General features: G+C 39.8%; 1 protein-coding gene across 1 annotated transcript; it reads right to left on the bottom strand.

The window, feature by feature from the left end:
• Nucleotides 1–63,379: 63,379 nt before the first annotated feature.
• Nucleotides 63,380–66,456, bottom strand: TMSB4X (thymosin beta 4 X-linked). The gene is made up of 3 exons (XM_036746884.1): nucleotides 66,395–66,456; nucleotides 64,998–65,111; nucleotides 63,380–64,525 (listed from the first exon to the last, which is right to left on the bottom strand). Exons 2-3 carry the CDS (start codon nucleotides 65,095–65,097, stop codon nucleotides 64,491–64,493), a joined length of 135 nt encoding a protein of 44 aa, XP_036602779.1. The 5' UTR covers nucleotides 65,098–65,111; nucleotides 66,395–66,456; the 3' UTR covers nucleotides 63,380–64,490.
• Between the last annotated feature and the right edge of the window lie 5,633 nt (nucleotides 66,457–72,089).

The raw sequence follows: 72,089 nt of genomic DNA, 5'->3' as shown, positions 1-72,089 counted from the left end.
GGGTTATTGCTCAAATGAGAATCTATGGAAAGCAATTTGCAAGACTTTCGGCGGTGTATAAACTCTCATCACTATTCATGTGTGATCTGCTTCTTATGGTTCTCTTAGAGGTCAATAAATATTGTGTCAGTCAACAGATGTTCATTGAGAAGTCAGTGTGCTCGGTGCTATGACTGAAACAGAGTAATCTGATGCCGATGGCCATCCTCGAACAGGGTAGGGGGAGGAGAGAAAAGGGAACATTAAATGATAAGACAACTGGCCTATTACAAGATAATACGTAGTTCTTTGCCTAAAGGGTGGTACAGGCAATGGTCAATAAGCACCTTAAATTTAGAAGAGGGAGAGATCACTGTGAGCTTGGTAGTGTCCCTAGAAGAAGAAGGACCTAGTCAGGGCCTTAAAGGATGACTATTATATGAAGAAAAGAGAGAAAGGCATTTTGGGGGGCAGGTAGCCAGTGGGGATTAGGAAACGGTATTAGCAAAGACTGGAAGGCAGGAAAATACAAACAGAAGAGACCAACTGAGCTGGAGGAAAGTATTAATTTAGGACAATAGTGGGAGGAAGGGACAGCTTGCAGAGTTTCTTAAATGTCAGGCAGAGGGGTTTAAATTTTATCCTGTAGCCAGGTGGGAGTCATAATGTTTCTTGGACTTCAGAACTTCTCTTTTTATCGGAGTGGCTTGCTTTTTTGGTAGGGAAGGGGAAGCTAATTTGTTCATATTTGTTAAAAAAAATTTTCTGTAACTAGTACTTAAATATATTATGACTATGTTAACAAAATACATTCAAGTATTGGGAGCATTTTTTAAAGATGAAAAACTCATCATGATAAGAGTAAGCCAAGAGTTCAGAAAGACTAGAGCTGGCTCTGGCCATTTAATGGCTCTGATAGCCTGTCAGCCTCATTTTTCTCACGGGCAAAATGAGCATGATACTTTCTCTGCCTACTTCGCAAGGTTGTTTTGACAATTAAGTGAAAGAATGTAGACAAAAATAACTTAAAACTTGTAAAGTGCCATAAGCATGTAAGCTATCATTGTTATTATTATATTCAAGCCCCCAAATCTTCTGCCTGAAAGAGAGGGATCCTTAAATTGGTGTCATGATTTCCTTTTGCGTATTAGACACATTAAAAATGTTTGCAATATAAGGAGATTGCAGCAAGTGATAAGGGTCTCAAAAAGAGATAGACTTGGAGTTAAGAAGCCGTAAATTCAAATCTTGCCTTGGATACTTACTAGCTATGTCATTCTAGGGAAGTCATTTAGCCTTTCTCAGTCTTAGCTTCCTCTGTAAAATGGGGATAGTGATAGTATCTACGTCACAGAGTTAGGTAAAATATATTCAAAATGGGGCAGCTAGGTGGTGCAGTGAGAAGAGCACCGGCCCTGGAGTCAGGAGGACCTGAGTTCAAATTCAACCTCAGACACTTGACACATTTACTAGCTGTGTGACCTTGGGCAAGTCTCTTCACCCCAATTGCCCTGCCTTCCCCCCCCCCCAAAAAATACATTCAAAACTTGTATAAATGCTATCTACTAGGTTGTAAATATGAAGGATTATAAAGGAAAAAAGAAATAATGACCTGGGGATACAGGTAAGGAGGGGTATATTAAAAGGGTATCTTTGCAGAGATAGAAGATGCTACGTTGTCCTAGACAAATACCTAGCTATCTATGGATTTTTTTTCAATTCCTTGGCTGAAATTCCAGGCAAAACTTGACCCCCAAAGCAGTATTCATGACCTTTATGATGTTGGTCTATAGGAGCAATTCACTCAATATGCTTTTAAATGCACATAATGCATTTTGTATCCCTGCCATAGGGCAATAAGCATGTCCTGTTATTTTTTTAAATTTATGCATGACTTTTCCCCCTAGTGTAAAAAAAACAATTCATACTGTCTATTTCAAAACCTCCCGTGTATCTCTCTTCCCTTTACCTATTGCAATGAATATCCACTTTAAGGAAGAGAAAGGCCATGGATTCAGGGCAGTAATTTGGGAGAACCAGAAACGCTTGTTCCCCGTGATAGCACAGAGTTCTGCAGTCCCGGAGCTGTTATGAAACATTGTTAAGAACTCACAACAGGAAGTACAATCAGTAGCTAGTAAATAGGCCTTTCCTTCCTTTTCACCAGGTCTCTGAACTTCCTTCTCCTCGGGTTCCAAATCCTTTTACAGATGTTACTGATGTTTACTTAGCTGGTGTGTTTGGTTTTCTCCTGAGCTTTTAGGGGTTTCAAACAATGGGACCCCTACCACTTGCCCCACATTCTACTTACATCCTCATTTTAATGAAAAAGATAGGCAAATAGGAAATAGGATTTGTCTTTATTTTCCCCAGGGAAGCCTTGGGATCAGTGGACAGTGGCTCCCAAGACTCTATTTGAAGACAGGTTCCCCACCTCTTTACAAATGGAACCTCCTCATTTAATAATAAATAAATTGGGGCAGACAGCTGTTTGTCCCGTTACCTACTGCTTAAAACTAAATCAAGGGACCCGTAAGGATTCTCTTGGGCTATATCTCATTCATCTCTGAGCAAAATAATATAAACAGGTAGGACCCAGATAGCTACGTTAGTTCTGGAAACTCACCTAGGAAGCGTAAAATTTTAATAGGACAAATAGAAAAAAATGCCAATTTTTTTGACCGTCCTATCTTGAGTCAGTTTGGGACACATAAAGCTAGAGTGAACATAGCAACTTTTCAAATTTGTATGGCTGGGATTCTTATTCCATTGTCTTGACTGATAGGTTAGTTACCTATTTTTCTAGGACTATTCGATGCCTTCCGTTTCTACAAAGAGACCCTTTTAATACACCCCTCCTTACCAGGAATTTCCCAGGTCATTATTTATATTTCCTTTATAATCCTTCATACTTATGACTTAGTATATTATTCTGTAGCTTGCATCCACTGTAGACTAATATTTGTCCTTTGCTGCTCTATGCCCACAGTTGTGTCCTTGGAGTTAACTAACCTCTTATTGTCTTTGATCTTAACAGTACAAGTATTTCCGATATCACCATTTCGACCAGCCTGTATCAGCCCCAGTGAAAAGGCTGAGCGATCACAAGAGGAGAGTACATTCTGATAGAGATCATCATAGCTGATTGCTGGGGCCACTGATTCTGTTTATATATAGTCAAGAGAGCATAAATCTAGGGACCAGTATAGAGGAAAGGACTTCAAAGGCCATTTAATCTAATCCATACCTGAATCCTCTTATCTTCTCACTTTTTGGAGGGAGGGAAGGGAAGAGGGAAATGGAGATGTCCTCTTAACAAACAGGATCATAGGAATACAGATTGCGGAGCTGGAAAGGGACCTTAGAGGTCAAGCCCCTTATTTTACAGTTAAGGAGATTAAATGGTTTCCCTAGTGCCACACAAGTAGGAGGAAATATAGTATAATTTGGAGTCAAATGTCGCTTCTGCTATGTATCACCTTGATCAATTCATATAAACTTCCTGGGCCTCAGTTTTCTCATCCTCATGAAATTACAAGGTCTGATTAGATGACCTTTGAGATCCCTTCCAGCTTCACATCTATGGTCCTGTGTAGCAGAATTTAGATCTATACCAGGCTCCCCATACCCAAATTCACCACTCCTTCCTCTACGCCATGCTGAATGAACTCCTCCCAAAACATTATCCTATATAGCTATGAGTGAATAGGGAAATTTGCAAATCACAAAAGCATTTCCAAGTCCTGTCTGAAATCTTGGAGGTCACTCTTGCAGCTTGTTCTGACATCAAGGGATATCCTGCATTCAGGAAGCATTGATTCAAATGGTTACACATTGTTTTACTGGGACACCATGAAACGCATTCTTCCCACAGGGGCTGAGGCGGTATTTAAGGCCATTAGCATGGCGGCCATCTGGGGTTAGTGGCCATAAGGGAAAGCCATCCGAGGAAACAATGTAACGTCTCACATCATTCTATGTATCACCTGTTTGAGCTTATAGGAGGGATGGGAATGCAGAAAGAGAGCACCAAAATAAATTAATGATTTTCTAACCTGCATGTGGGGACCATGGGGAATTTGAAGCTTGGTTTGTTTTATTTTTTATTTTTTGAGTAGCTTTCCTAGGCTCAGAATCTAAAAAGGAAGGCACCATTTTGTGACTCTGCTGTGAAAATAAAAGCAAAAAACAAAACTGCTGACTGGGTCCTTAGGTAGTATTTGACTTTCTTGCATTTCTGAATCCTCACAGCAGGGAGAGGAATCTGTATCATTTCACCTTTTCCAAACCCTAACTTAAAGACAGCCGTTGAGCTCTAAGTTGACCAGGTTAGGTTGTTTGAGACAAATATTTTTCAGCTCCAAGTTCCCAACATCTGTGTAGGGCTGTTTCAGCACACAAGCAACAATTTTCCCACTGAAGCAAGACTATGAGAAAGGAGAAGGGACCTTCTGTTTATTGTGGCAATCCACAAATTATGTCTTGTCCTTTTGGCTATTTATATTCTAAGTCTAATGGGGTGAGATCTCTAGAATAACATCTAAATAACATCTAGCATATTGACTGTTCTAAACAAATTATTCGATGTTTTGTTAAAGGCTCACAAATTAACATTATTATCAGTAGGTAAAAAAAATAACCAAAATGCCCATCTGCTAAGCTCCCCTCCACCCCACCCCGTCTGTCTCTCTGTCTGTCTCTGTCTCTGTCTGTCTGTCTGTCTCTCTCCTTCCTTTCCATTTTCCCTCCCCACCCCCCTTCACTCTTCTATAGCCTAGTACATAGATGGCTCTATTAGCCAGCTCTGCAGGCAACACCTACCGCAGTACCTGGCACATAGAAAGCATTTAATCAATGCTTATAGATGGATTTTAACTTTTTCCCTTAATAGGCACAGTGGATAGAGGAGCTGAGAGACCAGCATTCAGATCTTTCCTTTCACATGTACTGTGGGACCATGGGCACGGCAAAGGATCATAGGATTGTAGGGTCATACATCTAGAAGATCACTGAGTCAAACCTCCCTCATTTTACAGGTGAGGAAACTGAGGCAAAGAGCGGTCAAGTGATTCACTTAAGTACTTACAGATACCAAGTGAGGCAGAATTTGAACTCAGGTCTTCCTGACTCCAAGTCTACTGGTCTTATCTATTACAACATCTAATAGGATCATAGGTTCCTAGACAGAGCTGGAAGGGTGCTCGGAAGGCACGTCTTCCAACTCTTCATTTTCAAACTGCAGAAAATGAGACCCAGAGAAGTTAAGGGACTTGCCAGGGTCATTGACCACTCTCCACCTCGGTTTCCTCATCTGTATATATCTGTAGTACCTACGTTACATGGTTGAGAAGATGAAATGAGATCCTGTATGTAAAGTGCTTTGCAAATTTTGAGTTGACATAAATATCAGTCATGATTATGATAACTATCATATAAGTAGAAACTCAGGAAAAGGGTATGTTGCTGAGCTGTCCTGGGGGGAAGGGTTGTTGGTTTGGTTGTTTTTTTTCCCCCCTGAATAAACTAATAATTTCTCTTCAAAAACAGCTGGTACTTCCAGGCTGTAATTACCCTGCTTTTCTCATGCACCACTGCACATGTTGTCTCAGGAATCTCTAGTCACTGCCTTGATAGGACTGAACTGAGCACAGCCAGCCTGGCTGACAACATCTGGATTCCTCAGGCTGCCGGGTCCAAGATCTACAATTAGCCCTTCGGGGAACTAAGCAGAAGGCCATCAGGCAGCGGATCAAGAATCCTGAGTTCAAATCCTTACAGTGGGACTTTTCTTAACCACTGATCCCAAAGGTGATTTCGGAAAGGACAAATAGGTGCTGTCTTTCCCAGGAATAAGGTCGTTCCATCCCAGAGCTCTTGTTAGGTTAGGTGAGCCAGTCTGTCTCCCCTCAAATGCTCAGCTAGAGAGAGAGCAGCTTTCTGATAAATGACCCACGGCCCAATCCTCCTCCTAAACAAAGGAAAAAAATCAATAGAGAATGAGCTATATCAGCTATGGGTCTTAGCCAGAGGGCTGGCTCCTTCAATTTGCTCTTTCTGGGAAAATCTGAAGGTAACTGAAGAGAATTTTCCAGTAATTGTGGCCAATTTCACCCACGACTGTCACAGGTTTTTACTAAGTGTAAGGTAAGACTGAAAGGAGTTAGCATAAGCATAGAAATCCAGAGCCAGCCACTTCCCCCTTTGTCTTAGCAAGCATAAGCTAACCTGTGTAAAGCTCCCCATTACATTATGAAACCCTACGCAGCCCGGAACCGGTTTGGCTAACACTGAAGATTGAGAACTGTGGAAGCCTTTGTGTACTTAGAGGCAGGGGGCATTCTGAAATTGTCCTCATTACTACTGTTTTTCCTACAGAGGAAACTAAAATTGCAGGAACATTTTAGGATCCAAATCCATTTAAACACAGTATTCACAGAAGATGATATGACTGCATTGATTTTCCTTCTGGAGGTGCCCGGCACCTTACCCAGTGCAAGGCTAATAAAGGCCTTTGGCCTTGGCAAATGTGATAGCATAGAGCAAAACTGGTGCATATTTACATGGAAATTATAGCTGGCTGTGCCCCTTACCAGCTTTAAATTAGATTCTAATTCAAGCTTCTTCCTTCTCACTAGGAAGCTCAAGCCAATTCTCTAGCGTGGGAAACAGAGTGGCCCCTTTAAGAGGAAGCCCCCTGTGAGGGAGAGAACTTTTTTTTCTGCTTTATGGCCAAAGGTTGTGTTTTTTGCTTTTTGTTTTGTTTTTTTTTTGTCCTAAGGCACAAAGTGTCCAACCTTCAGGATTTGAACTCAGCAGTCCTGATTTGCAACCTGATCAGGAACAGTTGCATTTTCCAAAGTGCCTCCCCCTCTGCAATAATCCCCACTCCCCTCCTACTGTTCAAAATTTAAAACATTCTGCTCCTGCAGGCCCCATGAGGTGGCCACATCCCCTTGCCCCATCCCCCCATCGGATATGTGGCATAAAACTTCTCACAAGTACAAGAACCTTGTAATCTGGTCCCAACAACAGGGTGAGTCAACCCCCAGCCTGAAGCATCTGTTTTTTGCCCAGATAATTACAAGTTCGATGTTATAATAAGAGTTTGGTATGGGCATTTTATAACTTCTTTGTAAAATGGGATTTCTAGAGGGTGGAGGATGGAATAGGACAGAGGATGAGTAGAGAAGAAAACTTTACATTTCACTTTAGAGAATTTCCTTCCCTACCTTTTTTTTTAAGTTGGCGATTGGTTGATCAGTCATGGTCCAGTTCCAGAAGGAAGGACAAACCACAACGTGGGAGTAGCTCAAGCTGCCCCAGTGCGGACTTCAGGTTGGCCGACTGAGCTCCTCTCCTCTCCCCTGCCCACATGGGGTATCATGCCCTCACCTGAGGGTGTTCTGCCCAAAGGAAGGTAAATGTTGATGGCTGAAACCTACCTAGTTATCTTGGGGTGTACTGGCTAGATTTCTTTCTTAAAGACTGTGCCTTAAACCCAGTTCACTAGAGCTCTCATTGATTGTACAGTAAGTCCCAGCCCAAGCACCACTTAATAGTTACTTTTGGGGCCCTCCCGGCTCAGAGTGAATGTAAATAGTAATTGTTTCTCTTTTGGCCAGCAACCCTGAGGGTCTTCCCCTCCCAGCTAGATTTTTTTGTTTATTTGTTTGTTTTATTATTAAAGGGGCCATCCCTTGACTCACTTCTTAAACTGGCTTATTCACTGAATGGGCTTTGCCTCACTCAAAATGAGTACTTGAAAAGACTTAGGTCTCTGCATCCTGGGCCATCTCTGTATCTGGCCACCGGACTCACATGGCTCTGGAGGAGAAAATGAGCCTGGTGACTTTGCCTTCCTTCACTCAAATCCAGTTCATTTGCAAGTCATGTCGTCATCTTCCTGATGTCATGGTCCTTTTTGAGAATGAATGACAAACCACCGCAACAGTCAACGATCATTTATTAAATACTTAATTTATTAAACACTTTAATTAAACACTATGCTAACCCCTGGGGACACAAAGAAAGGCAGAAACAGGTTCCTGTTCTCAAGGAGTGTCTATTCTGCTGGAGGGTATCAACATGTAAAAAACTAGTTTCTTACAATATATATTCAATGTGAATGAATGATAATCTCAGAGGAAAGGCACCAGTAAGGTCCAGAGCCCTATTTAAAGAGATGGGGTTTGAGTTAAGTCTTTAAAGCAGGCTAGCTACAAAAGCCAGGAGTTGGTGATGAGGAGGGAGAACATTCTGGACATGGAGGCCAACAGCAAAATTGCTGAGTGAGAAAATGGTGGTCATGTTTGAAAAACAAGGAGTCAATTTCTCTTTAGATCATAGCTTATATGTAGGGGAGTAAAGTATGAGAAGGCTAGAAGGGTAGAAAACAGGGAAGGGCTTTAAAAGACAAACAGGATTTTATATCTGATTTTGGAGATAGTAGGGAGCCATTGAAGATTACTGAGTAGGGGGCTGCCATGGTAAGATCTGTGTTTTAGCAAATTGGCAGGGAGATCAAACCAGCAGGATAGTAGGCACAGGGGGACATATAGGAAAGATGAAAGAAATAAGACTTGGTAACAGATTGGATCTGTGGATTAAGTAGCAGGAGTTTCAGAGGATGCCAATATTGTGAGTTTTCAGTGACCGGAAGGAGCCTGGCTATGGTAATAAGGAAGTTTATATGCCCAAAGGGCTATAAAACTGTGCATACCCTTTTATCCAGCAATACCACTACTGGGACTGTATCCCAAAGAGATCAAAAAAAAGGCCCACATGTACAAAATATTTATAGCAGCTCTTTTTGTGTTGGCAGAGAATTAGAAATTGAGGGGAATGGTTGAACAAATTGTGGCACATGAATGTAATGGAATACTATTGTGCTATAAGAAATGATACACAGGTGGATTTCAGAAAAACCTAGAAAGACTTTCATGAACTGATGCTGAATGAAATGAGCAGAACCAGGAGAAAACAGTACACAACAGTAACATTGTATGATGATCAACTCTGGTAGACTTAGCTCTTCTTAGCAATACAATAATCTAAGACAATTCCAAAAAATTCATGATGGAAAATTCTACCCACATGCAGAGAAAGAACTATGGAGTCTGAATGCAGATTGAAGCATACTATCTTCTCTTATTTTGTTTTTTCTTTCTTGTGGTTTTGCCCTTTTGTTCTGATTCTTTTTCACAACATGACTAATGTAGAAATATGTTTAATATAATTGTACATGTATAGCCTATATTAGATTGCTTGCCATCTTGGGGAGGGGAGAGGGGAAGGAGGAAGGGAGAAAAAAATTTGGAACTCAAAATCTTATAAAAGTGAATGTTGAAAACCAACTTTACATGTAATTAGAAAAAATAAAATACTATTAAGTGGGAGGGGGGAAGTAATAAGGAAGTTTAAAAGAGGGAGATGAAGAGGAGAAAGAGGGAAGAGAAAGATAATAAATTCAGTTATGGACATTTTGAGTACAAGATGTCTATGGATCAGTCCCATTAGTGGTAGAGTAGTAGAAGTGGTAGGGTACTAAAGAGACACTTGGGCTAGATAAATAAATCTGAAAATCATCTGAATAGAGATAAGTATTGAACCCACAGGAGTTTGATGAGACCATTAAGCAAGATAGTATAGAGAAAAAAGAGAAGAGGGCCCCTGTGAGATTGTGAGCCAGCCATGGGTTGGAGGGAATGACTTGGAGGAAGATGCAGTAAGGAGATTGAAGATGGATCAGATAGGTAAGAAGAAAACCAGGAGAGCATGAAGAAAGCCTAGAGGAGAGACACTCCAGGTAAAGATGTAACGGACAATGTCAGAGGTTACAGAGAAGCCAAGAAAATTAAGGATTGAGAGAAGGTCATTAGATTTGCTCATTAAGAGATCATTAAAAACTTTGGAGAGAGCAGTTTCAATCGAATGATGGAGTTGGTAGCGAGACTACAGAGGGTTTAGAATCCAGTAAGAGGACATGAAGTGGAGTCATCAATTGTAGATGGCCTTCTCAAGAAGTTTAACTAAGAAAGGAAAGAGAGGACAATAGTAGGGGAATGGAGGTATCAAGTGAAGGTGAAGTTTTTTAAGGATAAGGGAGACATGAGTGTGTTTGTGATCAGCAGCAGGGCAGCCAGTAGAAAGGGAAAGACCAAAGATCGGTCTAAGAGTAGATGTGACAGAAGGGGCAAATAACTGATAGGACAGAATTAGATCAAGGGTGCACATAGAGACATTTGGCTTGGCAAGAAGAAGGATATCCCTTTCATGTGAGACAGGGGTAATACTGGGGGAAGATGTTTCAGGTGATTTGAGATGAGAGAAAAGAAGAGGGAGCTCTTGGAAAATGACCCCAAATTGTTTTAGTGGGAATATGAATTAAAAAAAGGTTCTTAGCTGAGAGGGTGGAGGAAGGGGGTGCAGTGGGAGGCTTGAGGAAGGGTGAAAAGATTTGAAATAACTGATTTGCTGAGTGAGGTTGGATGTAATATTGCCTGAGAACACAATCCCTATATTGTTTATATCTCTATCGTATGTGCCTTCTTAAAATTGGTGTGGATTAAAATGGATATAATAAGTTTATAATGCTGAGCAAAAAACAGATGAATACTTATTGATTGAGCAACTATCTTGCTCAGTTCCCAAGTCACTGACTAAGAGCATATTAAACAGTGATATCAACCCTTTCTATTAATGGGTACCATTAATGCTGTTCTTTGAAGATTTCAGGCTATATTTTATTGGTTTCTGAGTGTTTTGTCATTTTCAGTAGTGTCTGACTCTTCTTGACCCCTTTTGGGGTTTTCTTGGCAAAAGTACTGCCATTTCCTTCTTCAGCTCATTTTACAGATGAAGAAACTGAGGCAAACAGGGTTAAATGACTTGTCCAGGGTCACACAGGTAGTGAGTGTCTGAGGGCAGATGTGAGCTCAGGAAGATGAGTCTTCCAGACTCTAGGCCATGCACTCTATCCACTGTGCCACCTACCTGCCCTTCTACTGAGTAGAGAGGTAGATAGTTGGTGGATAGAAAGTTTAGATAAGACAGAGTCTCTCCCCAAATGTAGCTATCAGTCTGGCAAAGATAACACAAACTCAGATAATAAGAATTTATGGGATTACATGATACTTGGATTAAAGAGGGAGCAAAACAAAGTACTAGCTGAAGGTGGTTGTTAACTGGAGACAGATTTAAGGAGCCATTCAAGATTTTAATCATGTTATATGATAATACTATTGAATCAATAAAGGAAAACTCATTTATTAAGTGCAAACTCTGTTTGCCAAGGACTAGGCTGGAGATATAAATAAAATAAAAATGGGGAAGACAACACATATTAACATGAATCCCATCTAAAATGCATAGTAGAGAAAAATAAGTTCCAAAAATCAGATTATTATATAATCATGTCATCAAATTTCAAATGTGGATAGCTTTCGGTCATTTATTTCTGGAGGGAGGAAATAGAAATTAAATTCTTTTGTTGTTGTTCAGTTGTCTTCGATCATGTGTGATCCTTTGTGATCTCATTTGAGGTTTTCTTGGCAAACGTACTGGAGTGGTTTGCCATTTCCTTCTCCAACTCATTCTAAAGATGAGAAACTGAGGCAAACAGGGTTAAGTGACTTGTCCAGAGTCACACAGCTAGTGAGTACCTGAGGCCAGATTTGAATTTAGAAAAATGAGTCTTTCTGACTCCAGGCCCGGTACTCTATCTACTATGCCACCTACCTGCCCAGAAGTTAAATCACTAAGATGAATAGAACACTATTTGCCTTTATTTATTAACTCTTTATTGTCTATCAACTACATCTTTCCTTCCATTCGTCAGGCTGCTTCATTTTTAACCATAGGGGCAGAGAAAGTTTCTATGCAACTTGTTAATAAGATGTTTCAGTCTTCCTTTTACTCTTTTCTTGAAAACTTATTTTTCTAGTTATTCTTGACCCTCTTAAGATAGTGGATGAGGTGCTTCAAGTTGCTGGTCAGATCAAACCCCCATTCCTTGTTTTTCTTTGGTCTGAGTGTATGTGTGTGTGTATGTGTGTATGTGCGTGTTTGTGTGTGTGTCTGTCTGTCTATGTGTGTGTATGTAGGGTTCCAAACTTTATACTTATAATTTTCCTGTTGACTTAATGTTGGTATTTAGACCTAAGGCTTATAGACCTGGAAATGTGTCATCTGAAACATTATTGGAACATGTTAAATATGTCTTAAAAAATTCGAGATAATGAAGGATGAAAACAAATCCTTCAGAGTTCATGTGCATTTTTTGGAGGGGGGTGTATTAAAATAGACAAAAAATGGCATGAGATAAATGTTTGAGATTCTAAAATATAATCATTTTGGGAAGACGTCTTTCTAATTTTGTTGGGTGTTTTCTGACAGGGTAACTACGGGAAGCTAGGAGCACCAGACTTAGAATTAGGGAGACCTGAGTTCAAATGCTGCCTCGGGTACTTGTAAGCAGTGTGACTTTGGACAAATCACTTAACCTTGTTTGCCTCAGTTTTCTCATCTGCAAAATGAGCTAGAAAAGGAACCCCAAATGGGTTCATAAAGAGTCAGATATGACTCAAGAACAACAACAACAGGTATTTTCACCTTGCTGGTTTTTCTATATTGAAGAACCAATACAGTACTATTTCTGGAGTCTGGAGATCTGAGTTAAAATCTTGCCTCTGATGACTCACTTTGTGACTTTGGGCAAGTCACTCAATCTTCTTGGCCTTCTGTTTCTTCATCTGTAAAAAGAAGAGGTTGGACTAAATGACCCAACATCCCCTTCACTTCTAGATCAGAGATCCTATGAGCCTTCTCTATCCCTTCCCCTTGAATGAATGGACTCCCAAGTATCCCATCTCAGGCCCTAAAAAGAATACACTTTCTATTATTTAATAAACCTGCTCATGCTACCTTTAGGTTGATAAACTCTGTGTAAATAACGTGCCAGTAATTCCTTGCCCAGACGATCATTTGTCAGCCAGACCTCAGGATCAAAATAATCTTTCCTTTATGCCTAAGTAAATTTTTAAAATATTTGTTTGGAAATAGAATGAGATCATTTTAATGATTGGAGCCAAGAGGGCCAATTCTGTAACCATATTTATTTCATTTAGTGCTAAAACTGTTTCAGACAATAAAGATACCCACAACTCTTGGCTTCTGTATTTTCACAATCATTGCCTTATATAGTAGCCCGGTGGAGAGACTCAGCTCACAGGACTCCACAAGATTTCATTTGTGTCTAAGTATCATCAGTGTTTTCCATTTTCATCGACGAGGTCTCATTGGCAGTCATGGCATTCTTCTAGGGGTAAAAGGGAGCTCATGTGACTTCAAGGCTTTAGTAAATATTAATTTCTATCAGAGAATTCTTTTGAACTTTGCCGCATGGTAGGGTTACAGACAGGTGGGTTGCCAAGGTACCTGCACTGATATGCATCCTTTCATCATACCTTGACTTGCTCAGATACACCAGGCGCAGAATGTAGTGAGTTGGTGGTGGTGGTTTTTCTCTTTTTCTTTTTGGCAATTGGGCTTTTGAGTAAGTAGCAAGATATAGTTGCTTAGAGGGATGAGGTACTAACAGAAAGGGAGTCTGGATTGCTTATCCTAAGCAGTTCACTTCCTATGACCTCCCTGTCCACAATTTCTGCCTAAATGCATTTAAATTCAAAGCTCACTAAGAAAGAACTAAAAGTATTTAAAATGGAATGTAAAAAGCTGGGAACCAAGATGGAGGGGTAAGCAGTAAGTCACTGTAACTCTCCCATATTCACCTCCAAATAACCATAAAATCACAACCCCAAACAAATCTTGGAATAGCAGAACCAGCAAAAGGATGGAGTGAAACAATCATTTAGCCCAAGAAACTTGGAAGATCACCAAGAAAGGTTAAAGGGGAGCACAGTCCAGGACAGAAAGTCTCCCAGCAAGCCCCACCTCAGTAAACCAGCGCAGGAACAAGCAAATGCCAATACCAGGACCCCAACATGCCTCAGCATGGACAGGGGAATGAGCAGACTCCAGCTCCAAGAACCACCTTGGGCTTCAGCATAGCCCTGGGCAAGCAGAAAACTACCAGCAGCTAGACCACCAAGTGCTTCGGTGTAGCCTTAGGGAAACACAGAAACATCCCACTGGCTTCAGCACATGCCAGACACCAACACTAGGACCCTGGCTCAGCACCAGGTGAGCTGCCAGAACCCTATGGTCTCTAGCAGCCCCAGCCACCCCCACTCCACACCCGTAGTGTAGCATATGACAAGAGAGTCCCCCATGGGCTTCCAGACAGCATCGGTGCAGCACCAGGTAAACAGCCAGGGCCTGCAGCCCCTGGCACAAGAAGACCGAGACACCCCAGGAGCACAGCTCAAATTTAAAAGAAAGATGAGCAACAAACAACAAAAAAATAATCTGGCTATAGAAAGTTATGATGGTGACAGGGAAAATCAAGACACAAACTTAGAAGAGAACAACAATGTTGAAACACCTATGGGCAAAACCCCAAAGAAAAACAGGAAGTGGTCTTAAGCCCAGAAAGAACTTATGGGAGAGCTCCAAAAGGAGCTTAAAAATCATATAAGAGAGGCAGAAGAAAAATTGGGAAAAGAAATGAGAGTGATGCAAGAGAATTTTGAAAAAAGAGTCAACAACTTGGAAAAGGAAAAAAAACATAGAATTGGCCTAATGGAAAAGGACATACAAAAATCCACTGAAGAAAACAACTCCTTAAAAAGTGCAGTTGGCCGAATGAAAAGCTAACTGAGGAAAATAACTCCTTAAAAGTTAGAATTGGGCAAGTGGAAGCTAATGACTCTATGAGACATCAATAATCAATCAAACATTCAAAAAAATGAAAAAAAAGAAGAAAATCTAAAATGCCCCATGGGAAAAATAAATGACCTGGAAAATAGATCCAGGAGAGACAATATTAGAATTACTGGACTACCATTACGGACTAGCCATAATCAAAAGGGGAACCTGGACAGAATCTTTCAAGAAATTCTCAAGGAAAACTGCCTTAATATCCTGGAACCAGAGGGCAAAATAGGCATTGAAAGAATCCACCAATCACCCCAGGAAAGAGATTCCAAAATAAAAACTCCAAGGAACATTTTAGCCAAATTACAGAACTACCAGGTCAAGGAAAAGATACTACAAGTGGCTAGAAAGAAACAATTCAAATATTAGGGAGCCACAATCAGGATTACACAGCACTTAGCAGCTGTGACATTAAAGGATTGGAGTTTGTGGAACATGATATTCCAGAAAGCAAAGGAGCTAGGACTACAACCAAGAATCACCTATCCAGCAAAATTAAGCATAATGCTGCTGGGGGGCGGGAAATGGTCATTCAATGAAATAGAAGGATTTCAAGCTTTCATAAGGAGAAGAGCAGAATTGAACAAAAAATTTTATCTCCAATATCAAGACCCAAGAGAAGTCTAGAAAGGGGAAAGAAAACATAAGGGATTCAATGGAGCCAAATTGTTTATATCCCTACATGGGAAGATGTTACTTGTAATTCTTAAAAATTGTACCACTAATAGTATAGCTGAAAGAAATATCCATATATAGAGGGTATGGGTATAAGATGAATTTGAGGGAATGATTTTTTAAAATAAGGGATGAGAAAGAGGAATACACTGAGTGCAGAAGGAAGGGAAAGGTAAAATGGGGTAAATTATTTCACATGAAGAGACACGAAAAACCTACTACAGTAGAGGAAAAGATGGGAGGGGAGCAATGGGCATCGCTTGAACCTTACTCTCATCAGTATTGGCTGAAAGAGGGAATAATATACACAATCAATTGAATACAGAAATGTATCTTACCCAACAGGAATGTAGGCAGGGAGGCTATTAAGTAAAGGAATAGGGGTATGGGGACTAACAGAAGAGAGGGCAGATTGGGGGAGGCAGTAGGCAGAAGCAAAACACTGTCAGGGAGGGAAAGGATGAAAGGAGAGAGGGACAAACAGGAGAAAAATAGGATGGAGAGAAATACACAGTAATCATAACTGGGAATGTGAATGTAAACTCTCCCATAAAATAGAAAGCAGTAGCAGAGTGGATCAAAAACCTAGTATCCTACAATATGTTGTTTATAAGAAACACACCTGAAGCAGAGAGAAACACACAGAGTAAAAGTAAGGGGCTAGAGCAGAATCTATTGTGCTTCAGCTGAAGTAAATAGATCAGGAATAGCAATCCTGATCTCAGACAAAGCAAAAGCAAAAATAGACCTAACTTAAAAAGATAAGGAAACTGCATCTTGCTGAAAGGTACCATACACAATGAAGTGATATCAATAGTAAACATATATGTACCAAGTGGTATAACATCCAAATTCTTAAAGGAGAAGTTAAGTGAGTTATAGTTTCATGACCAAACAAGAGAGAGAGAGGGCATTATGAAATATAAAATAGACAATTTTGATTATATTAAATTAAAAAACTTCTGCATAAACAGAACCAGCACAACCAAGATTAGAAGAAAAGCAGAAAGCTAGGAAACAATCTTTCCAGCAAGTGTCTCCGATAAAGGCGTTATTGCTCAAATACATAGAGAAATGAGTCAAATTTAGAAGAATACAAGCCATTACCCAGTTGACAAATGGTCAAAGGATATAAACAGGCAGTTTTCAGAAGAAGAAATCAAAGCTATCTATAGTCATATAAAGAAGTGTTCTGAATCACTTTTGATTAGATAAATGCAAATTAAAACAGCTCTGAGGTACCAGCTCACATCTCTCAGGTTGGCTAATATGACAAAAAAGGAAAATTATAAATTTTGAAGAGGATGTGGGAAAATCAGGACGCTTATGCACTGTTGGTGGTGTTGTGAGAACTGATCCAACCATTCTAGAGAGCAATTTGCAACTATGCCCAAAGGGCAACCAAACTGCATACCCTTCGATCCAGCAATACCATTACTAGGTCTGTATATTAAAGGGATCATAAAAAAGGGGAAAGGATCTACATGTGTGAATATATTTACAGCAATCCTTTTTGTGGTGGCAAAATATTGGAAATCGAGGGGATGCCCATCAACTGGGGAATGGCTTAACAAATCTGTGGCATATGAATGTAGTAGAATACTATTGTGCAATAAGAAATGATGAGCAGACAGATTTCAGAAAAACCTGGAAAGACTTGTATGAACCGATGCAAAGTGAAATGAGCAGAACCAGGAAAACATTGTACACAGTATCAGCATCAGCAATACTGTATGATGATCAGCTATGAATGACTCAGCAGCACAATGATCCAGGACAAGCACAAAACACTCACAAAGGAAAATGCTACCTATCTACATCCAGTTAAAGAACTGATGGACTCTGAATGCAAATCGAAGCATATTTTTTCACTTTATTCTTTTTCGTATTTTTCCTTTTAATCTGTTTCTTCTTTTGCAACTGTGACTAATTTGGAAATATGTTTTACATAATAACACACATATAACCTATATCAAATTGCCTACCATTTTAGGAATAGGGGAGGAAAGGGAGGGAGAAGGGAAAATTTGGAACTCAAAATCTTGTAAAAATGAATGCTAAAAATTGTCTTGATGTGTAATTGGGGAAAAATAAAATATTATTTTAAAAAATGTTGAAAGTGTTCATATCTTCTTTCCTTATTAGCAGTTTTTAAAAGATATATGGCCCTAGTAAGCCTACTTATCAGGAATGACCTGGTGAGACCTAGGAATACCATAGGGGATACTCCATTAGAGTATGACCATAGAGGAGAGTAAAAGAGCAAAGAAACACCACTAAAATTGGGAATTTATTACAGATCCTTTGTATATAGAATTCAGCTTTTATTCACATGCTTCTAGAATATAAAGTTAGCCCAAGAGATGAATGGGTTTTATTTCCTAGCAATTGACAGAATATGTGTGTGTGCATGTGCACTCATGTGTGTATAAACATACATATATGTGTGTGTATGTTTTTCCCTTCTCTGCCTCAATAACTTATACTGAAGAATTGAGGAACCAGTCAATGAGCAAATATTTGCTCAGCAGCCTAGCACTGAACTAACTAAAAAGTCAAATCATGTGCTGTCTATCCTTTATAGTTGCTTAAGCCTGTGAGAAGTTAAATCACTTCCCTTTGGTCACACAGCTAAGTATTTGAGGTGGTATTCAAACCGGGGTCTTCTTGTATCCAGATTCAACCCTCTAGCCACTGGGCAATTCAGCCATTCAACAAACAAGAAAAGTCTCAGGAATTTAGGAAAAGGTAAACTAAGAGTATGCTAAAATAATTAGAAGCTTTCTGATGGAGAAGGCACTTTTGAATTGGGCCTTGAAGGATGGGCAGAATTTGAATTGGTTGGAGGGAGTGGTGGTCATGATGGAGTTAGAGAAGAAAGGATATATAAAGAAGACAAATACCCTTTTTGGAGCTTCTGAACATTTTTTTCCTTATCTACCTGCTGGTCATTTTTTTTTCATTTTTGAATGATGCTATGCTGGTTATGAATTCTTTTTTTAAAATGTTTTAGTTATATATAATTTTCAACATTCGTGTTTTATAATTTTTGAATTCCAAATTCCCTTTCTTTCTCCCCTCCCCCTTCCTTGAGAAGGCAAGCATTTTGATATAGATTATACATGTGCAGTCATGCAGAATATATTTCCATATTAGCCATGTTGCAAAAGAACACAGAGGGAAAAAAAGAAAGTAATAAAGTATGCTTTGACCTACATTCAAACTTCTTCCGTTCTGTTTCTGGAAGCGGATAGCGTTTTCATCCTAAGTCCTTTGGAATTGTCTTGTTCCATTGTAATAAATTCATTTTTTAAAGGAAATATATGGTAGCTCCTTTTCTCTTTTCTTATTTAAACACCACATAGCTATTAAGCACCTATTCGGGGCATGGCATCGAGCTAAATTTAGGGGACACAAAGATGACAATATCCTGCTCCTTCACTTCCAGGGGCTTAACACTAAATAAAGTGAAACAAAACTATGCCTTAAACTACTAAGGAGGAGGGTGCTAAGTACACAAAGACACCTCCAGGCAGAGTGGAATTTGAAGAGCTCGCTTTAAGTTGGAGGAGAAGAGATACCTGTGTCAGAACAGTCTTCAGAGAGTAGGTAGCAGAGGTTTGAGAATGTCCAGTGGCTTTCCCGATGGCCATTTTGTGCTCAAACTTAACTTTACCTTGCTTCAGTCTTACATTCAAAACTCTCTGTCTGTTGGTCCATTCCTACCCATACCATCCCCTCCTCTGCTGTCCAGTCTGGCACCATCGTTTTATCAGCCCCCCTTGTTTGCTTGCTTGTGCAGTGTCTTTGGCTTTGCTCGTATCCATGGACAGAGCACTTGAAATTCCTTGGAATACTTTTTGGAATTCCCTCGTCCCTGCTCTCTGTCAACCCTGGTGGTTTTATATTTAAGATCTGGTTCCAGACCAATCTTCCCAAGGAATCTTCCCTGCTAAGGGCATACTTTAAAATTTAATCAGCTTATTAGTATTTTCTCCACTACTTTCTTAAGGCAAGCCCTGTTCCATAACCATTGCCAGTTTTGGAGGTGTATTATGCTTACACTGAAAATTTTAACGATTGGCTGGCTCTGGCCTAAGCCTGTCCCCAAGTCTACTGGCAGCTGTAGCCACGGCTGCCTCTTGCCTGTGCTAGCCCCTTATGCTCCTTGCTCCCACCACTGATGGGCCAGCTCATCTTAGGCTCTTTTTGCTGTAGCTTCTCTTGGACCTGCTGTCTGTCTCTGGGGGAGAAAACAGTTTGGGTGGGTAGCTAGGAGCTTGCATCCTCAGGAAGCTTTTTCCCCTTCGCTGACCCAATGGGTTGGGCTGTCTGAACCTATGGAGGTCATTTTCCTCCGGCTTCCCCTCAGGATTGCTCACAGAGCTCTGTTTCAAGTTGTGGAGTATAAAAATGGCCTTTACTGCTGGGCCCCTGTGGGTCTCGGTAATGTGTCCCCTCAATCACCTGGTAGTTAGAGGCCCAAGAAGCACAGATCCTAACCACTCTCTATGGAGCCCCAGCCAGGTGTGGGTTTGCTTTGGTGAGACTCAGGGAAGGATGGGAATGACAACTTGCCTGCCCATCTTTCTAGGGAGTAGCACCTTGAGAGTCCCTTGAACAGCAAGGAAATCAAATTAGTCAATATTTTAAGAAATTAATTCCAGACTATTCACTGGAAGGTCAGATACTAAAGCTGAAGCTTAAATACTTTGGCCACTTAATGAGAAGATGGGACACATTGGGAAAGACCCTGATTTTGGAAAAGATTGAAGGCAAAAGGAAAGAGGGATGGCAGAGGTTGAGATAGATAGGATAGTGTCACATGAACTTGAACAGACTTGAGAGCTAGTGGAGGACAGAAGGGCCTGACGTGCTGTGGTCCATGGGGTCATGAAGAGTTGACTGAACAACACAGACAAGAGTGGACAGAGTAGAAAAGGCTGCCAGCCTGCTGACTAACTCGTCCTCCATTCTCATAGTTACAAGCCCAATGGATTTCCTCCAGTACACCCTTGTTTGGAGACAACTGCCCTGGGGAACAGTTGGCAAGAATCCAGGATGCTGAAATTTTAAGGTGCTGACTCACCTGTGGGTGAGTGGGCTTAATCCTATGGTTCTTATCTAAGAGTACTTTAGGCAATGAGATCTCTATCGTGCAAAGGAGAAAAAATTTATTCCCTAGTCCTGGCTGCTTGAGAGTTCACCTTTGGAAGAGTTTTGATGGACCGTTTGTCAAGGTAACCAAGCTTTGTTAGGAGGTGGTCACTATGAACACAAAGTTCCTGACATGTAGCTGTCAGCTCCACATTCGAAACTTTGAGGGAGTTTAGGAGGAGGGAGGGAAGTGTTTTACTGTTGCTATGTCTACATAAAGTTAAAATATGTGCTCAGTTCCTTCCAAAAATGAGTCAAACCAGTAGAAAAAAAAAGTTCTAGGAAGGCTTTGCTGGTTGAAGACAGATTAGTTGTTTGGCATAGGCAAGTGATGGATAGAAATCTCATGTTTTGACAGCATTTTTTTAATATTATATAGACATCCTCTGTGACTTTCGGCAAGTCTAAATACAATTGATTTTGAAGCTGTCAAAAATGCTCGTATGAGAACACATCTCTCTTTCTTTCATTTTTTAACCAGAAGTGGGGGACTATGGATGTGTAACACTGAATATAAATCACAGTTTGTAGATATGTTGGTTGGTTTAACTATCTTTTTACTCCTTTTAAAAAAATGCTCGTTATTATAAGACATGACTCTCTGGGTGGGAGAGGGGAAAAGGATCTATTGACAAATCAAGGTGATATAAAAACCAAGTTGTTGTTCATTTGTGTCTGACTCTTCATAACCTGCGAGCCATACTATCCATGGCATTTTCTTGGCAAAGGTACTAGCCCAAACAAAGGTTTGCCATTTCCTTCTCCAGTGGATTAAGGCAAACTAGGTGGCTCAGTGGATAGAGAAACTGGCCCTGGAGTCAGGAGGACTGAGTTCAAATATGGCCTCAGACACTTAATAGTTGTGTGACTCTGAGCAAGTCATTTAATCCCAATTGCCTCAAAAAACAAAAAAAAAGGAATTGCAAATGGAGTGTTTTAAACATTTTATACTCTTTGGTCCTAAGCACTTGAAAAGGCAGTGCTTGTATCTCCCTAGGATGCTAGAGTTACCTTTCCACAATTGGAAATACAGACAAACATCACCTGAGTTGATTTGCTAAAGAGGAAGAGGAGGAGGAGGGGTAACACTGCATCACTTTTGAGAGGAGAGATACTTTTGCTCCAAAACCATGTATTGTAAATGTGAACTCTTAACTCTTAGTCACTGAGGATTCCAATGAAGGGAAAGTGAGGCGACCTAATAGAGTGAGCCCCACTGACTCCAGGCACCTTCTTCTACTACGGCATAAATAACAACTGCTCACATCTGGCAGCTAGGATATACACACTTCCCCTGGAAGGCTCTCCTGTTTTGTGTCTCTTTGCCTGAGTGTAGGTAAGCAAACAACGATCCTGAGCTAGATGTTACTGTAAATTCCAGCATTCGGCCTCAGCATATGGGTAATGCTAGATTCTAAGCTTGGCAATTGTGAACATTCTCTGACACAGAGGGTCATCACTGAGTCCCAGCATAGGAGGTCACTGCTAAGCCCTGGCACAAGAAAGCAGTGTTCAGGACGCAGCACAGGGGACGTTGCCAGACCCTGGCACAGGGGAGTAGCAGCAGATCCTCTAGCATGATTGGCAGCATCAAAGGCCTAGTAGCATGAGCATTGTGAGAATTAGGGCAGTTGCTGGCAGTTGCAGAGAAGGTACTGATGAGCATGGACAGCAGCACAGTCAGATGGTCATAGTGCTCTGTTTGCTATAACCTAGAACTGATAAGGCTCCTCCACATTGTTATCATTGCAGGACCCAGTGATCAGTGGACAACTTCTTTCCGGAGTAAGACTGGAAAGATCAAGGGAGTAGAATTTTTTTTAATAACATATTTTTCCCCAATAACATGTTAAAATTTTTTTTAACATTTTTTTTAAGTTTTAATTTCCAAATTCTATCTTTCTCCCTCTCCTCCCTCTTCCCTGAGACTGTAAGCAATCTGATACAGGTTATACATGTGTAATCATATAAAACAATTCCATTTTGCACAAGAGGACGAACAAAGAAAGAAAGTGAAAAATAGCATGCTTCAGTCTGCTGTCAGTTCTTTCTCTGGAGGTGGATAGCAGTTTTCATCATAAGGTCTTTGGGATTGTCTTAGATCATCATGTTGTTGAGAATAGCTAAGTCATTCATCGTTCTTCATTGTACAATGTTGCTGTTACTGTGTACAGTGTTTTCTTGGTTCTGTTCATTTCACTTTGCATCAGTTCATGTAAGTCTTTCCAGGTTTTTTTTTAAATCATCCTGATTGTCATTTCTTACAGCACAATAATATTCCATCACAATCATATAGCACAACTTTTCATCCATTCCCCAATTGATGGCCATCCCCTCAATTTCCAGCCCTTAGCCACCACAAAAAGAGCTGTTATAAATATGCTTTTTACAAGTAAGTCCTTTCCCGCCCTTTTAAAAAATTTCTTTTGGATATAGACCTAGCAGTGGTATTGCTGGATCAAAGGATATGCATAGTTTTATAGCCCTTTGGGCATAGTTCCAAATGGCTCTCCATAATGGATGGATCAGTTCACAACTCTACCAACAGTGCATTAGTGTCCCATTTTTTCAAGGGCTGGAATTGTTAAGAAGTGCCTTGCTTTCTAACAACGGGGGAAAGATGAAATTGTCTACCTAAGCTAAATTATTTCAGGAAACTAGGGCTCAAGCTACTTATAAAATTTTCTGGTAGCCAATTACAACAAGCCAGCATATATAAGGAGTCAGGAGCTAAAGGGGGCACTCCTTTAGCTGAGGTATGTAAAGAGACAAAGACCAGGTATCACCTTTGATTAGGCTTCTAGAGAGGTATTATGAGTTTTGGTATTGATTGGGATAATAGTTTCCTTTACCAGTATAGCTTTCCTCATTAATCTAGGATGCCCCTAAGTGAGTGAGTGTAGGACTGATGTCAGGTGACCAGTTCATCAGGGACCCTCAATTAACTAAATGGACAAATAATTCCCTTCTAGCGGGTCCACTGGTACAACTGACAACCCTTGCCTTTACTGCTACCAGTGTATAGCCAAAGACCAGGTGTCTGCTTTATTTTCTAATAGTCATGGGAGAGTAAGAAAAGTACAAGAAGAGAAAGAAGAAAAAAAGAAGAGAGAAAGATCTGTTGGAGGAATGGTCTAATTAACAGATAGCAGATCCACTCCCCCCAAAACTTGGTGGATCAGTCCAAGAGGACTATTCATTTACCGATTTGGGTGGCTAGGCTAGTTCTAACCCTCCCTGTGAGTAATTCCCCAGGTCAAGCCAGTACACAACCCCCTAGATTTCTTGACACCTGGGGTCTTCAGTCTTAGGTTCTAGTCTGGAGCCAGAGGAGACTTAACTATGTTCCACCAGAACCATGGAGGTACTCACCCAGTTCTTGCTGTGCAGAGTGGTCTTGTCCAGGTCAAATTCCAACTCTCTGGCTCATCATCAAAGACCCCACTTCTGTCACCAATTTGTGAGCTGAGAACAAAAGATTTCTAAACTGAAATAATTTAGGAAGAAGTTTATTAGGTCATCCAGCAAAAAGGAAGAGCCGAAAAAGAGGTGGCCCACTCCCCCAGAGTGTCTGTAAATTATACATTATATAGGGTTCAAACAAAAGAACAAGGAAACAGCAACTGTGCAGCAGGAAGGTGGTTTCTAGATAGGACACATGGGTTACTTGAGATGTATAATGGGAGAAAACGTCTCACATTCCTTGCATTAGTCTTCAGATTTGACTAGGTTTGTAGTCAGCATAACTTAGGTCCTGAGTTAAACATTAAAAGCAAATCTGGTCTCTAAGCAACAGGGCTGGTTTCTTAGCTGTGCGGGGTTGGGTCCAAACAATGCCATAAAATTTTCCCACAGATTCTGGCATGGGACAGTGTAATGTCCTCTTAGCTACCCTATTATAGATGACACTGTCCTGAGATGGGGACTTGTGATTGTGGTAGAAGTGTTCCCATCTAAGTTGTGACTGTGATGGTCCTAGAGCTGCTCCTGCTCATTATCACCCCTTTACATCAGTGTGAACTGCAAAAGATTTGGCATCACCCAGCACATGGACCAGGTTGTGAACCCTGGGATTTCTAGTCTTCATTCTCCTCCACTTCTGTCTGTCCTTCAGGGGGCTATTATGTTGTTTATCGTATTTTGTGTTTTCTTTTTGTTTTTGTTTTTCTCTTCAATTGTGGCCCATGCCATGATTTTCATATACCTGAGGTGTGAGTTGCTTAGTGATGGCCCTAAGGCCATCTGACTGCTGGAAGTTCCTCTAGAACACCGTTGGAGGTAGGGGGTGATGGAACACACCTGTAATGAGGCTGAGACTGATGGATGACTTGAGTCCAGGAATTCTGAGTTGTAGTAGGGATAAAAGCACATCCAGTGTCTTCGCCAAGTCTGGCATCAATATGATAAGTCCCCAAGAATAGGGGGCTATCACAGTGTCTAAGGTGGGGGGAGGAGTGTGTGTGTGAAGTGGCCCAAGTCGGAAACAGAGCAGATGAAAGTTTCTGTTCCCAATCAGCAGTCAGGGTTGGACAAATGAGTGGTGGCCAAACTCCGCCTAGGAAAGATTGGGAGATCCAGTCTCAGAACAAAATGAAACCTTTAGGTGAAATCAAGAAGTGGTGTTTGGTAGGAGAAACTTCTGCCCTGTACAGGCTAATTTTATTTGTTTCGCCTTTTTTCCCTGAAGGGTAGTGAAACTAAGCCTCTTAATTCCAGGCTGAAGGCTCTTTTCATGGTTGTCGTTCAGTAGTTTTTCTTTTGGGGACCGACTCTTTGTGACCCCATTTGGGGTTTTCTTGGCAAAGATACTGGAGTGGTTTGCCATTCCCTTCGCCAGCTCATTTTACAAATGAGGAAACTGAGGCCAACAGGGTTAAGCGACTTGCACAGGGACATATAAGCTAGTAAGTGTATGAGACCAGATTTGAACTCAGGTCTTCCTGACTCCAGGCTGTTCTGCTGCTCCACCTCACAACCCCTGTACTCAGTTGAATCAATGCTGTGTCCTTGCTAAATATCCTTTCTCTGATAGTGTTCAATAAATCTCATTTGTTTAACTGTTAGAAAGTCTATGGAAATTTCATTTCCCTTCATCCCCATCCCTGCACCACGGGACCATCCTGTATCAGCGGGCTCTGCAGTAACATCTTTCAGGAAAAGTGATGTGATCTCGTAGAGAGAACGTTGGATTTGCAGAGAGAACACAAGTCTCGGACTCAAATCCCAGGTCTGCCATCGACTATAGTACTTGTATCAAGTAACAACCTCGTTGGCCACACTTTCCATACCTGTAAAATGAGGGTGTCGAACCCTTCTAGTTCTAGGCTATGTGACTTAATTATGGAGGCTATTTTAGGTGGGAGACCACTCTAGATGAGGAGCCGGCCAAAGGCAATACCTGCTCAGATGCGCCCTGGGCCTCCTGCCAACCTGCTCCCCATTTTCTGTGGTGCTGCATGTCTAATATAGCTATTGGAGAGCCTCTGTGCATGGGGAGTGCTTTCTATTTGCGGACTTTAAATAAGGGCTTGATAAATTTTAACGAGGCAGAGTCTGACTGCAGTGCTGTGGTTACTTTCTTGGCCTGGATTCTGTTACTTCCCAACCATGTGACCTTGGACAAGTCACTTACTGGGCCTCATTTTTCTCATCTGTAAACTAAAAGAACTACCCTAGCTCTTCCTTCCAACTCTAAATCCTATGGGTTCCTACTGTGGACCCTTCTGATAGTGATATAAAGCTCACCAAAAGAACATGGAACAGAGAAATGTACCTTATTCATGTAATTATCATATTTCTTCTATTCTGGAATATGTCTTTGAAACAAAAGATTACAGAAATTGGTGTGGAGAAGAAGTTGTGTTTGGGTCTAAACCAAGGGTTCTTAACCTTTTTTTAGGGTCATGGACTCTTTTAGCAGTCTGGCGAAAGCCATGCACCTCTTCCCAGAAAAATGTTTTTAAATGCATAAAATTAAATAATAAAGATTACAAAGGAAACCAATTTTGGGGGGAGGGAAAAAAAGATGCTACCTGAAATCTAACCACAGAACCCTTGGAAGTTCATGATTCAAGAACCCCTAGTCTAAACCATCTTATATGTCTAACAAGAAGATTTAAGTAAAAATGACATTTGAACATTTGCTAATTCCATGAGTTCATTGTCAATCCATCTGGAAGTGATTTAGTTAACCTTTTGGGCTGCTGCTGATTTTTATTTGCATGTGTTTTTACATGGCTTACTTCTGGATTTGTCTGGAAGAGGAAGCAGTGGACCATGAAGACGCTTCTTTTATGTTACTTGTGAAATGACTGAAATTGCTTTGGGAGCCCAGCTACCATGAGCTGGAGAGCCTCATTCAGCTTCTGTGTCCTATCTCTTCTACTACTGATCGTTGTAAAGCTGGCTTGGCAATCCTTGGAGCCTTATCAACTCCATAATTTTTTGCTTTTATGTGATGTCCAGTGAACAGTCAAGTGAAATGGATATTCTGGATGCAAACAAGTTGAGGCATTTTATTATTAAATATATTTAAGTGTGTCTGTGCAGAAGCTCCTATTCACTACGGAAAAAAAAAAAATTCTAATGAAGAGGACAGAATGTTTCACTTCCTTTTTAACCTTCCTTGGTCAGAGGGGAGCAGTTTGAAAGTGCTGTCTCTGGGTAACAGAGTCATTTACTGACCACATTTGGCAAGAGTCACCCTGCTGCATGACACATCTTTATAATGAATCAGGAAATGGTTTATTATACCTTTCATGGAAGCATTTGAACAATTTGGCTGTTTGATTTAATGTCCCTTCTCTAAAATTCTAGGGTATTTCAAAGCCAAGGGGGCAAAGAGTAGCAGCTATTAAAATTTGCATTATAGACCACTATGCTTCAAAAGTACAATTTGTAAAATCTCAAGCACACATCTAGCTTTTAAAGTAAAAATACTGTTGGAAACCCCCCACAGCAAACCAAGTTACGAAAACAGGTCAGATACAGTCTTCTTCACAGCAAATCGTTATGGAAATCAAACAGACACTTAGTGATGCATATCTTCAAAAAAAATGTTACCAATGTTAGAGAACATTATGCATCATGAGAAGCCTTCAGGACCTGGTGGAAGCTGCACTAGATCTGGGATGAAGAGTCTTGAGTTCAAATCCCATCTCTGGTTCTTACTGGCGGTGTGCCTGTGGTCAAGTCTCTCTAGTGACCCAGCTTAATCTCTCTTAATCTATTTAATCTTAATTAATTAGATTTAATCTCTCCAATGATTCAATTTTTAATCTTTAAAATAAGGATAATATGTTCACCATCTACTGTGTTGTTGTAGGGATCGTATGAGAGAGTGCTTGTAAAGGCATTTTGCAAACCTTAGAGCACTATGTAAATGTCAGTAGTTATTAACACGTATTAATTATGAACAGAGAGGAACAGTGTATTATAGTGTGATCGAGAGCTAATTTCTGCGTCAATTTCTGGGTCCCAGTCCTGCCTCAGACATATATTATTTATCTCACCATGGACATCCCACTAAGGAGTTACCTTAGTTAATTATTCACTCATTAAAGGGTTCTCTTATCAGTAAGGGGTGACAGGAGTACCTTAAGAGACTCACCAAGGCTGTAAAATTACAAAGCAGGTATTCATCTGCCTTGTTAGAAGAAATACACCCACTGGAAGCCCCTTATACCAATGAAGTCACAGGTTCAGTCTAAACAAGCAAACCAAAAAGAGTTTGAGGGAAAAAACAATACAACAGAAGCCTATATTAGAAGAATATGGTATAATATAGATCCCTTCCAGTATTTAAAATAGGTCATAGTCTCTTGCTTTATAAAAGAATGTCATAATAAAATGCTAAATGTTGATTTCAGACAAGAATAAAGTTATCTGTGTCGGTCTATTTAGGAGAGATTAAAGTGATATATATATATATTTTTTTTTTTTCTTATATATAGATATACACATCCACCCCTCTCCCTTCCCATTGCAGAGAGTAGCTTTGTCAGGCTTTATGGACAGGCACTACATGTACTCTTTGTGATGTCTGCATTTTTCAATGCTCAATTTTATGGATTTCTTGGAAGGAATGGAGCAATTCTACTTGAAGGTTGGTTAAAGGATTTATTTCTCATTCTGCATATCTGCACCCCCATTTTACAGATAAAGTAATTGAAGCTTAAGGATGTTACCTGACTTGTTTAAAGTCAACTAACTAGTAAATGGCAGAGGTGAGCCTCCATGACCCAGTCTGACTCAAAACCCAGCAATTTTCCACAGCATCATGCTGCCTAAAGTCCAAGCCTGATGGTTAATAAATGATAAAACCTTAGAATCATAGCATTCTATAGTTGGAAGGGACTTGATCCAGACTTAATAAGATATGTAAGAAATAATTTACGAATCAAGGAATTCATTGGAAATCAAGGCAGAGGAAAATGAATAAGTACAAATAAAATCTGATCATCTCACAAGTACAAACCCACCGCTCCCATCCCCATCCCCTCTAAATAATTTCAGGGGCATCTGAGCCTATGGCTTCATGAGATGAAAACATTTGGTTAAAAGTGAGAAATTCTGCCAATTAAGTGGTCATTCAGTCTGCACTGAACCTGTTGGATTGTTTGCTTGGCTTTTACGTATATAAAGGCAAAGATATATTTGGGTAGGCTGGAAGGCAGAAAACATGGTGTGGACTTTCTCTACATTCACCGTAACACTATCCAGATATCATGTACAGTCAGCTTGAGGGGAGTGGGTGTAGGTGAAGTTATCGTGGTCATGCTTCCCAGAATCCTCCAGGTTTGCCAATTCCATTGAGCAACTGGTCAGTGAAATGAAACATTTAACTTTCCTGATTGACTTGACCGCTATCACGGGGAGATTGTCTGGGACCACGTAAAGCATAGACATAGCAGGACTATTCACATCTCAGGCTTCTTGGTCCTCAGAGACATGAGGAACTCAGTCATAACATTCCTCTATGTGCCCACCCCCAAATGCGAACAAGCCTTTAAAAAATACATAAAAACCCATGCCTCTATCTCCATGATGTTAAATAGCTGGATGTCTGGAAACAACTAGATCTCTTATTGCACCCTTATTTATTCTGGGTATTTAAAGATAGAGTTTGGTGGATAGAAAGCTGGCTTCTGAACCAAGAAGACCTGGACTCAAGCCCAGCCAATGATACGTACTACCTGAATAACCCTGGACAAGCCACATAACCTCTTTCTGGCGTAGGGAACACTCTGAGGCAATGTTACAGAAAAGGTGCTCTCCTCCTCTTGAAGTTCACTAAGCCTGTGAAATTCGAGCTCTAAGTTCCTGCCTAGCTAGAAAGATACGGTTTGCTTTATCACCTTCAGCCTTGCTTCTCTCTCTCCCTCCCTCTTAAAAAAAAATCTTTATTTTTTTTTAACAAAAAAAAATTATTTTGGTTTCACTGGTCAAGAACCTAGTGCTTTGTTCCATCAAGTCTGGATCAAGTCCCTTCCAACTATAGAATGCTATGATTCTAAGGTTTTATCATTTATTAACCATCAGGCTTGGACTTTAGGCAGCATGATGCTGTGGAAAATTGCTGGGTTTTGAAGTCAGACTGGGTCCTGGAGGCTCACCTCTGCCATTTACTAGTTAGTTGACCTTAGACAAGTCAGGTAACATCCTTAAGCTTCAATTACTTTATCTGTAAAATGGGGGTGCAGATATGCAGAATGAGAGAAAAATCCTTTAACCAACCTTCAGGTAGAATTGCTCCATTCCTCCCAAGAAATCCATAAAATTGAGCATTGAAAAATGCAGACATCACAAAGAGTACATGTAGTGCCTGTCCATAAGGCCTGACAAAGCTACTCTCTGCAATGGGAAGGGAGAGGGGTGGGTGTGTATATACATATATACATACATACATATACATGATATGTATACACAATATATACATGTATGTGGGTTTGTATGTATAGACATACATAGGTACCCTATACATATGTACATGCAAAAAATGTGTGTGTGTGGTTTGCAAAGTGTTTTCCTCCCAAAATTCCATGAGATAAATGATGCAAGTCTTATCATCCCCATTTTAAAGATGAAGTAACTAAAGCCTAGGGATGTTATCCGACTATGTGCATATACACCTGGTGCTGACTCTATTCCAGCTGAGATTTACAAGGTGAGAGGTCCATTGCTCATACAGAAGCTGACTGAAATTTTCCAGGTTATATGGCAAGAGGAGGTTATCCCCCAGGAGTTCAAGGATGCCTGCATTGTCCATCTCTATAAAGGCAAAAGAAATAGATTGTCCTGTGACAATCACAGGGAATTCTCTCTCTCAGTCATTGCTGGCAAGATTCTTTCCAGAGTCCTCCTTAATAGGCTGATCCTTCACTTAGAAGACGACCACCTACCTGAGAGCCAGTGTGGCTTCAGAAAGGGCCAAGGAATGGTCGATATAGTGTTTGCTGCCTGACAACTCTAGGAGAAATGCCAGGAGCAGAACAGAGGTCTGTACACATTTATAGATCTGACCAAGGCCTTTGATATAGTCAGTCATGAGGGCTTATGGGAAATTATGTCAAAATTTGGCTGCCTGGAGAAGTTCATCAGCATTGTACATATGACGTCATGCTTGTCCAGGTTCTGGATGATGGACAAAGCTCTCATGCCTTCCCAGTCACCAATGGAGTGAAACAAGGCTGTGTGCTTGCTCCCATGCTTTTTAGCATGATGTTTTCAGCCATGTTGTCAAATGCTTTCAATGAGGATGAACAAGGCATCAAGATCAGCTACTGCACCAACAATAAATTCTTCCACTCGAAAAGGCTACAAGTCAAGACCAAAGTGGAGGAAATATTGGTGCATAATTTTCTGTTTGCAGATGATTGTGCGCTCAATGCAGCCTCTGAAGCTGAGATGCAACCAAGTATGGATGACTTCTCCACTGCTTGTACTAATTTTGGCCTAGCAATTAACACCAAGAAAACTCAGGTGCTCCATCAGCCACCACAACACTATCCATATGTGAAACCATCAGTTGCAGCAAATGGAGAAGTTTTGAATGCTGTGGATAAGTTCACTTACCTTGTAGTGTACTTTCTAGGGATGTACACATGGATAATGAGGTTGACACATGCATTGCCAGTGTTTGGCAGACTCTGAATGAAAGTATAGAAGAGAAGAGGTATAAGACTGATTACCAAACTGAAGGTCTACAGAGATGTGGTGCTGACCTTATTGTTGTATACCCGTGAAACCTGGACAGTCTACCAGCGCCATGTCAGGAAGCTGAATCACTTCCATTTGAATTGTCTTAGGAAGATTCTGAAGATCACCTGGCAGGATAAGGTACCAGACTCTGAGTTCCTTACTCAAACTAAACTACCAAGCATTCAAACTCTGCTACAGAGAGCACAATTCCGATGGGCTGGCCACATTGATCAAATGCCAAACATATGCTCGCCTAAAAGACTGTTTTATGGAGAACTCACACAGAGCAAGCACTCTCAAAGTCTCTCTTAAGAACTTTGGAATTGGTTGTGTGACATGGGAGACACCAGCACAGGACAGCCCAGCATGGCGTGCCCACATCAGAGAAGGTGCTGTGCTTTCTGAGCAAAGCAGAATTGAGGTAGCTCAAAAGAAATGTGAGATGCCCAAATTTAGAGAATCTGCCTCAAATGTTCACATGGAATATTTGTGCCCAACCTGCGGTAGAGGCTTCTGAGCACATATTGGTCTGATCAGCCACAGTCAGAGGCATTATAATTTGATTCTGACATAGTGATGACATTTGGGTCCTCTTTGGGAACAAAGGACAACAACCAACCAACCAACCAACCAACCGACCAACCAACATGTGTATGTTTATGTGTATATATACATATATGTAAATATGTGTACGTGGATATATATACACACATGTGCCTATATTCGTGTGTATGTATGTATCTATGTATACATAGACACATATATGTATATTTTTGAGTATAGGTGCAGACATATACATATATACATATCTATATATACATGTACATTTTGGTATATATCTATAGTGACACATATAAACACATACACACATATAGATATACACACCTATATATTGCTTATAGGTACACACATTATACACCTTGTGAGCTTAGATGCTTGCTTCATACTTTTTAAAAAACTATGATTTTCAAAAAAATGATTCTAGGATAAAAGCTTCATTTATTTTAATGTTTAAAGTCACAGAGCACTTTTCTATCTCCTTCGATCTGCACAACAACCCATGTGCATATCACTGCTATGATTGTCCTCTTTTTCAGATGAAGAAAAAAGATGTATAGAGTGACTTGTCCAAGGTCACACAGACAGAAAGTAGTAGAGATCAAACTAGAAGCCAGTTCTGCCTCCTGCCATATCGTTGCTTTTTCTACAGCACCACGATTTTCTTTACAAAAGGTGGTTCCCAAGTTTCTGCTTTCCCATTGGGAACCACCTTTTGTAAAGAAAATCATGGTGTTGTAGAAAAGTAAAATAAATAATTTTTTTAGAAGGTAGTTCCTTGATTAGTTTGAACTTTGGCTTCCTGACGTGACAAAGCAAAATACTAGTTAGGCTGGTCAGGACAATTCTGAGCCTGTGGGATCCTACTTCTTATCTTTGCTCCTGAAGCTGTTATTGTTTGCATATTCCCTATCTCTAATGGTCTGTCGCTGGAAATTGTCTCTCTCTCTCTCTCTAAGAAAAGGCATTCTGGACAATCTGGAGAAGAATATGATAATATGCATGAACACAAAAGCCTTTATTGTTTGCATTTCTGCTCTGTTGTATTTAACGATGAGATAACACGTGGTTATACGTTCTCTGTATATCAGGAAGTCTATAATCAGAGGAAACTGGGTTTTTTTTTCAAGGACACTCTGAACAGTTAGGGTTTGTACACACACACACACACACACACACACACATACACACGCGCACGCACATGCGCACACACACACACCCCCTCTCCCTTTCCACTGGATTGTAAGTACCACCTTTTAGGACAGGCATTGCATGTACTCTTTGTGATACTTGTATTTTTCAATGCTCAGTTTTACAGCTTTCTTGGGAAAAATGGAGCAAATCTACTTGAATGGTGTTTTTTTTCATAGCTTAGTCTGTGGGGACATTCCTTTCATTCTGTTCATATGATGTCTCCAAGGGGGAAAAATGCAACTTTGGTGACTCTAGCAATCAATGTTGTAATGTAGGAATAGTTTAGTAGGGAACTTGATGATACCCTGTACCCCAAATTAGTTCACTTCAGAAAAGGAACTGCCTTCAAAAGAAATAAATTGACAAGTATAATACTTATTGAGTATCTTCTATTAAGGGTTGTTTCTTGAAAGAGATGATTTTAGGTGATTAGTAGAGTAGGTTGTTGTGATATGAATTTTTATACTGACTTTATTACGTATTTCCTGTTTTGCTGAGAATAAAGTAGTACAAAAAGTAATACAAGTAATACAATTTGGCTTTTCTTTTGCCTGAGAAGGAAAAATACAATATTGATCTTGTCCTCTAGGAAGGGTATCAGAAGTATGTAGGGATTTAATCTATGTCCCTCTGTTTAAAAACCCACTAAACTCTGTCTAAAACCAGAGGAATAGCTAGCATTTTAAATTTGTCTTTAGTATTTCTGTGTCATTACTTCAATACTTTAAAAGATTTATGACTCCACTTTCATAAGTACTCCCTTCATCAGTAGGGCTCATAACCCCTCTGTGTCTTAGAAAATGGTTTTGTGAGTTGCTTTGGCCAAAAAGAAAATATTGTTGAATATGAAGGGATGATATCTTAAAAAAATGAAATAAATTTAAGGGGTGAGAGAGGAATATATTGAGAGAGGGAGAAAGGGAGAGATAGAAAGGGGTAAATTATCTTACATAAAAGTGGCGAGAAAAAGAAGTTCTGTTGGATGGGAAGAGGGGGCAGGTGAGGGGGAATGAGTGAATCTTACTCTCATCGGATTTGACTTGAGGAGGGAATAACATACACACTCAATTGGGCATCTTACTCCACAGGAAAGTAAGGGGAAGGGGATTTAAAAAAGGGGGGAGGATGATAGAAGGGGGAGGAGGTAATCAAAAGCAAACACCTTTGAAAAGGGACAGGGTCAAGGGAAAAAATTGAATAAAGGGGAACAGGATAGGATGGAAGGAAATATAGTTAGCCTTTCACAACATGAGCATTGTGGAAGTGTTTTACATAATGATATATGTGTGATCTATGTTGAATTGCTTGCCTTCACAGGGAGGGTGGGTGGGAAGGGAAGAGGGGAGAGAATTTGGAACTCAAAGTTTTAAAAGCAGATGCTTAAAAAAATAAAAAAAAGTTGGTTTTTTTGCATGCAGCTGGGAAACAAGATATGTAGGGAATGGGGTATAGAAATCTATCCTGTCCTACAAGAAAGTAAGGGGAAAGGGGATGGGGGTGGAGTGGGGTGAAAGAGGGGAGGGCTGACTGGGGATTGAGGGAATCAGAATATATGCCATCTTGGAATGGGGGGAGGGTAGAAATGGGGAGAAAATTTGTAACTCAAAATCTTGTGGAAATCAATGTTGAAAACTAAAATATTAAATAAAAAAAAGAAAATATTACTCGATATCCAACCACCTAATGATGAGCCTCTTCACATTTAACTAGGCTGGTCCTCATATGATGAAGTATATTGCTGGATCTTTACTTGAAGCCTTTCTGGCTTGTTAGGATTTCCTCCTTTCTACTTGTAAGGGTCTAACAGCTTGTGATCTACTGGTGAAGCTTTTAAGAACTCAGGGTTGTGCTCATGCTAATATGAAAAATCAAAATAGGACTTTTAGGAATATTGAGTGTCATTAATGATAATACATGCTTAATATATTTTGCTATAACCCAAAATGTATTTGCCTCAAAAACCTAAGATTAAAATCATTACTTTTTTCTTTTTACTTCTCAATCTCAGGATTGGGGTGCAAGTCCTTGCTGTGCACTGCTATACAATGTTGATAAAACTATTCTATCATTTAAAGCATTGTGTGTCTGAGTGCTTGTAAGGGGAGCTGATGATTAACCTTGGGAGAGATAGATACTGAAATCCCTAGTCTAAGTCTGGGTAGGGGCTATGAAATAGATAAGTCTTCAAGGTGTTCTGGAAAAATTTCAGCCAGATGGAGAAATGAAGTGGGGTAAGGGGTGGACAGTAGACCCAGGAGTCACAGCCTCTACCAAGGTTTGCGTTCTTTGGGGAAAGAACTGGGCTAATATTCTACTTGTTCTGGTTGATTAACAATGAGCCTGCCTAGGTTTACATTGCTTTGGAAGGAGTAGGAATCCCAGGAACTTTGAAAAAAAAATCAAGTTTCTAACTGGTCACCATCAGGAACTAAGTGACGGTGACCTCCAAATCTACTGCCGCAAGAGGTTTCTGAGGGCCAGCTTTCCTGAAACTACTCCATGTTCCAATAGTAGGAGTATGGCCCCAGGATTTTGCTACTATCACAATTTCCAGAGCTGGGTGGGGGTGGGGATAGGGAAGTGGGAGTAGGGAGAAGTGAGGAATGTGAGGGGCTGGGGAAAGGAATTAGGAGTTGGGGTTGGCTTCCGGTCCATTCTCCCTCAGGGGAGAGGGGTGGTGTAACAACAATGTTGCTAGCAGCTACGGTGGCTGTGTAAGACCAACAACAAGAGCACACAGAAGGGCTGCTAACACAGGTTCTTTGATCTGCTTTTCTAAGGAAAGCAACTTTAAGGGGTTAACAATCTTACTTTAATTAAACATACATATATCATTCACTTAGTTCAAGGGGAAAAGATCAGCTCCCTGAACTTCAGGGCAAATATAAACAGAAATTACAAATCACATACATCACATAAACAGACCAAATAACACAAACCAGTCTGTCCATATTAATACATAGTTACCAGAGAAGCACCAACATCTGGATTACCTATCAAAGCAGGGGTGGCGGGGGGTGGGGGGAGGCTGTTTCAACAGCTTGCCCAGAGTTTCATCACTCTTTCAACAAGTGTACCCCCAAAAGTGAACCGCTAACCTTCCAACACATATATCCTGTTCAGGGCCCTGAGGGCTTGAGGCTCACCATCCACGCTGTGGGAAACCAGGGTGGGAAAGCTAGTTAATCACTAGTACCACATCCTACACATTGTTTCCAATCAATGACTCTCAGTTGTCTCAGTGTTGAGAAACACATGCCAAGACTTTGCCTGCCCCATTCAAACAAAGGCCAGACTCATCAAAGGCACTTCACAGAAGAACCGCAAAAAAAAAAAAAAATCCTTCCCTGATTACCATTACAGGGGGCCAGTTTTCAGAGCCTGATCCTCCCAGTTACACCTAGAGAAGTAGGGGACTGCCCTTCCTACCTTACCCTTAGTCCCCTGGAGCTGATAGAAGTCAGCATTCAAGGTATTGGCTAAACTAGAGGATGAAGGGACAGTTATGGCTAGCCCTTTCAGAATTCAGACCACACTCAGAAAGAAGTGTCTCGGAATGAAAACTCTAACTACAGTGGAATGTGACATGGGCATCCTAGAAGCACCCATCAATCAACCCACACTGAGATCCTCCCGTTACAAAAAGGGTGCCCTGTGCACCCCCAACTGCCAATCATCCCAGGAAAAGACAGTGGATTAGATCCAAAGCAATGACTTTAATACCTGGTTTCACATGCCTAATGCAGGTTGCAACCATCAGTATGCCCAAGAGGATGACTATGTGACTCTAGTTCCAAGTTACCAAGCCTGAGACTGGGGAAGAGACTGTTAAGGAAGACCGGGGCAACTTGCCATCACTCCATTGACATGGATCCAGTGATAACAGCTTCTGCCAAGGTTTGCATTGCTTGGGGGAAGGGCAGGCTGAGGTTATACTTTTCTGCCTATTTAAATCCTACCCAACCTTCCAGACCCAGCTCAAATACCAATTCCTCTGTGAGCCTCCCCTGACTGTCTACCTTCCTTTCTCTTTCCCATCCCCTCAGCATTAAGGGGTACCTTCCTCTTCTAAAGTCTTATAGCACTTTGTTTATACCTCCTTTAGTCATTTATGATTCATTACTTTCACTTATCAATTAAACAAGAAGTCTATAACAAGCACCTACCAGGAGCCTTCAGGTAAATACAAAAGTGAAAGTTCCTGCCCTCAAGGAATTTACATTCTACCAGACTTCAGATCTTTCGGGTCCCTGTCTTATCTTTCCTGCTAAATTAGGAGCACCTGGAGGGCAGAGACTGTGTTTTATTGAGCTTTATACTGCTTATAATTGGCCACAGAATGCGTTGTACATGTAAATGTTCAATAAATAAATGAATGAATCATGACAATCTGATGGATACTAAAAAAATTGAGGATTGGTGATTTCCTCTCCACTTGTGTGGGCCACTAAAGTATTCCATTGAAAGGGCATATATCACTTTCTTCACGTACTCCAATGAGGAATGTTCTTTTTTTAGAAAGTGTTTGTTTTAATTCAGTGGAAAAATAGATAAAACTGAGGAGTGAGGGCTATAAAAGGAAAGGACAGATATCAAGAATAGCACATTAACAAAAAGAAAGACTGAGAAATGGATCCCAGGCCAAAGTTCACTTTTTAAATGGTTACAGAAAAAAAAAAAATCTCATCTAGGGAAGAATTGGAGGCAGCCTGGATTGAGGAGCAATTCAACTCAACAAATACTTTGGGATTGGCTATCAGTTAAGGCCCTATTCTTAATTACCATAGAGATTCATAAATACATAAATACAAATAAAAGGATTCATTCTAATCTGGAAGAGCTGGCATTTGTGAAAATTCCGGCTTGTTAATGTCATTTATATAGTTTCATATTATGCCTCCATGCAAAAAGGAATTAGTATTCCTTAGGTTTCAGATAGGAGCATTAGACCCTCTAATGCTGTGGTTTTTAATACGAAAATTGATTGGCTAAGAAGGAGGTAGGTAATTTGCCCAGGGTCACATAGGTAGTAAGCCTCAAAGTAGGCATCATTTTCATTAATGAAAGAAACAAAACATTATGCTTATCGTTTATTAAAATAACAGTGTTCCAAAAGTCTATTAAAACTTAGAGCTATTAAAGCTTAAAACTGCATGAAAACTTTTGGGACACCCTGTATATCATAACTTTACTCTTGATATGGATTTCTTGATAGATAACCTAGCAAATACTAGTAGAGGACCTGCATATGTGGGTATGTTTTAAAAACTAACCAAAGGAGTCCATGCAACTTCCAAGACTGACTAATTTAAAATCAGAGAGTAGCTGGAGCCTGAGGGAATCTGGCTCAATCTGTTACTCAGATGGCTTGAAACAGCTCACCTGAATAATATTTCTTACATACACTATCATAAATGATTATGCTAATATGAGTAAGGTCATTATCAAGGATCGGAGAGATATGAATCATGACATTATCGACGCTGAGAAGATGGTGATTGAGCCACAGCCAAAGTCAGAGAAGAAAATTGTGAGCCTGGGACAGAGATGATTATTTGTGGTGGAAAGACTGATAAGTCTGGGGTAACAGATATGATGTAAAAATAGTGCATCACAAGCTCAACACCTCAGTCTTGAAGAATTCCTTATTCAGTTTCCCTGATGAATTAGATACATAAAGGCACCCGGGGGAGAGAGATGAGGTAATGTTGAGAGCCCCTTGAAATCCCTAGAACATCATTTGGAGAGAAAAACAGAAACCTTGGTTTCATTATCACCAGCTAAGTGAACCGGGTCATAGATTATAGGGTATCTAGGCTCAGGCTGAAATGGTGGCCTCTCTGTTTTCAGAACCATAAGTGAAGGTGGAAATACAAAGCCTTATTTAGTTTTTTGTGACATAGATGGAAATAGGAAAAGGGGACCCATCCTCCACAGCAAATCCTAGGTGAAAAACAATGGTTCACCCTATCGAGGCTATCCCCACAAATGGTAGAAAACTGTTGGTTAATGCATGGTATGAATAAGGCTGTGCATTTTGGTTCAGCCCCAATGTGGGCAGTCTATTCTATGGCATACTATGGTGACAGACTGATCTGTCTGTCTGTATTTAATAAATGTCCTATTCATTACATGGAGGAGCAGAGACCAAAAACAAATTAATTAAAATCTATGATAATCACTGAAAAATCAATTAGAAAATAGATATTCTGCTTCTAGCTAGTTGGAGCAGCATATAGAATACTGGGCCTAGCATGAGGAAGATCTGAGCTCATATCTGGCCTCAGACACTTCACTAGTGTGAACCTGGGCAAGTCACTAAACATCTGTCTTCCTCAGTTTCCTCAACTGTAAAATGGGGATAATACCAGTAACCACCTCTCAAGGCTGCTCCAAGGATCAAATGCGATAATGCTTGTAAAACATTTAGTACAGTGCCTAGTACACATAGTAGGTGCTTAATAAATATTTCTTTCCTTCCTTCCTTTGTTCCTTTATTCCTTCCTTCTTGATAAAAAAGTTTCCTATAAATGAAGGACAGCAAAACATTAACAATCTCCTTTTAGAACTCTATCTAGCAAATAATCTGAGCAGAATTCCTAGTTACTGTATTAATTATTTTAATTCTTCATCTATTTACAACTGTGTTTATGTATATGTTGATGCAATATAGTTTAAAATATGTGTGTACATATTTGATTTTGAAAAAAAAATTGATTGGCCAACAATAGGTCCAGCCCAAGCCTCCCTTGGTCATTGACTGGATTCTGATGGCTCAGAATGAGTGTAAATAGCAATTGTTTCTGTTTTGGCCAAAAACTCTGAGGGTCTTCCCCTCCCAGATTGATTTGATTTGATGTTTTCTGACTAAGTAAAGGAGGCCATTCTTTGCCTCATTTTTACCTAGACGTAATCATTGAACCGGCATTGCCTCAGACAAACTAAGACCTGGAAAAGACCTTAACTTAAAAAAATGCCAGGGCCTCCCACTGCATCCTGGGCCATCTCTAGCTGTCCTGATCTTTATCTGGCCACTGGATCCAGATGGCTCTGAAGGAGAAAGTGAGGCTGGTGACTTTGCACAGCCCTCCCTCACTTAAATCCAATTGCCTTGCAAGTCATGGCAACATATTCCTGATGTCATGGTCCTCTTCAAGAAAGGACAAACCAGCTGTCCCAGCTGCTCCACCAGGAACCCAACTGGCCAGGCAGCTCAGCTCCTCCTCCCCTCTCCTCCCCTCCTCTCCTCTCATTTCCTCTCCTCTCTTCTCCTCTCCCCTTCACTTGTACACAAAGATGACACTACTAACCTACCATCATTTGATTTGATCCATCCACATTAACCTCTGTAGAAAATGTTTGTAAAGTAGCTAGCCAGGATTAGTGGTACAGTCTGTGGTCATACAACTGAAAAGGACTAATATAACACCCCACCCCCAAAGCTTTAGTTTCATTAGCCCCATGCACTAAACCAGCTGAGCTAACCAGTCAAACCACACAGTAAGACTTTGTTGTTACCAGACCCAGAAATTGGCTTCAGAAACAATGGAATGATGTTAATAGTGTCCCATTAAAAGAGAGAACTTCTTAATGTCTATACTGTTTTGCCTCAATAAATTCACATACACTGCTAAGAAGCAGCATGGTGTAGGCCAGATCACTGGCCTTTGCATGAGGAAGACTTGGGTTCAAATACTGGTCCAAACACATACGAGTTTATTTTATTGTAATTCAGTTGTGTCCAACTCTTCATGACACCATATGAGGTTTTCTTGGCAGAGATACTGGAGTGTTCTGCCATTTCCTTCTCTGGCTCATTTTATAGATGAGGAAACTGAGACAAACAGGGTTAAGTGACTTGCCCAGGGTCACATAGCTAGTTAGTATCTGAGACCACATTTGAACTCATGAAGATGAGTCTTCCTGACTCCAGATCTGGGGCTCTAACCATTGTGCCACCTAGCTGCCCTATAAGTTGTATAGTAATGAGTAAGTCAGCTAACTTCTCAGTGACATTTTTGTGTGTATTTATATTTGGACCTGTGATTTCATTGGAGTAAGGGAATTTCTCTTGAAGAAAGCCCCTGCAATTTATTGCCTGAGAGAGTTTCCTGGGGGTCCAGGGAGAATTTGACCAGGGTCACTTTGGATGTAACAGAATTTATTCTGAGGCCAACTCTCTAGCTACCACTCTCCTTATTATCCTTCCCAAACACCTAAGTTGTGGGCCCAGACCAAGGTCCAAGAACTAAACATAACTAGAGATTTGAAATTCAGCTACTCATTCATTTTGAAGGAAACATCATTCTTTTTAGGGCAGTTACTTAGGGGACCTTTCACTTAAATATGTGTTATTTGTAAGTGCTCCTCAGCTACACACTATATTTGAAATGGGTCATAAAAAGGAAGGAAATGGAAGGCAGGTAGGAAGAAAGGCATAGAAGGGAAAAGGGTCAAGTGAATGAGTTAAAATATATTGGTATAGGGTGTATGGGGTGTTCATGGAGGACTATCACCTCTGGTATAAAGGCCTGCTAAGGCCTTTTCAGGGCTATTCATCCACTTTGGGTGTCCACCTGTCACCCCGTTCTCACCTGTGGCTCCAAGTAGTAGTAGCACGTGCAACAGCCACTCTGGGAATACATTTCAGCAGGCTAAACCAGGTTGAGGGTAACTGACAGGCTTTAAACCTGTGGGTGAGTTAGGGGGGTGTCTGTAAAAACTACCCCCAACCCTGGCAGAATGGACGGATGAGAACTATTTGTTTCAACAGCCACGAAAGCAGCTGAAGCAGACATTGTGGTCAGACAACAAAGACACCAAGGTCATCTACTGTATCCCAGGCTATCACTAGTCATCCCGACTTTTGTCGTGCTGCTGGACTTTGATGACTCTGCAAGAGAGAGTGAGGCTGGTGACTTGGTGCAACTCTGCCTCACTTAAATTCACATACAAGTCAAGACATCCCCTGTGACGTCCTTGGTCTTCTTTGAAAATGGGATCAACAGCAACAGTGGTACGTCATCCTATTGCCAAGGAAAGTATCTTCCATAGGACAAGTTCAGGTGATAACTCAAATTTGAACATTTACATCTTGGGCAGCTGCTGAGAAGAATAAAAAGGAAAGAGCGTGGATGTATACAGTGTATTCATTTGCAAGAAATTTAAAAATTAAGGCAATAGAGGGAGATACGAGGATGAAGGACATGGAAAAAGATAATAGGATTATAAATCTTCAAGAGACTAAGAGGCCATCTAGTCCAGTCCTCTCCTTGTTTTACTGAAGCCCAGGAAAGTTCAGAGGTTTGCCCAATGTCACATGAGTAGTAGTGGAATTTGAACCTAAATTTTTTGACTCCAGAGTTAGAAATGTCAGCCACGGGGACATGTCTTTTCTAATATCCTCCAATATACCATTTTCTTTAGCGTGTAAGGAAGTGTTTGTTGAAAGCTCAGAACCTAATCAGAGAAAAAGAAGGCTGTTACTTTGCAAACATTGCAAAAAAAAATGCAACCATGTTATGTGATCCTTTTATGAGTTATGAATTAGTCCTTTAAATGAATTATAAAAGAAGCAACCAATAGGGTGAAGAATGATAGCACTTCAGAGTGACTTTTTAAAAGTCAATTCACTGAATCTAGAAGGCAGATTAGGAGGCAGAGAAACTCACCTCCTGCCTGGTTGTATAGAAGAAATATGAATCTGAAGAAAAGCACTCTCTAAGAAGCCATGTAAAACTGGGACATCAGGCCTATAGGAAAAAAGGATCTATCCTAATCACAGGGACTAGGATTCTAGGAGTGAGGCTTCTTGAGTCAATCAGGTATGAGGAGTGTCTTGGACAGATGCTGTGTTGTTAAAAATCTTCCTGGGCTATAAACACCAAAATGTTAATCCTATGTCTCTTGTCTCCTTTTGGGCTCTCTTGTAAAATATGAAACCTTTCCCTCTAGTAATGGGGAAAGTTTGTTTACCTTTGTCTGTTATAGACATCAACTATTTAACCACAGACCTTTGCTTACTGGGAAGAGGCAACTGAGGGTAAACTATTCCCAGAGGAAAAATAGAGATAGATCTAATACTGGGGTGTTTTTCCAGAAGCACTGTCACTAGCTGGGGGCTCAGAGCTAACACAAATAGAAAGAGTAGAATATATCCTTTTAATACCACTTCCCATAGTGGAAAAGGAATGTTTATACCAGGAAACCCATCTGGATAATAAATCATTAATAGGACGAGGGACAAATAGGAGTGATGGAATAACCCTAATCAGGCCCAGATCACAGCTATCATTCCTATTGATGCTATGCCCCACAACACCTTTCCACCTACCAAAAACAAGTTATACAATGTCTTCTTTTGATAAGAAGAAGCTTGCTAAGGTATTCAAGGGAAGGTCTGGGACAACTGGGAATAATGAAGACATAAAAGTCTTTTTTTAAGTATCCTTTTCAATTGATAGCAACATGATTTTTCCACTATAATAAGTTTACAATTTTTAACAAAAATAGAAGAAGTATATTTTACCTGAAGATATGTGGAACCAGCATTGGCCCTTGTATTTGATATAAATTCTGTTGTATTTTAGTATTATCCTCCTTTACATTATTATCATCATTGTGTATGCTGTTCTTTTGAATCTGTTTACTGTGCATCACTTCATAAGTCTTTCCAGATTTCTCTAAATTCCTCGTATTTCCTATTCTTTACAGCACAGTAGTATTCCATTATATTAACAGGTCACAATTTGTTCAGCAATTCGCCTGTTTCTATTTGAGTTTGACACCACTGTTGTAGACCTGTTTTGCAGTATGAATCTATTAGTAGGATTACTATATCAAAAGGTATGAACATTTAATAACTTTTCTCACATATCATATTTCGTTGCATAATTGTCAGAGATTTTATGCCAATTTTTTTTGCAAAAAAGTGACGTGCGACCATTATGTGAAGCTTTAAAATTTTTGTGCCTGTATTACTTGAAAATCATTTATTACTAAACTTTCTTTGGTGCAAGATTAGGATACACGGAATACTCATGAATATATGTTAAAATTTAATACCACAATGTGTGTACACTGAGAATTCTAGGCTCACAGGCTTTCAATGTGTGAGAGATAAATGCGTATCCATATGCCACTGGTGAATACATTGCTGCTCTGTTTACCTTTAGTGATGAACAGAATTATACCATGCAACAATTGTGCAGTGAAAAGTTATAATCAAATTTGTGAACTGAAAAAAACAGGGTGCAATGATTATGTTGTAAAATACAGTAATTCCAAGTTGTTTTCCAGAAGAGTTGGACCAATTCACAACTCCAACAACACTGTGCCTCTTGTCTCAGAAACCCTCCAGCATTGACTATTTCCATCTTTGACCTTCTTTGCCATTTTGATGAATGTTAGAGGATACCTCAGAATTGTTTAAGCAATGACCAAAAGCTGTTTTGATTTGCCTTTCTCTTATTATTAAGGGGTTTAGAGCATTTTTCATACAATGTTGTTGGTTGGATTCACTCCTTTTGAAAACCATATTATTTGAGTACTCATCTATTGAGGATGCCTCTTATTTTTTTTTTAATTAGCTTTATTGTTAGTTGTAGGATATAGTCTCTTCTTAGAAAACTTTCTACTGAAAGCAAGGTCTAGCCTAGGTACTGTTATGGTTCAGTCATTTTTCAGTCATGTCAGACTCTTTGTGACCCCATTTGGGGTTTCCTTGGCAAAGTTACTGGAGCAGTTTGCCATTTCCTTCTCCAACTCATTTTATAGATGAGGAAACTGAGACCAACAGGGTTAAGTGACTTACCCAGGGTCACACAGGTAGGAAGTGTCTGAGGCCATATGTAAATCAGAAAGATGAATTTTTCTGACTCCAGACCCAGCACTCTCTCCTCTGCCATATAGCTGCCCTAATAAAAAGCAAAAGGACACAGAGTGCACTTATCTGTTGTTTTTCATTGACTTTTAAACATTTTTAGTTTAGTCATTATAAAGGCATTTGAGTGTAGGCCTTAAAGCTCAAGTGGCACAGGGCACAATTGTTATGAACAAACACAAAAGAGTTGAGGGAAGAGTTTTTTTTTTTCAGGTAGGAAATGGAAGAAGGCCAGATATCCATAGAGTTTGGCTCACTATGTACTGCTCTCACATGCTAGAACTGAGAAGAGGAACATTACTGGAAAAACAGGTCATGTTTCTTTAGGTCAGTTTGAAACTTGGAAACCTGAAGTCAGGCTCACCTTTATAAACTTTTTTGGCCTGTTAGGACCAGAAATCACCTAAGCAGTCTTCAAATCATCAATGTTTTAGTGTCTCAGGTATATGATTTGAAGCATAAAGTCAGAGGATTGGAAAAGATCAAAGAGCCCCCGGTTGAATTCCTACTGGAAGCATGACCGTCCACCACAATATCCTCCACAAGTGATGATCCACCTCTGGTAGAAAATCTTCAGTGATGATCAGCTCCCTCCCTATCAAGACAACCCAGTCCATTTGGGATCAGTTTGGGGGATCAGCTTCTTACCCACCAAGACAACGCAGTCCTTTTGGGGAAGTTCTTTATATATAAAAAGAGTCAAAACATAGTGAGTAGGAAGACATTAGTTGTCCATTTTCAAGCTGGGTTTCAGTTCACTCTACGGTACTAACATTAACTTTTTTAAGGAACCCAAAACAAAGGGAAAGATCCCCTTTATACTTCTGTCCTCCGCTCAGTCCTCCCCAGCCACATTTTCCTCGGCAAACGCCCCAGTCCTGATAGTGGGGAATGGTCGACCTTATAGTTTCACTGCTAGAGCCTTCTTAATACACAGAGTTGACTCCATTATGACCCATCTCATGTAGACCAACTCTGACAAGCATCCGTTGTTTATGCTTAGTTCCTTTTAATAGTTTATACCAAAGGATTCTTGATCTAATTTTTTTCTGTGTTTCTCATGGACCCTTCTGGCAGTTTGAAGCCTCCGGTCCTGCTTTCAGAATAATGTTTTCAAATGCATAAAAAAAAACCACATAGGATTACAAAGGAAACCAATTATATTGAAATGCAGTTATCAAAATATATATATTTTTTAAAAAAACCAATTCACTTACCTCAGTTTATAACCCCTCCAGTCTTTGCACCAGTGTCCAGACTGTGGACTTTTAGACAATTAGCTCCCTGATGCTCGTTGTCCTCAACTAGAAAACAGAGGTTTGGAACTAGATGATCTCTATGGCTTCTTGCAGTTTTAAATTCTATAACCCCATGAACCATATGTATATATGTGCATGTCTATATGTGTATATAAAAAACATTTATATAGCACTTTAAGGTTTCCAAAGTTCTTCTTTTTATGTGTATAGCTATAGACAAACACATATGCAAAGATGGGCATGTATCTATCTGTTTGTCTGTCAATCTATCTATCTGTCCATCCACCTGTCTACCTATCCACCCACCCATCCATCCATCCATCCATCCATCCATCCATACATCCATCTATATCTATCTATCTGTTTCTCTATGTATGCGTATATGTATATGTATATGCATATGCATATGTATATGTATATGTATATGTATATGTATGTATATGTATATGTGAGGCAGTTAGGTAGCAGTGGATACAGTGCTGGGCCTGGAGTCAGGAAGACCTGAGTTCAAATCTCGCCTCAGACACTTATTAATTGTGTGACCCTGGGCAAGTAATTTAATCCACTGAAGAAGGAAACAGCAAACCGCTGCAGTGTCTTTGCCAAGAAAACCCCATGGATAATATTGATGTGCTATGGACCATGGGGCCATGGCTCCTTCTCTGATGCCAACAAATTCTCCCAGGTCTCGCCCATATTTTAAAATCCCTCACATGGCCCTACCATTCTTTCGCTATCATCTTTTATTTCACCCTTCTTTCACAGAAAAACTCCTTTAAAAGTTATCTATACTCTTTTTTCTTCACTTCTTCTCTTCTTAATCCCTTGTAAACTGGCTTTTGACTTAGTCATTCAGCTGAAACCCCTCTCTTCAAAAACGACCAATTATCTCTTAATTGCTGTGATGACCTTTCCTCAATCTTCCTCCTTCTTTAATCATCCATTCCTCCCGATATTTTTTCCTCTATGTGTTTCCATGGCTCTGCTCTCTCTTGATTCTCTGTATATGCTGCTCCTTGGTTCTCTTGCCGTCTTGCTCCTTCTCAGTTTCCTTTGTTCTTTTGTTATCCATATTTCATTGCTCAGCTATGGGAACATCTCAGGCCCTGTTGTGGGGCCTCCTCTCTCTATATATTCTCTTGAGAACTTCATCAGCTTCCGTGGGTCCATTTATCATCCCATGCAGATGACTTTGAACCTACATATAGCTCTAGTCTCTCTACTCAGCTCCAGACCCAGATACCCAACTGCTTTTTCTTTTGGACATTTAGAATGGCAGGCCCTGTCAGTATCTCGAAGTTAAGATGGTCAAAACGGAATACATTATCTTTCCCAAAAACCCATCTCTATTCTGAATTTCCCTATTTCTGTCAAGGGAAACATCATTCTTTAAGTCATAGGCATGCGTACAGTATGGGCCAACATTCCTTGGGGAGAACATTATCATTGACCTACAAGGGTTGAGATGTGTTCATTAATGCTCATCCCTAGACTATATAGATGTACATACTTATCATCCCCTTCAAGTGTTTTATTTCATGAATTTGACTAAAGTAATCAATTCTTCAGGAATATAACATGTAATTGATATTAATTTTAGCTTCACCTAAATGTGGCAGCTGAGTGGCGCAACATGCAGAGCATTGGGCTTAGAATCAGGAAGACTTTATCTTCTTTTGCAGTTCAAATGTGGCCTCAGACACTAGCTGTGAGACCCTGGGCAAGTTATTTAACCCTCTTTGCCTCAGTTCCTCCTCTGTAAAATAAGCTGGAGAAGGAAATAGCAAACCACTCCAGTATCTTTGCCAAGAAATCTCCAAATGGAGTCATGAAGAGTCAGACACAACTAAACAACAAGTTAAATTTCCTTCACCTTCAGTGGTAGCATCAGGGCCTGCTTTTTGATCAGGATGGAGGAAATGGGCAAGAAGGGATGAGTGGTGGTTAAAATACCAACCAAAGTATTTTGGGGATAACATTTGCCCAAACATCTTTCCCCAAAAGAAGTCCGAGTTGCTTAAAATATTTTGGTTTCGTCTAGGCATGCTGTAAAATAATAAGGCAACCACCATTGCTTATGAATGCTTGTAGTAGTTGTTACATTATTCACATTCACTGAGATCCAAAACAAGGCTCCAAAGAGGAACACCTGTGGTGAGCGGAATCCCAGCAGGAAGCCAAGACACAGATGGGGTTGGTCAAACCAAATGCCCAGGAAGCTCCAAAAATAAATGAACCTCCAGCTTCCAGTAGAGAACGGGAGAGGAAATAAGGCATAGGAATTTCAAAGAGTAAGTAGATTCTAAAGTTCAGAGTCACCTTTTGTGGGACAGGTGGTTAAAAAAAAAGCTCATCAATTTCTAAACTGAAGAATTAATCTTTTCAGTTCAGGTTTGGGGACTTGAGGTTTAACTAGATTTGTTATTTAAACATTTTATTTTAACTTTTAAAAAACTTTTTGCACTGACCATTTCCAAGCTCTAACTTCTCCCTTTAATAGTTCAAATATTTTCCAAGATGTTTTTGAACAGTAGAAACTTACATTCTCCAGGGGGCAGAGGCTGTAATTTCATTTTTCATCTTCGTATTCCCTTTCTCTACCGCAGCACATTGCAACTATATCACTACTTTATGCATCCGTGATTTCATCAATGCCAGTATTCCCTCCCTCACTGCACATAGCAGCCCATCCATGACTTCATCCTGTGTGATTCTTGGTCATTTAGCTTTTCCTGTTTGACCATTCTTTTTTGAAGTAGTCATGGATCTCAGGAGACCTTGCGATATTTTGGGTTAGATCTAGTATCATCAGTATAACACAACACACAAACGGGAGCATTGGGAGGCCCTTACGCTCTAGTGGAAATCTCACTTGCATTTGGAACTTGTGTAGAAGAGCTTCTGAGACCCCAATGAACACTTTTGCTGAGCCTACATCTTCTGTTACACAATATTTTGTGTTAATTAGAGGTCCACAGAACAGTTATTTCTATGTTTGCATTGAGCAAGGAGTCTTGTGTGATCTTTATACATACATAAGAAACCCCTTGTTGGAAGACAGACTTTAAGGCTATGTTTTACTTTACCAAATAAAATATTTTTGTTTTTGTTTTCTGTAATCAACAGTTATGCATCATAGGATCTTATTCCTTATTATACCTTTCAGGGATTTGGGTTATTGTGAAAATGTGGTTTGTTTTGGAAAGTCATGTGTAAGAGCTGGCTTGATTGCTTTTCATATCTTTATATCACGGACAGATGTGTAAGATACATGTTTAATTTCATCTTCATAAAGATTTTAGGAAGATTAAACAGGGTGCTTATGAATCAGAGGTTATCAAAATTCTCTCAATTGCCCTTTTGGGGTTATAAGTGGCAACATGGCATCATGGATAGAGAGCAGGCTCCTTCCTTCCTTCCTCCCTTCCTCCCTCCCTCCCTTTCCTTTCTTTCTTTCTTTTTCTCTTTCTTTCTTTCTTTTTTCTTTCTTTCTTTTTCTTTTCTTCTTTTTCTTTCTTTTTTCTTTCTTTCTTCATTTTAATTCATCTTTAACATTCATTTTAAAATGTTTGATTTCCAAATTCTCTCCCTCCTTCCCGCCCCTTCCCTACAAATTGAGAAGACAAGAGATATGGTATAAATTATACATATTAAGTTATGCAAAACATAGCTCCACATTAGCCATGTTGCCAAAAAAACCCACACAATAAAAAGCAAGAAATATAAAGTGAAAAGGTATGCTTCAATCTGTACACAGAACCCAAAAGTTCTTTCTCTGGAAATGAATAGCATTTTTCATCATGTCCTTTAGAATTGTCTTAGATTATTGTATTGATCAGAGTAGATAAGTCATTCACAATTGATCATCGTACAATACTGCTATTACTGCGTACAATGTTCTCCTGGTTCTGCTCATTTCAGTTGCCTCAGTTCATTTAAGTCTTTCCAGATTTTCCTGAAACCATCTGAGAGTAGGCCTCAAGGAGAACAGGACTGAAGTCCCACCTCTGACTGGCTCTGTGACTGAGTAAAGTGCTTAAACCTTCAATGCCTTAGGCAATTCCCTCAGACTTTAGGTTGAAGGTTAGATATGAATCTGGGAGCTCCCAACAATGAAGAAATCACAGGTCTAGTTCATTATACACATACATGTAATTATTCATAATCGTTCCATTCTTTTGGTTTCTTTCTTTTTCAGAGTTATATCAATGGTTTAAAAGTTTAAAAAAATAAAAAACGAAATATCATCATCATTATGAATTTCCCCAATCGGATCTGGCTGGTCTTCTCAACTGGACCTTAAGAGCCATTTTACTTCTTCACCAAACATGACGAACAAGGTGGAGTCTAAGGCTGGTGATTCTACTATCACTGCTTCTGAAAATAGATTGTTATAAAAAGCTATAGGAAGGTGTGCCAATTTCTATATGTTGCCCTCTCAGTTTTATCTGCGAATGTTCTAGGTGTGACATGGTCCTTCTTGGGTCAAACTTCCTATAGGCTTATTTTTGCCTCTATTGTTTTTTGCTATGTTTTGAGGTATTACCACTCTTAATCTTTCATTGTTTTCCATTATGTTAATAAATGAGTTTGTAATCCACACTGGCAATGCCTTTGGCAGCCATGCTTCCTCACTTGATAGAGATGTCAAATGTTTGCCAGCTGAAGTATTTTCAGGCTTTTTTGGCCTCTTTATTGTGGCAACCGCTTTGCATTGGGATTATCAAGGTTAATGTCTTTGCCTTTCCCATTTCTCATTTTTCAATATCAAAGGCTCATTTTAAAGTTTATCCTGTACTTAAACCGCAAGAAAAAAATTAGCATTTCCACATACATAGTAGAAAAGAATGAGGATATACATAAAACTGGGACTATTACCTATAGCTTGCTTTTCTTTTAATAATAATATTAAATTCAACATAATTTTCAAATCTGTCCTCGTGCTTATCTGTGAGTCATTCTGGCTCTCCTTCAGTTCTCTTCTTTGTATTTTTAAAAATTTGCTTCATTGACCCTCTTATTTTCTTTCTTTTTTGCCTACTCTATCCTTTCCTTCCTTCCTCTGCAATTGAAAAGAAAAGAAAAAAAACCATTTCAACAAATATACGTAGTGAAACAAAACAAATTCTCACATTGGCCATATGCAAAAAAAAATGTATTTTTAAAATTCTGTATCTTTTTTTTAAGGAACTAAATATTATGCCTTGAGAAAGGCACCATATGGTACATCATGAGCCCATCACCCCCCTCTCAGAAGGTTGGTAGTATGAGTATCATTGGTCCCCTGGAATTGTGTTTGGTCATCGGACTGATCAAAATTCTTATGTCTTTCTAAATTGGTTTTCTCATCAGCTTCCTGAGAGAAGTAATGGACAAAATATTTAGAATGAGATGCACATTCTGGGACATGGCCAGTGTGGGGATTAATTTATTTTTGCTTGACTAAGCATATTTGTTACAGAGGTTTTTGTTTTTTTCTCCCCCTTCTTTCTTTCTTTTCCCAGTGTGTGTGGGGGGAAGTAGGAGGGAGAGAAAATAAATATTAATTGAAAAAATAAAAATTTAATAAAAAAGAAAATAACTTGTTTTTCTCAAAGACTCATTTGAACGGGTCAAATTGAAGCTGTTTTTATCTTGTCTTTATCCTTTCATCTAGTGTTTATTTTGACCTTTGCTCCAGCCAGTCCATGGTCCGGCTGTACATAGATAGCTGAATCTGATATGACTCCTATATCTGGCATATAGATATAACTATTTATTTCCTGTATGCTAAAGTATAGTCAGTTTCCTTTTGCATGATATTCAATACTCACCATGTTCGGTGCCTTGAGATTCTCTTCTGGAAAAAAGTATGCACCCTATAAATGAATACACCTCAGCGTGTCCCCTTGTTATTTACACCACATGCATTCTACTTCAGACCTTCCTCAACTCTTACCTGGATTATTGCAATAACTTCCTTCTTTACTGGTCACGGATCATTTAGCCTCTCCTCGCTGCAATCCATCCTCTGCTCAGCTACCCAAGCTGAGATCCTCAAGCACAGATCTAATGATGCCACCTCCCCCGACTCGAAAAGCTCCAGTGTCTCTCTATCACTTCCAGGATGAAAGATAAAGTCCTCTGTTTCAAAGCTAATGCTCCTCACAGTCATATTCTAGCCTATCTTCCCATGATGGTCCCACATGACTCCTACCTTATGCACTCTGTACTTCCTCTAAATCAGCTTCCTTGCTGTTCCCTGTGCACGACGTGACATCTTCCACCTCCCTGTCTTTGCTCAGGCTGCCCTTCCATGCCTGGAATGCTCCTACTTCTCACCTTCACTCCCCACTCAGTCCCCTTGTTCTCTCCCAGAGTCATCCCTCAGGGGTCACTTCTTCCTCCACCAAACATTATTCCTACAACCGATCAAGCTGTGAGGTCACCTATAAAAGTAAAACTAATGAGTGCAATTCCTTCACCAGCAACTGTGACCAAATAGATGCCACCTGCTCTACCCCCTGCTCCATACAACCAAGAGAACAAGAACATGGATGACAAGAGGTCCTCTCTACCCACAGCAGACACGAAGGCTGCCCTGCCCCCTTTCCTCCCCAAGCCTGTGTTCCTCAGAGTCCACTTACACTTGGTCTCGTCATTAAAGCACTCTCTTGAAAGGCAAAAACAAACAAATAAAATAGGTTTTAGAAGACAGGGAATGTTTCCTTCTTGCCTTTGCATCTACCACCATGCTATGCACATATTAAGGGCCTAATAAAATGTTTGTTGAGTTGAATTGAATTAAACAAAAGTTCTTTTGTTAAACATGCTCCATTTCTAGAAGAAATGACAATTCGAAAAAGACCTACTACATTAGGAGGGTCTGCCTCAGCGCTCGCCAGGCTTAGAACATGGTTTACTTGACTATTCATAAATTATGCAGTTGGACTCAAGAAAAGGCCACGTCGCGCAGTGGAGAATGCAGTGCATCGGGAGTCGGAAAAAAATTGAGGTTTCAAAGGCTTTGCCATGAGAGTACAAGCTGCGGCAGGTCCTACTAAATGGACAAAGTTTCAAGTATGGGCCTGATGGGCGATGGCCTGTTTATCATCAGATAAGCAGCAGGGTGATGACATTTTTAGCCAAATCAACTCGCAAAGACCATCTTCTGCGTCCATCCAAGAGGGGTTGCAATCTGCCTTGGTGGATTACCTACTTAAGAAATCACAACTCTTTGTGGTTTTTATTGTGAATTTCCAAGTGCTATGCAAATGTAAATTATTATCATACATAAACAAATGCTCATTTGCTGTCTTCTTGCTGAAAGAGCAAGAGGCATTGGTCATCCTCTGGACTCATGTTTCTCAAACTGCATTCCATTTCTGTGAAGCAGGTAGGCCAAGAAGATCCACAAAGAAAAAAAAAATAACAACATTTGAGTGTACAGTTATCCCTTCCACAACATGGGGGAGGTAGGGGCGTGGCACCCCTGTAATCTGGAAAATCTGTGTAAAAATTTTCGGCCCTTCCTTCCTACCAGAGAAGAAGTCTGATTTTTTTTTCTTTTTTCTTTTGTGGGGTGTTTACAGTACCTTACTGTAAAATTTGGGTTAAGTATTTGATTATTGGCTATGTTATACAATACCATGCATTTCTGAATTTCCAAACTTTTTCTGTGTTGTCTGCTAGCCTTCTCATGTCGTCTGCTGTCTCTGCAAAACTCCCCCGAATTCCCATTTAATTACTTATGCTGACCCACAACATATCAAAACTGAAATGTGGAAAATTGCAATGTGGAAGGGATAGCTGGGGAGGGGGGCGTACATATATATATATATGTATATATATATATATATATATATGTATATATATATGTATAGAGAGAGAGAGAGATCTATACACACATACATATGTGTGTGTATTATATATGTATATTTGTATAAATGTAAATATATTTGCTGTTTTCTGTTTCAAACAATATTTTCATTCGGGTGACATGTATGACCATTGGAAAGAGTGGAACATCTAACTTCACTTTTATTTTCTTGGTAAATAACATATCAATCAGTATAGCCCATCATGGAACATGCCCCATAACATATGACACAGAATCAGGACATGTAATATAATACAATGGATGTCCATTTAAATTAGAAAATATTCATTGAGCTATGAATATTTTGTACCAATGTGAATTATGGAGAATTAGATAAAATTGGGAAATTTGAAGATTTTGACCATGAAATCCATATAGTTAGAAGTCTACCTCCTTACACTGAAAAAGTCACAATTCTTTGTTGTATTTATTGTGAATTGCAAATATAAATTATTATCATACCTGTTGCTGAATGGCTGCTCTCTCTCTGAAAGCACTAGAAACATTCATCATTGCCTAGACCTGTGTTTCTCAAATTACTTTCTGTTTCTATGAAGCAGGCATGCCAAGAAGGTCACAAAGAAAAAAAAATATTTAACAGTATTTATTTAAAATATAAAATGCACACCTAGCAAACTCGTATACTTTTGTCTGTATTACTCAGACGTCTTTGTATTCATGTGACAATTGGAGAGAATTGGAGCACCTAACTTCACTTTTTTATTCTGTTGGCACAGAATATAAACCATCATGGAACGTGCCCCGTAATATATGATAGAAGAATCAGTTAACTGTCTCGGCAGAGGGCATGTGAGATAATGATAAATTTTGTTTAGATAGTGCGTTAAATCTCACAAGGCACTTTACCTACATTATCTTATTTGAGTCTCACAGCTATTGTTGGTTCTTCATTTTTGAAGACCTGTGAGATAGATACTACAGATATTATTATCTCTAATTTTATAGATGAAGAAACTTAGGTTCAGAAAGAATAAGTCACATAAGTGTTATCAAGCGTCAGCTGCGTGAATGGTCCCCAGATCATCCTGACTTCAAGTTCATCATACTGACCACAGCGTCATGCTCACCCTCTCAAATGCCAAAATACAGAAGAAACCTGAATATAAAAAGATTGGTATTTCCCATCCACATTTGTTTCTAGTGGGCATCATCTCTCTCCCTCTGAAAAATTTTAAAAATAGCCATATTGTATTTGATGCATTTAGCAATAGGCATTTACAAAATATCCTTTAGAAAGATTTTACTGGGGCAGCTAGGTGGTGCAGTGAGTAAAGCACCTGCCCTGGAGTCAGGAAGACCTGTGTTCAAATTTGACCTCAGACACTTGACACACTTACTAGCTGTGTGACCTTGGGCAAGTCACTTAACCCCAATTGCCCTGCCTCCCCCCCTCAAAAAAAAAAAAAGATTTTACTGTAAGCATTTTGCTGAAGTTTTGTTTTAATAGGATGGGGTTTGCAATTACAAAAAAACCCCAAAAACTAAAACTCCAGAACCACTGACCCAGACCACAAACTCAGTGTCGATCGCCGGAGATGATTTCTGAAGTCATGTAGTCCAACCTTTGCATTTTACAGATGACGAGATGGAGATGTCACCAGACACGTGAACACGTCTTGCCTGAGTTTGCGCAGGTAGCGAGTGGCACTGTTGGGATTTAAGTGAAGGTCCTCTTGTTCCAAATCCAGCACTGTTCCTTATATAATGGCAAGGTTTGTTCTATACCACCTGTGCCTCTCATAGGCTATAGTGATCGAGTTCTTAGCACAGCCCAGGGCAGGGACTGTCTTTACTAAAATAATAATAATAAATAGCATTTACTCAGCATTTTGAGGTTTGTAAAGTGCTTTACAAATATCTCTATTGGTCCTTACAACAACCCTGGGAGGTTGATGCTTTTGTTATCCTCATCTTACCGATGAGAAAACTGAGGCAGACAAGTTACATACCTTTCCCAGGATCACAGAGCTAGTAAGTGTTTGAGGGTGAATTTTAATTCAGGTCTCCTGACTCCAGGTTGAGCTCTTCATCCACTGAGCCACCCCTGGTGCTGTCCCTCCCTCTTTCTACCCTTCTCTTTCTCCTCCTCCTCCTTCTCCTGCTCCTCCTCCTTCTCCTCCTCCTCCTCTCCCTCCCCTTCCCCCATCTCTCTTTCCCTTTCTCTTCTCTCTGCTTCCTCCTCCTCCTTCTTTTTTTCTCTCCCTTCCCTTGCCTTCCCTTGCCTTGCCTTCCCTTCCCTTCCCTCTCTCCCCACCTCTGCCCCCTGCCCCCTTTGCCTATAGTAGGCCTATATAGTATGTGCCTCTCTCCCCCCTGTCCCCTAGTAGGGGATATATAAATGCTTCTTGACTTAGTCAGAAACCTTGTGCTAAGCGAGTTAAAATGAACAGAAATACCTTGAGTACTGCCTTAAGAAATGCCTTGGGTAAAATTCTGCTTTTCCTAAATATTCATCTTAAATAGCAAAGAAAGACAGGATTGGGGTTGGGGATAGGGTCAAAAGGAAGCCAGAGATGAAGAATGTAGACTATGAGATAAAAACAAATCTCACCATGTTTGCAAATTTTGGAAAACTGTAATCTGCAGTGAATCAAAGTTGTGGGAGATCCAAAGGTCACTGGAGAGACATGTGATGGACACAAGTAGGTGACAGCCTATTTCCAGTGACGACCTTGGTTAAAGAAGAGAAATAAGAAGAAAGCAATTGATAGGTCACATAGCAAAAGAAGGGTTAACAGCTAGTTGGTCAGTCTTGAATACTGCATAGGACCTGTAGGTAATACTTATAAATGAGATCCAGGAGTTCCATTGGACAATTAAAGTATTTAAAAACAAGGCCAAAACCACATTATAAACCTTGTCAAGATTCAAGATTAGTAATTCATTTTGTCAGTTTGACACAGACCTAAATAAGAAGACAGCTATGCTAGCAAGATATATTTTAAAACCCTATGAACATTTCTGCCAGATATTCTTGGCCAATCAGGTGGTTAGCCACATAGCAACTTCACAACATTTTTCATTGATCTTCACATTGAACATGTCAAATCATAAGCAAAGCCACCAAATCCCAAAGAACTGAAAATAATCACAATCCACTGCATCATGCTAACCCTGACTAAAACTAATTTGGGGTGGGGGTACGGGGTGGCACACAGTAAAGATTTTTTTTTAAATAAGGAAATTATTAAACATTTTCAACTCTAGTTTGGAAACCACTCTCAGAGAGGCAGACAGACAGACAGCTGGTTAACTCTAAAGTATCACACTTTTGCAGGCCTCAGTGTAGAAAAGAGGAAATGGTAATTTCCTGCTCACTGGTGATTATGTGACTGCAATAGCTAAAACTACCCCATGAATATAGTTCACAAACCAAAATTGTCTGCTAGTGATCTCTGTTAAAACCTAAGGCCTTGTCATCCTAGAAACAATTGTGAAGTGATAATTACTCACGTATTGAGTGCCTACTTTGTTTCACACTGCAGTGGGTGTTAAAAAGCATTCAGATGTAGAACACTCGGTTCCTTGTCCTGGAGTTGTAACTGCTATTTAGTCCAGGGTGCAAGACAGGTGATTAAAGCCCGTTGAATGTGGCAATAAGAAAGATTCCTCTGGAAATCTAATAGTGGCTATGTAGTCTACAATTAATTCAAAGAATAACAGAGTTCCCTAAAATAATGGTTGTGTTAGAGCTGTAAGAGACCCATGAGATTATCTACTCCACCTTTTCCATTTTGCAGATGAGGAAACTGAGACCCAGAAGAGCCAAGAACAGAATATATATCTTTAGGGCTCTTTCCTCACTATATTCTTCCTGTAGGAAAGTGCCTCAATCCACAAATTCTATATTGGGTCCTGTGGGTGTGATAAGTTTCTTGTTTCTTGTCTTACCCTTGGATATTTCTGTTGCCTTCAGCATCTGTATCAGAGGGAGGAGTGTGCTGGTAAGATGTTTTTCAACCAGTTCTCCAGAAAAACATCCCCCCCACACACACACACCCCATAATTTTAAGTTTGATCTTCATTTTTAACATTTCCTCTATCACTTCTTAAAGTTGGACAATCAACAAAACAATAAATAAAGCCCTGGTGGATAGCATTTGCCAAGTTTTGTGATGTAAAAGCTCATGTTGAAAATTTAACAGTTAGTTCTCACCAGGCAATATAAAATAACTTTAGTCCATCCCTGGTAGGGGATCCTAGTCCTTTCTCTTGCCTCTGGGCATTAGACTCCAGGATTAACAAACTCTATAAAATGGGAGCTATTGTGCGTAATCTCACTGTGTTGGTTAAATATGGTCATTGCAAACCTAGCTAAGCATCTGCATGAATTCCATTGGACTTATGTTTTTTAAGGGGTATTCGATGGAATAGCACCAGGCATGTTTGGAGTCATTAATGCTAAATCAAGGAGAGGGGGGATTTTACTTATGAAAAAAAAAACAAAAACCCCCAGCATACTGAAACTTTTAAGTTCACCCTAAAATCAACATGTCTCATTTAATTTTGGAATTTTCCTATACTGAACTAAGAAAAAAAAGGCATCTTGGAGTTAATACTATCGGTTAAAAATAGATATTTATGTAATAGCAAAGAATTGGAAATTGAAGGGATGTCTATCAATTGGGGAATGGCTGGACAAATTGTATATGATTGTGATGGAATACTGTCGTGCTATTAGAAATGGACAAACAGGATAATCTCAGAAAAACCTGGAAAGACTTACGTGAACCAATACAAAGTGGAATGAGCAGAACCAGGAGAATGTTGTACATAGTAAGAGCAGTATTGTACACTGATCAACTGTGAATGACTTAGCTATTTTCAGCAAGACAATGATCTGAGACAATTCTGAAGCACTTATGATGAAAAATGCTATCCATCTCCAGAGAAAGAACTGATGGAGTCTGAATGCAGATTGAAGCATACTTTTTCTTTATTTTTCTTGGTGGTTTTTTCCTTTTTGGTCTGTGTTTCCTTTCACAACATGACTAACATGGAAATATGTTTTGCATGACTGCACACGTATAATCTATATCAAATTACATGCCTTCTCAATGGGGATGAAGGGAGAGAATTTGGAACTCAAAATTTTAAAAAAATTAATGTTAAAATTTGTTTTTAAATATAATTGGGGGAAAATAAAATATTAAATTACTAGATGTTTATAAATAGTAATTAATTCAAATGAGAATAACAGTGCTAAATAAATCTGTCAAACCATATCAATAAATATTTATTAAGTGCCTATGATGTGCTAGGCCAAAATTTTTAAAATAAAAAATGTATATTTTTATATAAGTAATTTATTTTTGAGAGGCAGTATAGCATAAGGTTGACCTTGGAATGAAGGAAAGCTGCAGTCTTGCCTCTGACACATTCTAGTTGTATGACTATGGATAAGACATTTAGACTCTAAGTGCCTTGGGAAATTCTTAGTGGAAGGAATTTCCACACCATAACAATGAAATCACAGGTCCAGCTCTCTTTTCCCAGATCCATGTTTTTAAAGTGTTTCCCTCTGCATATAAGAATTTTTTAAAATCTGTCTCTTTTTGTTGTTGTTGAGTCTAGTCTGACTCTTTGTTACCCCATTTGGGGTTTTCTTGGCAAAGATACTGGAGTAGTTTGCTATTTCCTTCTCAAGCTCATTTTACAGATGAGGAAACTGAGGCAAACAGGGTTAAGTGACTTGCTCAGGGTCACACAGCTAAGTGTTTGAGTCCAGATTTGAACTCAAGGAGCTGACTTTCCCTAACTCCAGATCTGCTGCTGTATCCTAGCTGCCCTTAGAGTTCTTTAAACACTATAGGAAAATAAAAACTTACCAGAGTTGTTACTGGGAATGTTTTTACCTGGAGCAAAAATAGTTGAGTTGGGGGAAAGGATGGTGAGGGCATTAACAGCGTGAAGGATAATCTATTGAAAGATGAAGTCTGATCCAAAGGGGGAGCTGACTCCCCATGGGGCACACTATGGAAACTGGGCCCTGGGTGTGGGGGGGATAGAGGTCAGAAAAGGATGTGATACATCTCATAGTCTGAGAGAGGATGATTAGACAAGATGCAGGCTTCCTAGTGGTTATCAGGGGAGAAGGTGCCCCAGATGTTGGTTCCCTGGGCCAAAGTCGCATTTATCTCATGCTAGTTAGAGCTAGGACTGATTAAAGCCAATGCCGAAAGAGAGAGGACTTGGATTTGCTTTCAGAGGAGCCGGGTTCATATCCTGGCTCTGACACTAAGCAACCTGTGTGACTTTTACAAAGTGATTTCACCATTCTGGGCTTCAGTTTCCTTATTAGTGAAATGATGGGATCTGAATAGAATGCAGGTTCTCCACCCCTGGACTAGATAATCTCTAGTGCCCTTTTCACTCTGAATCCTACCATCTTATTATGGCTTGGAAAATAAATTTTGTAGTTTCACTACTGTAATAAAATCGTGCAAGGAAAAATTCAAAGTAAAATATAGTACCTATGCAAATACTCCATGCCCTGGGCAAGTCACTTAACTTCTGTCTTCCTCAGTTTCCTCACCTGCAAAATGTGTTCGTACCTTCCCAGGGCTGTTGAGAGGATCAAATGAGTTAATGATAGTAAAGCACTTAGCACAGTGCCTTATTAATTAATAATAATATTACTAATTAATAATAAATAGTATTTGTTTATAATAATATATTATATAATAAAATAAAGATTTCTATAATATTTCTATTATTACTGTATATTATTACCCCCTTTCCATTTCCACATTTCAGTTGCTTAATATTAGAATTAATCCACCCATCAATACCTACCAAGAAAATGAATTAGGAAGTCTTGCATTGGAAAGGATATTTAATTCTCTTGAATAAAAATGTAAGCCACGCTAGAAACCATGCCTTAAAAGTTGGAAGTTGGTTTTTTGATATTGATTTCTAAATAGGAAGAAGGAAGTGAAGCTTGCTAGGGAAGTAGTATTTTGTGCATTCAACATTGTTCCAAAATAGCCTTCAAATAAACCTCTGCTCCAATCACCCTTCACAGAATGTGTGGGGGTGGGGTGGGGTGGGGGAGGTGGGCTATAATTTTAGATAAAAATGAACTATTTTGATGGCATCAACGTGAGCCTCATAAATCCAGAAATAGGGTTATCATTCATTTTCCTTTTTTACTTTGAAGATGTAGTTGCCCACGTCACAAACCAATCAGCTTTTCAACAAATGAGTCGGGGACTGCATAAAATAAATTGGCGTGAAGCATGAGAAATAGGGTCTTAAGAAAACAAACACTGCTGTGTCTCAGAGTGCCCTTTGCTGGTCAGGTCTCCTTCCCTTCTTCCTTCCCCTTTGCCCCCCTCATATGTTTTTGCTTTTAATTTTTCTTGATGAATTCAGAATGGGTGAAGCCCTTAGACTGAATTGTGTGACCTTGAGAAAGTCCTGTAACTTACGTGGGCCTCAGTTTCCTCCTCTGTGAGCTGCAATGTAATAATTTTGAAAATCTCAGGTTTCAGATTTGTCTAAGTAAAAGGGTAGTCGCCTATCTGCTCCTCAGCCCTCCAAACCCAGTGAGTGCTACCAACACTAGTGAACGATACACCCACCTCTTAGTCTAGTTTATTTTCCTACTAGTCAAATAATGTTGTTGTATTGGATACTTTCAATTATTGTATCAATAATTATTTAATTATTAATGTCTATTTCATGTTATTAATACCTAAGAGAGCAGATAGGAGCAAACAAGGTCCCCCATTCTTTTAACATAGGACCCAACAACTTTAAATCCACATTGCAGCAGATTCTGGCTTTGTCCTCCCCCACCTTCCAGGAAAGGCCCTTTATTCCATTACTAATCTCATGAATCATTCCCCTCCCCCATAACTTGCCAATTTTGCTTTTTGACTTTTAGGCATAAGAATACCTCAGATGTGATCGTGCAGTTAAATATATATAAAAATTGATACAAATGTTTGGTCTTTTCATTGTTTCAAACTCTAGTTTTCATCTTAGCTGTTCTGAGAGAGTGTGTGCACGCCTTCTTGTAACCATATCCTTTATCACCCGCACCATCGCAGACCAGACATATTCTGGGCAAATCATTATTCTCCTATAGGTTTGCTTCATGCAAAGAAACATAGCCACACCACCCTGTTACTCATCTTTTACTTTATGAATGCTTACTTTAGATTTTAGTCACTCATGCATCCACCCACCCACCCAGATTAAAACCCTCCAGCCCCCATTATCTTTTTTTTTAAACCCGCAGCTCAATGGTTTCCTGTGCCTTTTTCAAAGTCAATGACTGAAGGAAATGAGATCTACCAATCTACGTCCCCCCTCTTCTTGCAACAGGGCAGGCTCAAAGTTGCCTTCAAAAAAATCTAGAAGCCGTTGACATTCTCGCAAAAAAAAAAAAAAACTTCATTCCTGGTTTGCTTAAGTTGCATTTATTCTTTGCTTCTAAGGCTAGTAATTGCAAAACATACAGATTTTTATATCTGCCTCTTAAAAGGGCAATTAAAAAGCCATTGCCCTTATGACCCCAATAAAAAAAAAATTGAGATGGCCACACCCTGAAGAATTCAGCTTCCTGAAAAAGTAGAGGACTTTTAAAAAAATTATGTTCCACTTCTGTTTTCCTAATACTCAGGAGAAAAGGAGATTCTGCTAGAATTGCCTACATACCATTTTAAGACAAAATTAAAACTGATACAAATTTAAAACTCTAACCCAAGGATTAAAATTTGAATCCTATTAGAAGTTAAAGAAATTAAACGTCACTCAAGATTGCCAGCTATACTACTTTTAGTCCATCAAGGTTTATTATGCAAATACAAGATGGTACAATGAATTTTTAAAATCACAACTGTTATTGGAAAAAAAATACTTATCATTTTACCATTCAATAGAAATTAGGCCATCAAACAATAAGGTGAAAGCACATGTACAATTCCCCTGCTACTAGATATGAAATCCTCAACCAGGCTCTATTTGCACCAATGCCATTAATTGGATAATTTTATCAAGTGCTAGATTTAAGGTACTGAGTTGCACACTGATCTCCAGTGATTAGGTCACACAGAAAGAAAATCCCCAAATGTGGACACAGCAGATTCCTTAGTACTTTTAACAATTTACAGATATCCCAATTACAGGTAAATAAAGCAAATTCTAATAATAAAGTAAACCTAAGAAAACAAGGTCATGGAGAACTAGTACAGAATGCTAGTCATATATACAGATATCTTACATAATCGGGGATGGAAATTCTTATCCTGCAATAGGATTCACCCAATACAGAAAAATCATGGTTTGTTTTTTTTTTTGGCATTTATTGCTTATCTTCAAATGAACCCCTACCATCCATGAGGCAATGACAATCATTCAAGTTTTCTTCCTGCAACATTGATCTTCCAAAGATAACACAGCAATACCAGCCAGGTTTTAAAACTTTTTATTTGCATATTAAAAAAATTGTGCATTCCAATAATTAAAATCATTTGAACAAAACAAAAAATGGCACTCTGATTAACTGCATTTTACAGCTTGCCAGGACCTTGGTACAGCTTTGCATTTTACTGTTAACTAGATTTCCACCCGGGTTCTTCTTTTCACCAACATGCAAGCTCTTTTAAAAAAAAAAAAAAAATTTTTTTTTTTTTAATGCCACCAGGACCCAAACTAGCCAGGACAGGCAGATGGAAAGAGGCAGCCGGCTTGGCCTTCACTCAATTCAATGTCAGTAGTTCTTTATTCTTTTGATGTTGAAAGGGGCAGCACAGTCATTTAAACTTTATCCAACCTCTTTGCATCTTACAAAGTTAAACAGCTAAAAGAAGTAAAATTAAGAAGGCAATGCTTGTGGAATGTACAGTGCATATTGGCAGGGCAGATTTCATTACGATTCACCCGCTTGCTTCTCCTGTTCAATTGCTACAAAAAAAAAAAAAGGACGAAAAACACAAAGACAGACACACAAACACAAAGAGATAATCGTTAGGAGTTCAGTTTGAGAAAACAGGTTGAGACCTGATGAATATTGGGCTGTCCCCCTTATTTAAGATCCTTCTAAATAACCCAGTTCCTTTAAAAGGTGGCTACATTCCATTTGAACCCCCTATAAAAATCTCAAAAACGATTTCATTATTTTAATGCTTTTATTTAATGTCTTATTTTCAAATACGCAAATGTTTCCTGCCTTCCTTCCCTCCCCAGCTCTCCTCCGCCTTTCGTTCTTCTCCCTCCTCCTTCGGCCCCTCCCTCCCCATCCATCCACCCAGCCACAGCCCCTCCCGCCTAAGTCTTTTCTCCCAGTTGCAAGATCTGTGCTAGGGAATTGGGGGTTGGGGTTGGAGTCGGGGGGGGGGAGGGGGGAGAGAAGTGGGGGAAAAAAAAGGCAGCTTACTTTCTTTTGAAGGCAGTGGGTTTTTCTCTTGTGTTTCTGTCTTCTTCAATTTAGACTTATCGAATTTCTGAATCTCAGCCATATCTGGTTTGTCAGACATTTTTGCAGATTAAGCTGCATACAAAGGGAAACAGCTTTTGGTGAAAAATTCACCACCCACCCACTCTCTCTTCGCGTTCTTCCGCAGAGGCTCCAAGCCAGCAGCAAAACCACCTCCCTCCCCCCCTCCTTCCTCTTTTATTCTGTGCAACTGAGTATCTTCCTCTTTCTTAAGAGACTGAAGAAGCCAAGCCCTATTGTAGATTTCAAAGTTGGATAGACGTTAAAAAAAAGGTGGGGGTACCAAGGGCACTTCCTTTAAAAGTGGGAGATTCAAATCACATAGGAGGAACACAATCAAGTACAGTGTGGTTAATTGCATAAAAAATGGTGTTAAAACCATCCTGGGCTTGAGAACAATGCGTAGAAGCAGCCTCCCTACCAGCAGGAAAAAAAAACATCAAAAATATTTTTTAAAAAAACTTTAAAAATTAAAAAAATATTTCAAATGCTGCAGGGCAGGAGAAATGCTTCCACCCCGTTTGCAATCCTGATTAAGGTTTGGAAGGAGTCCTGCATTCTTCCCTCCCTCCCCCCCTCACAAAGAGCTGCAGTCAGAGGAAGCTCAAACCACCGCCCTTAACTGTTCACCACCTCCTCCTCCTCCTCCTCCTCCCCGCTTTCTCTTGCTCAACAATGCAGTCAGAAAAGACACAACGTTGCCCGAATTTTAAAGACCCGGGAAGCGTTTTCCCTCCCTCCCCCTCCTCCTCCCGCCACCGCCCAAAACCATTCACAGCTTCAGCCACGGGAAATTAGCAAGGCTGCTTTCCCTTCTCTCACCCAATTTTGCAAAATCTTAGCATTTTCAAAATGAAGCATGCATCTGGGGGTGGCATTCCACACACACCCCCACCCCGGGCTCTAATCGCTTCGAAACAATAAGAGCGCAGCTCCGGAATATAATAGGAGCTGAGGCTACGCGTTCCAAGGGGCGCAGAAGCCCCAGATTTTCGGTCTTAACCGAAACAAAGGAAGCAAGGGAGGGTCGAAGCCATCCCCGGCAGCAGCGGCCACAGGGACCAATTTACGCTCGCTCTCGCACGGGTAAAACGTGCTTGAAGTCCTAAACTTGAAGCGAGCAGCTGGAAGGATTTGGGAATCTCCAAGAGGGGCTCTCCAGGTCCCAAAGGCAAAGGATTGCCGCCTCCCAGCCGTGTTACATTGGGGTTTTTCATTCCTTCCTCTTTTTCCCTCCCCCAACAACAACAAAAAACCCTACACGCTTTTTAAATCTGGAGATGCTTAAAGAAAGGGGAAGGGGGAGAAAAGAGGAGAAATAGGAACGGGATCCTCACCAGTGATGGGCGGGGCGCACGAGTAAGTCAGATCTCCGAGGTGGCAGCTCCGAACTGTAGCGTAAGGAGCGCTGCACAGCAGCTATATCCTCCTTCCTATGCAAATGAGGCTGATGTCATAGTCAGGCTCATTTAACTCGTTCTCTGCTCGCACTACTTTGCCTTCTCTACATTGGAATAGTTCTGCTTTGGGAAAAGGAGAAGAAAAAAAAAAAAAAAAACCCAAAACACACCCACACAGACACCCAGATAGACACACAGAACATACTTAAAAAATACTGGAAGACCGAGAGAGGTGAAGAGGAATGGAATTAAGCATCCTTTCTTTTTATACCATGCCGCCCAGACCCAATCTATCTCTCTATTTTTAAAGGTGCATTTATTTGGAAATGTGATTCTCCACTTCTCAAATGTATGTTGCCTAGAGGTCTGTAGTACCTGGGACATGACACGCATTCCTTCACTTTGAAAATTGGCATTGTCTTTAGGCAGAAATCCAGAAAAACCCAGAAGGTGTTACAATTTCTGCCGGCCTCACTAACACACTGCGGAAAGCGGAATGTATGTGCTTTCTGTGACTCAGCTTCCATACCTCTAAGAGTGGCGAGAACTCAAGGCTTACCCCACCCACTCTTTCTTTGTCTGCTATTTAATAGTTACTCCGCTGACCTGGGTCGTATGGTGGGCACCCCAAAGTGTAGGAAAGGGGGTGTTAGTTATTACTATCGCAATCTCTTCTTCACTTGCTTCTAATGGACTTCCAGAAGGTGTAACTTAAACACACTTAACTTGGGTCTACGTTTTGAGAGGGTAAAAACTGCAGTGAGTTGGAGGAAAAAAACAGGAAGTTGCTTCATTTTTTTTAACTAAATTTTACTTCATTTTCCTACATATAAAAACGCTCAGGAGGCCTCCTTGAATATTCGATAAATACTGGATTTGAAATCCCAAATGCATTCAATTACTTCATCCCAATGGGTGTCTTTGAACACGTGAGGTTTAGAAAGATTTTTGTGAATATTTTTTTAATGAGCTTTCTCTTTCAAAAAAAAGCCATATTTTTCCACACTAAGTACCGGTTTTTGAAGACAGTTCTAGTGCATTAATACCTTTTATTATTCGTAGTTCACCTTAAATTAATTTAGGTTCTGGGAGCTTTTGGGTCTTGATTGTACAGTTCCCCTAATTTTGTGGGTACCACCTGCACCTTGACATTGTTGCAGATAACCTGTTTTGTGAATCGTCCATTGTACTTCATAGCAGAATACACTGATTATTTTTTTTAAAGACCTGTTTGTGATTGGGCTGGATATTTATTTGTTTTTCTCAGAAAACACAAGGTAGTTTTTAAAATATATGCATTTTCTCCTCTGTGTCCTGAATAGAAATGTTCTGAAATCCAATTAAAAATCACATAAATTTAAGGTGCTTCACTGATTCTTTTCAGGATTAGTGAAATATGTTGCACATATGTGCCTGTGCTTAGATATATATGTGTATACATCAACCAGGAGTCAGTCTTCTTCATTTCTTCATCTACTTGACTTCCTTTTTCCTAGGGAAGAAAGGGGAAGAAAGGAGCCAATTTCCTTCTTCTGTAATTAATGTTCTGTTTTACATGTTACAGCCATGTTAGGTGGCTTTTCCCCCCTTCAAATGGTGTCACTGTACCTTTTTTTTTAAATTAGCTTTTATAATTTTAAAGGACAATATCTTTATTTTCTTCGAATAAAACACTCCAGGTTTCTATTTCTAGAGCTTGTGCTAGGAATAGTGTAAGAAACAAAAAGATTGAATCCTGGAGGGTGGGCTTTTCTGTAGGTTTCAGCCGAGAGCAGTTAAAAGGACGCCCTTACTTCCTTGGGCCCCAGAAATTCCATTTCCTCCAAGGAGGATCTGATCATTAAACACGTCTTTTCTTCCCAGGCTCTTAATTCCTTTCCAATTGGAGAAAGAAGTTTAGGGACAAAAGAAATTCCACAAATTGGATTCCAGTTGAATCAGCACAGGGATATTTCTGCCTTTTGTCTCTCAGGCTTTTTTTTTCCTTCTTCTTTTTCTGTATATTAGTAAAGCAGAGACAGCATGTCTAGAAAAGAGAACAGGAAAAGGGCCAGAAATTTTGAAATGTCTTGAGACACTTTCACCGTCATTATCAACTAGCAGCTTTCACAGGGAGTCCCTGATCTTGGAAGAATGAAATAGCTGTATCTATGTACACACACACACACACACATACCCCACGTGCACACACACCACCACCACACACTCACACATAATTGCATATTTATATGTAGTACAGGGCAACATTCCTGAGAGAAAAGGGAAGAATGTCTATGTGCTTAACTGGACAACTGGTCAGGAGACCCTGAGACTCTGAAAAAGGCAGGGCTGGGCCAGCTGAGACAGAAACAAAAGAAATAAAGAGTATCCACGATATGGGATGGCAAAGATAAAAGAAAGAAAGCGAGAGAAGCGGTTTGTGTCCTGGGATATCATCCAGGAAGATATTTAAGATTTAAAGATTAGGATGGAAATTAAAATTTACCCAATTGAATGCACAGGATCGTAGGTGTAGAATGACTTTGGTGGCCCACAGTCTGGGTTTCAATCCACCTCTGATGCTAGATGGAGCTCTGCTCTCAGAACCAGGAAGGCCTGAGTTCAGATATGACCTCAGATACTTACTAGCCGTGTAATAGTACTAGCAAGTTACTCAACCGCTGTCTGCCTCAGTTTCCTCATCTGTAAAATAGGAATAACCATAGCATCTACCTCTCAAAGCTGTTGTCGAGGATCCATTGAGATTCTATTTGTAAAGCACTACATAAATGCTAGCTATTATTATTATGTGTCTCTGTGCCTCTATTTCCTGATCTGTAAAATGGAGAATTAGGTGGTTTCTGAAGTCCCTTCCCCCTCTAAAAACTATAATTCTAGTGATCATCTTTACTTCCCTTTATTTTGTAGATTAAGGAATTGCGACCAAGAGAGGTAAAAAGGAGCTTGCATAAGGTCACAGAGGTGGTAAGCAACAAAACCAGAATTTGAACCCAGCTCCTCATTTCAAAACCAGCATGTTTTCTACTGTTCCACATGTTCTTATGGCTAGCTAGGATTTGAACCCAGGTCCTCACTTTGAAACAAGCATACTTTTCAGCAGTAATTTTCCTAGAACTGTTTCATGTTAGTAAGTAGAGATTTTGCTGTCATATTGTTCTTGCAACAATCATAGATATTTCAATATATGTAGTGATTTTCAGATGCTGATGGGTATTAATGTTTACTGTTTTGCCAGTAGAAATCAGTGAAATCTATTAATTTGTAAACTCCTTGAGGGCAGGAACTACTATCTTTTGCCTCTTTTTGTACTCCTAGGTCTCAGCACAGTGCCTGGCACACAGTAGAAATATCTATTGGATTGATGGTTTATTGCCTGAAAGCTCCCCTTTGTCTCTCAAACCAGCTCTTCTTATGGAGCTCACTACAAGCAAACGGTGGACTGTCTTCTGTAATTTAGGAAGATGAGGATCTGCACACCTCCAATTTTTGAGGGGGCAGGGCGGAAATCTGGAGAGTTGATGCAGGGAAGCCTTTCTTTTCTTACTATCTCTGGAGCAGAAGTCTCACCAGGAATTTCCACCACTGAGAAAATTAATGAAGTTGGGGTCACTAATTTTGCTCCACTCTCTGTGCCCAAAGTAATGGAATCCTAACATTAGGAAATGCCTGCTTGAGACTAAATCAGAACCAGGGAAAACAACCAAAAATATTTATTGAGCTGTGTACAAAGTAATATACCTGTCAGAGAAAACAAAGAGAAAAAAGAGGGAGGAAAAGAAAGAAGGAAGGAAAGAAAGGGAAAGAAAGGAAGGAAGGAAGGAAGGAAGAAAGAAAGAAAGAAAGAAAGAAGGAAGGAAAGAAGGAAGGAAGGAAAGAAGGAAAGTAAAGAAAGAAAAACGTGGTTCTCTTTTCTCTACCATATCAGGTCTAAATTCCTATGCTTGGCTTTTTGTGCCCCCTATAATCTTGCCCTGCCCAACCTGTGTATCTTTATTTCCAATAATCCCCACCCCCACCCCCCACTCCCCAATGGCATGCCACCCCTTTCCTGGGAAAGGTCTGGAATTTATTTGTTCATGATTTTCTCTAGGCCTGGAATGGCTGTCCTGTTTCCTGATTTTGCAAATCCTACCTATCCTTCAAGAATGCGTTCAAGCTACGCTTCCTCTGCAGTCTGCCTTGATGAATAATACCTTAAACTTGTTTACAAAGGGCTTTCAAATATATTATCTCAACTGATTTTACACAAGCCTGTTAAGTAGCTAGGAAAGATAGTTATATCTCCATTTTATAGATGAGGAAACTGAGGATCAAAATGTAAAATGACTTTCATCATATAGTTAGAGAGGGGCAGAGTTAGTACTCTGACTTTAAAAGAGGCTTTGCAAAAGCAGTATCATTTTTTCAGAATGATGTCCTGATTTTTTTTATTCGCAAAATATCGTAGTTGTAACTATATTACAACTCCAGCCCACTTTGATCTCTCCCCTCTCTGACCTTCTATTGCACTTATATTCTGCACTACCCAGGTAGCATTTTTATTTATTTTTTGCTTTGCAGTTGTTTCATACGTGTTAGTTTTACCCCTTCAAACTGACTGCATGCAGAATTTTTGAAGTCAAGGATTGTATCTTACTTTTCTCATCTCTACAATGAGAATAATATTATTTGCAGCTTCTAATTACCACTTCCTACCTCCCAGGATAGTCAGGAGGGTCTTATGGGCCAGCAACCTCAAATATGAAAACACTTTGTATACTCAAAGGCTGCGGTTCCCACAGTCTGGTTGAGTCCCTCAGATCATAAGAAGTCCGTGAGGTCAAAGCTATTTTCATAATAATACTAAGATTTAAAAAAATTTTCTAATGAGATAAATATTGATAAATATAACCCCTTCTTACCTCTCAGAACTCTCCCTTATGATGAGGTAATTAGGCAAAAAAAACCCGGGCATCTACAATGTGTAAAAGTATGTGGACCCTTCCATACTTCTAGTCTACCACCTCTGTTGAGAAGAGGGAAGTATATTCCAGTATCTGTCTTTGAAATCAAGATGGATTATTGCATGTATATGAGTTTGTTTATTCAAAAAGTATTTATTAAGCCCTTTCCATGTGCTAGACATTGTGCCAGATACTAAGGATAAAACAAAAATGAAATGGTCCCTCAAGAAGCTTACCTTCTGTTTGGGGGGGAAATACAACACATGCAAAGAAAATTAAATACCCCATTAAAAAAAATCATCTCTGGGGGTGAGAAGGCTGGACTGACAAATAGGGAGATCAGGATTCTCTTTGAAGAAGTTTTGAAGACAGATATTCTACAAAGGGGAGGGGAGGGGAGGATGGGGTACAACGTAGGTATGGGAAATAGCCAGTGCAGAGTCTTAGAGTTGAAATGGCACATGTGGATCCATTACCCATGACCTGTGGGACCTTGGGCAAGTCACAAGCTTTTTGCCTCTCCTTATCTTAAATGTTCTTTAAAGATCTCAATCCTATGATGTAATAAGAGGCTGCCTCCATTTTCAAGGTATTCTCAGAAATAAAAAGACTACAAATATCCTCCTAATTTATACTAGGTTCAAATGTTGTTCATCCTTAGTTTTCAGAGGACCAATGAAATCCCAAGG

Source organism: Trichosurus vulpecula, chromosome 2, assembly GCF_011100635.1.
Source record: "Trichosurus vulpecula isolate mTriVul1 chromosome 2, mTriVul1.pri, whole genome shotgun sequence".
NCBI lineage: Eukaryota > Metazoa > Chordata > Mammalia > Diprotodontia > Phalangeridae > Trichosurus > Trichosurus vulpecula.
This window is presented reverse-complemented; position numbering and strand designations above follow the sequence as displayed.

Coding starts and splice junctions, on each gene's coding strand:
- TMSB4X (XM_036746884.1), bottom strand. CDS start 65,097: ATGTCTGACAAACCAGATATGGCTGAGATTCAGAAATTCGATAAGTCT. Junction 64,526..64,997: donor CCCACTGCCTTCAAAAGAAA/GTAAGCTGCCTT, acceptor TTTTTTTTGTAG/CAATTGAACAGGAGAAGCAA.